The sequence below is a fragment of the Nomascus leucogenys genome, chromosome 9 (assembly GCF_006542625.1).
Source record: "Nomascus leucogenys isolate Asia chromosome 9, Asia_NLE_v1, whole genome shotgun sequence".
Classification (NCBI taxonomy): Eukaryota; Metazoa; Chordata; class Mammalia; order Primates; family Hylobatidae; genus Nomascus; species Nomascus leucogenys.
Genome location: NC_044389.1, coordinates 53,292,307 through 53,355,564, shown reverse-complemented (window position 1 = coordinate 53,355,564; position 63,258 = coordinate 53,292,307). Strand labels below are relative to the sequence as shown.

Genomic DNA, 63,258 nt, shown 5'->3' with positions numbered 1-63,258 from the left:
CTTAGACACTTGGCCTCCCCAGGCTTCCTAGCAAAAAAAGCTGCAACATCAGCAAAGTAGGAGGTTAGACCCCTGTAAAACCCCTAGGAAAGAGGGCCCTTCCTCTGCTGCCTCCAAGTTGGGGAAGGAATATAAACACTAAGATTGCTCCAGAGCTGTAGTGGGTAGCCAGGAGTGCCAAACCATGATCTACAGCTAGCACTCAAGGGAGAGAGGAACCCACACTTTCAGAGCATTGAGACGGAATGCAGCTGCAGCTGTGAGGAAACATAGGAGAACCACACAACAGAGCTGGAGTCTACCAACTGACCAATAAGCCTAAATGCCACCGACTGGATCACACCCCAAAGCTTCAACACTAAAAATACGTCGCTAACATACCCACCTCTGAAACCAGAGACAAGAAGTCAGTTTCACATAAAGACCTGTACAAAGCCTCAGCCTGGTGAAAACATCTAGAAAAGAAGTCTATTGACTGTACTCAATCTACACTGCAGTTAAAGGAACACCCAAATGCAGAGATGAGAAAGAACCAATGCAAGAACTCTGGTAACTCAAGTGGCTAGAGTGTCATATGTCCTCCAAATGACTGCACCAGTTGTCCAACAAGAGTTCTTAACCAGGCTGAACTGGTTGGAATGACGGAAGTAGAATTTGGAATATAGATAGGAACAGATTCAGTAGGACAGCAAAACCCAATCCAAGGAAAACGAGAATCATAATAAAGCAATACAGGAGCTGAAGGACAAAATAGCTGGTATAAAAAATAACCTAACAGGTCTGACAGAGCTGAATAACACAATACAAGAATTTCACAGTGCAATGACAAGTATTAACAGCAGAATAAACCAAGCTGAGAAAAGAATCCCAGAACTTGAAGACTGGTTCTCTGAAATAAGATAGTCATAAAAAGGAATGAATGAAAACTTCGAGAAGTATGGGATTATATAAAGAGGCCAAATCTATGAACTACTGGCCTCTGTGAAAGGGAGTGGAGAAAGAAACAACTTGGAATACATATTTTGGGATATCATCCATCATGAAAACTTCCCCAACTTTGCTAGAGAGGCCAACAGTCAAATTCAGGAAATACAGAAAACTCCTGTAGGATTCTACACAAGAAGAGCATTCCCAAGACACATAATCATCAGATTTTTCAAGGTCAACATGAAAGAATGTTAAAGACAGTTAGAGAGAAAGGGCAGGTCACCTACAAAGGGAACACTATCAGGCTAACAGTGGACATCTCAGCTGAAATCTTACAATCCAGAAGAGATGGGCGGCCTGTATTCAACATTCTTACAGAAAAAAATCTTCAACCTAGAATTTCATATCCAGCCAAACTAAGCTTCCTAAGCAAAGCAGAAATAAAATCCTTTACAGATAAGCAAATGTTGGGGGAGTTTGTTACCATCAGAACTGCCTTAAAAGAGATCTTGAAAGGAGCACAAAATGTAGAAAGGAAAGACTGCTACCAGTGAATACAAAAACACACTTAAACACACAGACCATTGTCACTAGAGAGCAACCACACAAATAAGCCAACATAATAACCAGCTAACAACACAATGACAGGATCAAATCCACACATACCAATACTAACCTTGAATGTAAATGGGCTAAATGCCCCACTTAAAATGCACAGAGTGACAAGCTGAATAAAACAGCAAGACCCAATGGTATGCTGTCTTCAAGAGATCCATTTCACACAAAATGACACCCATAGGCTCATAATGAAGGGATGCAGGAAAGTCTACAAAGCAAATGGAATACAGAAAAAAGCAGGGATTGCAATTCTAATTTCTGACAAAACAGATGTCAAACCAACAAAGATAAAAAAAGACAAAGAAGGGCATTACATAACAGTAAAGGGTTTAATTCAACAAGAAGACATAACTATCCTCAATATATATGCACCCAACACAGGAGCACCCAGATTTATAAAGCAAGTTCTTAGAGACATACAAAGACACTTAGACTCCCACACAATAATAGTGGGAGACTTCAACATTCCACTGACAGTATTAGACAGTTCATCGAGGCAGAAAATTAACAAAGATATCCAGGACCTTAACTCAACCTTGGACCAAATGGATCTGATAGACCTTTACAGAAGTTTCCACCCCAAAACAACATAATATACATTTTTCTCATTGCTACATGGCACATACTCTAAAATCGACCACATAATTGGGTACAGAACAATCCTCTGCAAATGTAAAAGAGTTGAAATCATACCGAACCCACTCTCAGACCACAGTGCAATAAAAATAGATGTCAAGACTAAGAAAATTGCTCAAAACCATGCAATTACATGGAAATTAAACAACATGCTCCTGAATGGCTTCTGGGTAATTAATGAAATTATGGCAGAGATAAAGAAGTTCTTTGAAACTAATGAGAACAAAGATACAACACACCAGCATCTCTGGGGGCACAACTAAGGCAGTGTTAAGAGGGAAATTAATAGCACTAAATGGCCACATCCCAAAGTTAGAAATATCTCAAATTAACAACCTAACATCACAATGGAAAGAATTGGAGAAGCAAGAGTAAACCCACCACAAAGCTAGCAGAAGACAAGAAATAACCAAAATCAGAGCTGAACTGAAGGAAATCAAGACACAAAAATCCATTCAAAAGATAAAGAAATCCAGGAGTTGGTTTTGTTAAAAAATTAACAAGATACATAAGCTACTAACTAGATTAATGAAAAAGAAAAGAGGGAAGATCCAAATAAAGGCAATTAAAAATGACAAAGGGAATGTTACCACTGACCACACAGAAATAAAAATAACCATCAGAAACTACTATGAACACCCTTATGCACACAAACTAGAAAACATAGAAGAGATGGATAAATTCTGGGACACATACACACTCCCAAGTCTGAACCAAGAAGAAATTGATTACTTGACCAAAAAAAAAAAAAAAAAAAGAAAAGCCCAGAACCTGGTGGATTCACAGCTAAATTCTACCAGATGTACAAAGAAGAACTGGTACCATTCCCATAGAAACTCTTCCAAAAAGTTGAGGAGGGGGACTCCTCCCCAACTCATTCTATGAGGCCAGCATCATCCTGATACCAACACCTGGCAGAGACACAGAAAGAAAAGAAAACTTTGGGCCAATATCCTTGATGAACATTGATGCAAAAATCTTCAACAAAATACTTGCAAGCTGAATCCAGCACATATCAAAAAGTGAATCTACCACAATCAAGTAGGTTTCATCCTGGGGATGCAAGGTTGGTTCAATATATGCAAATCAATAACTGTGATTCATCACATAAACAGAGCTAAAGACCAAAACAAAATGGTTATCTCAATAGGTGCAGAAAAGGCTTTCAATAAAATTCAACACATTTATGTTAAACACTCTTAATAAACTAGGTATTGAAGGACATACCTCAAAACAATAAGAGCCATCCATGACAAACCACAGCCAACACTATACTGAATGGGCAAAAGCTGGAAGCATTTCCCTTGACAACCAGCACAAGACAAGGATGCCCTCTCTCACCACTTCTATTCAATATAGTATCGGAATTCCTGGCCAAAGCAGCGAGGCAAGAGAAAGAAATAAAGGGCATAGAAATAAGAAGAGAGGAAGTCAAACTATCTCTGTTTGCAGATGACATGATCCTATATCTAGAAAACCCCATAGTCTTTGCCCATAAGCTCCTTCAGCTGATAACTTCAGCAAACTTTCAGGATACAAAATCAATGTACAAAAATCAATAGCATTCCTATATACCAACAACAGCCAAGCTGAGAGCCAAATCAGAAAGGGAATCCTATTCACAATTTCCACAAAAAGAATAAAATGCCTATGAATACAGTTAACAAGGAAGGTGAAAGATCTCTACGATGAGAATTGCAAAACACTGCTCAAAGAAATCAGAGAAGACACAAACAAATGGAAAAACATCTCATGCTCATGGATAGAATCAATACCATTGAAATGGCCATTCTGCCCAAAGCAGTTTACAGATTTAATGCTATTTCTATCAAACTATCATTGACATTCTTCACAGAACTAGAAAAACTATTTCAAAATTCATATGGAACCAAAAAGGAGCCCAAATACCCAAGGCAATCTTAAGCAAAAAGAACAAAGCTGGAGGCATCATGCTATCTGACTTCAAACTACAAGACTACAGCAACCAAAACAGCATGGTACTGGTACAGAAACAGACACATAGACCAATAGAACAGAATAGAGAGCCCAGAAATAAGGCTGCACACTTATGACTACCTGATCCTTGAAAAGGCTAACAAGAAGCACTGGGAAAAAGACTCCCTATTCAATAAATGGTGCGGTGATAACTGGCTAGCGATACACAGAAGACTGAAGCTGGACCCTTTCTTTTCCCTAATACAAAAATCAACTCAAGGTAGATTAAAGACTTAAATGTAAAATCCAAAACTGTAAAAACCCTGGAAGACAATCTAGGCAATACCATCCTGGTCACAGGAACAAGAAAGGATTTCATGATGAAGACACTAAAAGTAATGACAACAATAGCAAAAATTGACAAGTGGGATCTAGTTAAACTTAAGAGCTTCTGCACAGCAAAAGAAACTATCAACAGAGTAAACAGACAACCTATAAAATTAGAGAACATATTTGCAAATTATGCATCTGACAAAGGTCTAATATCCAGCGTCTGTAAGGAACTTAAACAAATTTACAAGAGAAAAACAAACCCCATAAAAAAGTGGGCAAAGGACATGAACAGACACTTATCAAAAGAAGACATACATGCGGCCAACAAACATATGAAAAAAACCTCAATATCACTGATCGTTAGAGAAATACACAATAAGATACTATCCCACACCAGTCAGAATGGCTATTACTAAAAAGTCAAAAAATAACAGATGCTGGTGAGGTTGTGGAGAAAAGGGAACACTTATAAAAGGTTGGTGGGAGTGTACATTAGTTCAACCATTGTGGAAAGCAGTACGGTGATTCCTCAAAGAAATAAAAGCAGAACTATCATTTGACCCAAAAATCTCATTACTGGGTATATATCCAGAGGGATAAAAATCATTCTACCGTAAAGACACATGCACCCAAATGTTCCTTGCAGCACTGTTCATGATAGTAAAGACAGGGAATCAACCTAAATGCCCATCAATGACAGAATGTATAAAGAAAATGTGGTATATACACCATAGAATACTATGCAGCCATAAAAAAGAATGATATCATGTTTTTTGTGGGAACATGGAAGGAGCTGGAGGCTATCCTCAGCAAACTAATGCAGGAACGGAAAATACTGCAAATACCGCACATTCTTACTTATAAGTAGGAGCTAAATGATGAGAACTTATGAACACAAAGAAGGAAACAACAGATGCTGGGGTCTACTTGACGGTGGAGGATGTGAGGAGAGAAAGGGGCAAAAAAGATAAAAAAAGATATTGGGTACTGGGCTTAATTCCTCGATGATGAAATAATCTGTACAACAAACCCCCATGACATGAGTTTACCTACGTAACAAAACTTCACATGTACCCCCAACCTAAAATAAAAACTTAAAAAATTTTTTTGAGATTTGTGATATTTTGAAAAAGTTTGCAGATGAATCATGTAGCCTAGAAATATTAAAAAATTAAGAAAAAGTTAAATGTGTCACGAATGCCCAAAATATATGTAGATACTACTCTATTTATTTGTTACTTGATTAATTATGTTATTGATAAGGCTTCCAGTCAACAGTAGGCTATTACTAGTTAAGTTTTTGGGCATTTAAAAATTACACATGAATTTTTGACTATGCAGGGTTGGCACCCTGCATTGTATAAGGATCAATTGTACTAAGAAGTTATTTGCCCTTTTTATTCTTATACTCTCATGATTGCATAGCAGTTTTCCAGAGGCTACATGATGTGTGACACAAGAGAATGAGTGCAGAAGCAGATATGAGAATCTACCTATCTTCTATGTAGTCAGACAGTAAAGAGAGTTACAAATATGTAAAAACAGTGCCACAATTCTTACTAAAATTTTTGTTTTTTTGTAAAGTAATTTTTTGTTTTGAAAATATGTAATTTTTCATGTAAATAGTTTATGTTAATATGTATTTAGTTTATTGTTATTTTTAAGAAGTTAATTAAAATGTTAAAAAATTTGGCCAGGTGCTGTGGCTCATGACGGTAATCCCAGCACGTTGGAAGGCCGAGGCAGGCAGATCACCTGAGGTCAGGAGTTCAGGACTAGCCTGGCCAACATGGTGAAACCCCATCGCTACTAAAAACACAAAAATTAGCCGGGCATAGTGGTGCGTGCCTGTAGTCCCAGCTACTCAGGCGGCTGAGGCAGGAGAATTGCTTGAACCCAGGAGGCAGCAGAGATTGCAGTGAGCCGAGACACGCCAGCCTGGGCAACAACAGAGTGAGATTCTGTCTCAAAAAAAAAAATAAAAAGTAAAAAATAAAAAAGTTAAAAAATTGCTTTAATCCACAAAGCCTGCCTGAGGTATTGCTCTTCACATGAGGGCATGAGCTGCGGGGGTCTGCCCGCAGACTTTGACCTAAATGACGGATGAATAAAACGAACACTGACACACAGATATTCTCCTTTTCCTGTCCTGCTGAGCGTCCGACTGCCTGCACACCAAGAGAGGTTTGTCACTGCAGCCGACCTTGAGCAGCTCGCACTTCAGGCATTTATTTAGTATACAATTAACAGCAGAAGCTTTGAGTAAACACACTTGTGGATAATTAACATGGTTAAGAGAGTAGTTCTAGGAATGATTAAAGATCAAGTATTGAGGTCTAAAGTAAATACTATTAGGGGACAATATCTTTGGTCAATCTCTGACCCACCCCCTACCCGGGGCCATCTGGCTCAAAGGCTAGTTAATGGAGGTAGGGTAAACAGACTTAACTGGGGAAACCTATTGTCTTTAATATTTACCTTATGATCTAATGCTCTAAGGTAAGAACTGGCTGCCTTCAGCCCGTTCAATTATTATGAGCTATGTAAACTTTCGGCCTTCTAAAAGGTTTGTAACTATTCTTTATAATTTCCCTTAATATTTCCTTTTAATATTTCTGCCACCATCCTGAGTGAATCACAACAAAAGCCCTTTGGGGTCCTTGATCATTTTTAAGAGCGTAAAACCGTCCTGAGACAAGAACATTTGAGAACCTATGTAACAGAATTTTGTTTTAACCAATGGTGTAATGTAAACATTGGAGAAAATACCTGATTATGTTATGTGATTCTAATTCTGTAAAATCATAGATATACAGATGCATAGAGAAGAGATTGGAAAGAAATACATAAAAATAGTATTCATCTTTGTTAGAATTATGGATGATAAATGTTGACTACATTTCTTTTTAGCGTTTCTACAATGGATGTGAATTCTTTTATTATTAAGATGGAATAGGCTGCTTTGCCTATGGAGTAGCTATTCTTTTATTCCTTTACTTTCTTAATACATTTGCTTTCACTTAAAAAAAGATGAAATAATATATTAGATGTCATTTAAAATATAGCACATGCTGATTCTGTGGTAACGCGTATGTGGTAAAAGAGATTAGAATACATTATTTTAGACGTTTAAGATTATTTTCAACTCTATGCAATTTAGTCCTTGAAAATAATTTCTCCCATTTCAAGGAAGGATAAAAATCTAACCTCAGGATGAGCTTACCTCTATTTTCTCAGAACTCTTTCAAATGATTCCCTTGTAGAGAAAATTTCTGCAGAGAAGAGGATTGAAAATTAGACATGAGGTCAGAACAAAATGATAATGCAAATCTGAAGATACAATTCTGGGAACCTCCGTTCTGGGATTTCTCATGTTGCAACTGACATAATTGCATTATTCCTATTAGGTTGTTGCCATGAAATTGATAGTTACAATGAAATGCACAAATTTAATTAATAAATCCTTTTAGTCATTTATAAACACATACTGGATGATTTTTGTTAGTCAGTCTGCTCAGATGCTGAGATTACAAAGGTGAATAATCACGGCCTCTTTCCTCAAGGAACTTACAGTTTGTGAGAGAATCAGACATAAAAAGAACCAGTTAAGGTTTGGTCTGACAAGTGTTACAGGAGAGAGATGTGTCAAGAACTATACTATTATATAAAGTTTAAAAGTTAGTTTATTTACTCAACCAGAATTTATTAAGTTCTAACTTTGTGCAGAGTATAGTGGTGGGGGTATAAGGTCATGGCAAATAATTTTGCCTCCTAGAAGTTTACACTCTGGTTGAGGAGGCAGTTATGCACACACATACACACAGCCCAAATCCACAGTGGTGGTTCAAGGCTAAGTGCTAATTACTTATAGTAAATAGAGCCATAGGAATTTTACAGAAGAGACCTTTAGAGGCAGGAACAGTTGCAAAGCCTAATTGCAAATGAACTTGAATGAACCTTGAAGAGGAGATAGAACTACAGGTCAGAGAGGAGGGAGACAGTGTCTCAGGGTGGGGGGTAGTAAAATAATATACACATTTTGTTCTCTTCAGACCTGAAGTCCCTTTTTAAATAACAAATATTTCCTTTTCTGAAGTTAAATTCATGGCAAAACCCATATGCACATATAATTTACTACAATACATTACATTAAATAAAAATATGTTCTTATTATAACTTAAAGGAGAAAGAAAAGTATAATAGAATGTACGTTTTAATATATAATGATTGACCATGACTATAGAAGTAGCCAAAATGAAATAGTCAGATGTTTGCACCTACTTGTAATGACCAAGGCAGAACTTAGAAGAAGCTAAATTAAAAGCCATGCTGAATACAAAGTAGAAGAAAATGAAAGAGCAGAGGTACAGAGGATACTTGAATAAAAACTATTGCTAGGCTAAGTAATGACAGTCTAGACCTGTCTGTATATGATATGAGAAAGAGATAAATAACCTTAACTGTAGAGAGGATAACATGTCAAGACAAATTACAGATTGTTAAAGTGAGAAAATGAGGAAGTATAATATTCTTGCAAATGACCTGGACCTTATTTATGAGTGTGTGTTAAAATAATTCCCTGTGTTGCATGGGATGGAGACAAGACAGAATATTTCAAAAAACAGATCCTATCTGGAAACCACATGAGGAGGTATACATTCTGTCTTGAGTATCTCAAAGGACCACAGAGATCATGTGCTTTGACAGTCAACGGGAACTTAGCTATTGAAAAAAGAAATCGCAGTACAGGGGACAATAGAGAAGTTTCATGGCAGATCTCTGGGACTGGAAGATTGAAAAGATAGGAAAAGACTGAAGAACAACAGGCAATTTCAAGTAATAATTTTTATGACATAGATTTCTTATCATTATGCCACAAAACTAAAATAATAGACGTTAATAAAATGTGATGAGATCATTACATTTCATGTCTATCAATTACTATGTTTTTTTTTTGAGCTGGAGTTTCACTCTTGTCACCCAGGCTAGAGTGCAATGGTGCGATCTCAGCTCACTGCAACCTCCACTTCCCAGGTTCAAGCAGGTCTCCTACTTCAGCCTCCAGAGTAGCTGGGATTACGGGCATGCGTCACCATGCCCAGCTAATTTTGTATTTTTAGTAGAGACAGGGTTTCACCATGTTGACCAGGCTGTTTTTGAACTGCTGCCCTCCTATCAATTACTATTAATTGTGTCTCAATTTTTTTACTGAGAAGTATTTGCATCAGCTACAAATGCCAGTGATATAAGTATATGCTATTGGTTCAAATGCCATGAGTGGTGCTGCCTGTAGGGACATTTCCACAATGTGAAGAACTCTTAGAAAAGTTTGAACAAAAACAAAGTACAATCTTCCCATGATTAAGATGAGGAGATGAGCTTAAAATATTTTGCTCGTGTTAACATTGAGCAAAAAATATATTGTGTTATAGATAAATAAGAATTAGTTCTAGGCTCAGATAAACAAATTGTTTTATTTACCTGCATGAAAATCTGGTGGGGCATTTGAAAGTCATGCCGAGTATGAACCAAATATTCCTAGTCTGGCTCTTCCCTATGCATTATGAGACATCTAGCAGCACACATCAATAGCACCTCGAATCATTGGCACAGACAAACATGCTCATAAAACTTGCCAAAATTCCTCCCAGGGGTGTCCAATCTTTATTATGAGGTCCTATTACTATAAAGCAATGAAAAAGGCTTGGGCTAAGTGAAGTTACACTATTAAACTAATTTATTATAGTGGATTTGAAACGAGTGATGTGGTCTTTTTTTGGGTAGAGCCGACTGGTGGAGACAAATGCCAGTGTAGATTTTGTTCAAAAAGTATTGAGAAGCGGTTGGAAAGTTCTAATGTCTTATTGTAAAATTCACACCTTTGTAGTTCCTCATGTTTCTGCAATTTTTATACTATCACAGCTCAAAAGGATCAAACTCCTTGGATACAAAAACAGTGAGTCCTGCTGCATTCACTGCAAAGCAAAAGAAAAAAAATTACAGAACAAAAAACAATGAGCTTGCAAGTTATACTGACCCACTAGTAGATGTTTAAGCGGCTCTCAAATCCCAGCTGTCTGCCATACATTTCTGGTTAAAGTATCAATTGTAGGCAACGTTTATGTTAGGGATGTCATTCCTGGAATATCATGTTTGCTCACCACATCAAGTAGATAACTACTAGTTGTGTAATAATGGGGGTATAAATGAAGTGTCTGCTAGAATTTTGTTTTCTGAAATTTTGTAGTTTGCAATGATGTGAATATTTAAATCATGTCTAAGTCAGGAAAGAATCAAGAATGTACCTGACTTTTCTGAGGACAACTGACCACATGTATACTCAAGTTTTTGGGTCTTTTTTCTCCTTTAGCGTCAGGTCTCTTACTGTATACTGACTGTAGCATATTATGGAAATTTGAAGTTTAAATGTTCAATGTCTTCCAAAGGATATTGTATCCTTTCATTAAGGATAGATGTTATTTTCCCGTTTTTCATGAAGAAAGAGGTTATTTTCATAGCCCAGCATGAATACATACCAATCATCCTTTCTTGCAAGAGTCGGTGCTTTTTCTTGAGTCCCAGGCCCAAGAAATTTTCTGAGACTTGGTAATTTCCTGGAAAAAAGTATAGGGTGATTTCAAGGACAGAGATTACATCTTATATCTTTTGTATTTCCAGCTATAGTGTCTAGCACATAATAGGGACACAGTGAGTGTCTTTTGAATGAAAGAATGAGGGACAAATACATGTGTAGAGAGAGTGGTCACTGCGCTGTGATTTTTCTTGGTTTCTTTTCACTGTCTTTTTCTGCCGATGTTGTCTGGCCAGCAGAGGGCATTCAAGGCCCACCTTACAATTAGGGACCCTGGGGAAAGGAGACCGTTTCTAGCTACAGAAATTCAGCTGTCAGAAAAGGAAACAGATGAATTTGAAATTGTCAAGAAGGCTTAATTTAAGTCTTCCAGTATAAGGTTAATTTTATAGTGCTAACTAATCTTGACACCATGTGAATAACACATTAGAGGAAAGTGTCTATTTTTATTTGATTTTGAAATGTGGAAATACCAGAAAGTTTAAAGGAGAAAGTAAAAATTGCCCAGAACTAACTTTTGCTCACATTTGGCTGTATATCTATTTTTATTTTTAGATACATCATATACAGAATGTAAGCTCCTCAAGGAATGGGATTTTTGTATTTACTGCATTATTCCAAGTGCTGTTTGAAGTGTATGGAAACTCACTGTGCTATCTTTCTAATGCTTTTGTAAGTCTAAAATTATTCCCCCATAAAAGGTTAAAACATAAAAAACTGTTTATGCTACAAAACGAAAAGTTTAACTATGCCTTTTCATCTTGATTCAGTTCATAGCATATGACTGCAACCCTAACCATCTTCATGAAAAAGAAGAAATAAAAAATATAAATGTAATTCAGATTTTCTTTTGTAAAGAATGATAATTTCATTACAGAACACAGAAGCAGCCTTGGCTACCTACTGTGACAACTTAATTGTCACAAGTTCCATAAAGCATTGTTCCTGTGAGGTGAAGATTATATTTTCTGCAGAATTTTTTTTTTTTTTTTTGAGACAGAGTCTTGCTCTGTCACCCAGGCTGGAGTACAATGGCAAGATCTTGGCTCACTGCAACCTCCGCCTCTGGGTTCAAGCGATTCTCCTGCCTCAGCCTCTTGAGTAGCTGGAATTACAGGTGTCCGCCACCAGGCCTGGTTAATTTTTTGTATTTTTAGTAGAGACAGGGTTTCACCATGTTGGTCAGGCTGGTCTCAAACTCCTGACCTCAGCTGATCCACCCACCTCGGCCTCCCAAAGTGCTGGGATTACAAGGGTGAGCCACCGCACTCGGCCTGAATCTTTTTTGATACAGGCATTTCTGAAACTTTTCTTTGGATTCAATTGAGGTTTTCTTAATTTGTTTGTTTTTTTTGTTTGTTTAATTTTTAAGAAACAGGGTCTTGCTATGTTGCCCAGGCTGGTCTCAAACTTCTGGGCTCAAATAATCCTGAGTCAGTCTCCCGAGTAGCTGAGAATATAGGTGTATGATACTGCACCCGGTTAGAATTTTATCTTAAACCTATCACATAGTCCAACCTGTTTATTTTCACTTTGTAGTTTAAAAAGAGAATTGAAATTATAAGTATATATTGCTCAAATTTTGCAAAGCAGCTTTGAATTCATTTCTCATTTTATCCTCCACAGCCCTGAGATAGGGTGATTATTATTAGTTAGCATCACTGTTTTACAGATTTCAAAATGTAAGCTTTGAGATGGTAAGTTGTCTAAGGACACAGAGCAGGTTATTGACCAGTACTCTCTCCTTCCTCCCTGAAACTTTCCAACACTTTCTGAAAGCAAAAGTGGAAAGTAAAATTCTCTTGCTCTTCTTACAGGCCAGAAAACTTACAGTGCAATAAATAGTAATTATAGTCAATCTTTATTTAATTTTTATGACATGCTAGAGGGTTTGTCAAGTTTGTTTTCTAAGTAAATGTTCTTACTTAATGTTCTTTGCAATGTCACCAGGGTGTTGAAGCAGACAAGGAGAGGATTGGCACCTGATTGAATATGATGGGCAGGAAAAGAGGGAAGCATAAAGGGTCACGATGGTTATGAGCTTCGGTAATGTGGAATGTGGTGGAACCATTTAAGGATGCAGAAAGAGAAGCTTGGGGGAAGGGGAAGATAATTACATTTTCTTTTTTTTTTCCTTTTTATTTTTTTGAGACGGAGTCTGACTCTGTCGCCCAGGCTGGAGTGCAGTGGCATGATCTCAGCTCACTGCAAGCTCCACCTCCTGGGTTCACACCATTCTTCTGCCTCAGCTTCCCGAGTAGCTGGGACTACAGGTGCCCACCACCACGCCCGGCTACTTTTTTTGTATTTTTAGTAGAGATGGGGTTTCACCGTGTTAGCCAGGATGGTCTCGATCTCCTGAACTCATGATCCACCTGCCTCGGCCTCCCGAAGTGCTGGGATTACAGGTGTGAGCCACTGCGCCCAGCCTGCATTTTCAAATATGTCATGTGTGTAATGTCAGCTCTGCAGTATGCCCACTATTTAACTTCTTTAAAGCATCCAGAATAATTTGTCAAAATTTTAATGTGCTTACTATTGTAATGGTTTAAAGACAGATTTGATCAGATCTGAGAATGTAAGCTTACGACTTTTGGCAGTCATGTAGTAGTCACTTGTTTGGCATGGTGTAAAAGCTTCCCTAAGCATGTTTCTTAAGATTGCATTGGTGTAACTAGCTTCAATTAGTCTGGTGAGACATTTCTTTGAAAAGCAAACCAGATTACGATTACAGTGTGTAGGGCAGACAGAACGTGGAGGTGGGTGAATGATTGGTAATTAACTAGAAGAAACTTGCTGACACAACGTCTGATTTTTAGCAGTGATATATATGCATGTTGGTGCTTATAGTACAGGAATTTTCCTTTTCTGTTACCCCACAACTACATCCTTCCGAGTGGTAGAGTTTGGGGAGAAATAGGACATAATTAAGCAATCTTACATTAGCTGATCAATCACACAAATAGTGCCCACAAGAATGTACAACACAGTCCTGGTCAGAGTCATATCTTGCAACTCATATAGGTCCCTCAGGGGCATGGGAGCAATTAGTCATCCTCACTGGCTACTCACAGGTAAGAGTACTTCCATCTCTCATAGAAATAACAATTTAAGTTGAAATCTTCCCTTTGGATTTAAGCATTTTCCATGGCTGCTAGATTATTTTAGTTTAGGCCCCACACTTTATTTGTCCCAGGCTTCCAAAGCAAGTAGTCATTTCTATCCGATTCCCCATTGGATAGGGCTGATGGAGGGGTCTCATTCCATGGATGGAGTGCCTATGAGGTGGTCAGATCTTTCACATTGCTAAGACGGACCACCTCTTAGCTTGTCTTCCATTTGATATTATTCCTAAAAACTCTCTCTTCCCTTCTTTTTCTTCTGTTACCAAATGCCCCCTCTGTTATCCTTGGGAAATATCATGTTGCAGCAACAGAAAGGGACAAAGAGAAAAAAACAAATTATCTCACTGATTCCAGTTTACAGGGAAGGATAAAGAGTAAACAATTCACAATGATAGGAAATTCCAACTTAATTTTTTTTATGGTTAGATCAACAGAGACAAAAATTTTTTGATACAAAATTTCTTTTTTTTCAGATACATTATGGTTTATTACTATCATGTAATATTTGGCAACTATCTTTCTTTTTTTAAATTTTTTTTATTATACTTTAAGTTCTGGGATACATGTGCAAAAGTTTCAGTTTGTTACATAGGTATTCATGTGCCATGGTGGTTTGCTGCACCCACCAACCTGTCATCTACATTAGGTATTTCTCCTAATTCTATCCCTCCCCTAGTTCCCCGCCCCCCGATACGCCCCTGTGTGTGATGTTCCCATCCCTGTGTCTACGTGTTCTCATTGTTCAACTCCCACTTATGAGTGAGAACATGCAGTGTTTGGTTTTCTGTTCCTGTGTTAGTTTGCTGAGAATGATGGTTTCCAGCTTCATCCGTATCCCTGCAAAGGACATGAACTCATCCTTTTTTATGGCTGCATAGTATTCCATGCTATATATGTGCCACATTTTCTTTATCCTGTCTATCATTGATGGGCATTTGAGTTGGTTCCAAATCTTTGGTATTGTGAACAGTGCTGCAATAAACATACATGTGCATGTGTCTTTATAGTAGAATGATTTATAACCCTTTGGGTATATATCCAGTAATGGGATTGCTGGGTCAAATGGTATTTCTGGTTCTAGATCCTTGAGGAATCACCACACTGTCTTCCACAATGGTTGAACTAATTTATACTCCCACCAGTCGTGTAAAAGCATTCGTACTTCTCCACATCCTCTCCAGCATCTGTTGTTTCCTGACTTTTTAATGATCGCCATTCTAAATGGCATGAGATGGTATCTCATTGTGGTTTTGATTTGCATTTCTCTAATGACCAGTGATGATGAGCTTTTTTTCATATGTATGTTGGCCGCATAAATGTCTTCTTTTGAGAAGTGTCTGTTCATATCCTTTGCCCACTTTTTGATGAGGTTGTTTTTTTCTTGTAAATTTGTTCAAGTTCTTTGTAGATTCTGGATATTAGCCCTTTGTCAGATGGATAGATTGCAAAAATTTTCTCCCATTCTCTGTGTTGCCTGTTCATTCTGATGATAGTTTATTTTGCTATGCAGAAACTCTTTAGTTTAATTTGATCCCTTTTGTCAATTTTGGCTTTTGTTGCCATTGCTTTTGGTGTTTTAGTCATGACATCTTTGCTCATGCGTATGTCGTGAATGTTATTGCCTAGGTTTCCTTATAGGGTTTTTATGGTTTTAGGCTTATATTTAAGTCTTTAATCCATCTTAAGTTAATTTTTGTATAACGTGTAAAAAGGGGTCCAGTTTTGGTTTTCTGCATATGGCTAGCCAGTTTTCCCAACACCATTTATTAAATAGGGAATCCTTTTCCCATTGCTTGTTTTTGTCTGGTTTGTCAAAGATCAGATGGTTGTAGATGTGTGGTGTTATTACTGAGGCCTCTGTTCTGTTCCATTGGTCTATATATCTGTTTTGGTACCAGTACCGTGCTGTTTTGGTTACTGTAGCCTTGTAGTATAGTTTGAAGTCAGGTAGCATGATGCTCCAGTTTTGTTCTTTTTGCTTAGGATTGTCTTGGCTATGCAGGCTCTTTTTGGGTTCCATATGACATGTAAGTAGTTTTTTCTAATTCTGTGAAGAAAGTCAATGGTAGCTTGGTGGGGATAGCATTGAATCTATAAATTACTTTGAGCAGTATGGCCATTTTCATGATATTGATTCTTCCTATCCATGAGCATGGAATGCTTTTCCATTTGTTTGTGTCCTCTCTTATTTCCTTGAATAGTGGTTTGTAGTTCTCCTTGAAGAGAACTACACATCCCTTTTAGGTTGTATTCTTAGGTATTTTATTCTCTTTGTAGCAATTGTGAATGGGAATTCACTCATGATTTGTCTATCTGTTTGTCTATTATTAGTGTCTCTTTGTCTATTATTAGTGTATAGGAATGCTTGTGATTTTTGCACATTGATTTTGTATCCTGAGACTTTGCTGAAGTTGCTTATCAGCTTAAGGAGACTTCAAGATGACATGAGATTTTCTAAATATACAATCATGTCATCTGCAAACAGAGACAATTTGACTTTCTCTCTTCCTATTTGAATGCCTTTTTTCTTTTTCTTGCCTGATTGCCCTGGCCAGAGCTTCCAATACTATGTTGAATAGGAGTGGTGAGAGAGGGCATCCTTGTCTTGTGCCGGTTTTCAAAGGGAATGCTTCCAGCTTTTGCCCATTCAGTATGATATTGGCTGTGGGTTTGTTATTAGTAGCTCTTATTTTGAGATACGTTCCATCAATACCTAGTTTACTGAGAGTTTTTTTAGCATGATGGGGTGTTGAATTTTATCAAAGGCCTTTTCTGCATCTATTGAGATAATCATGTGGTTTGTGTCATTGGTTCTGTTTATGTGATGGATTACGTTTATTGATTTACATATGTTGAACCAGCCTTGCATCCCAGGGGTGAAGCCGGCTTGATCTTGATAGACAAGCTTTTTGATGTGCTGTTGGATTTGGTTTACCAGTATTTTATTGAGGATTTTTGCATCGACATTCATCAGGGATATTGGCCTGAAATTTTCTTTTCTTGTTGTGTCTCTACCAGGTTTTGGTATCAGGATGATGCTGGCTCATAAAATGAGTTAGGGAGGATTCCCTCTTTTTCTGTTGTTTGGAGTAGTTTCAGAAGGAATGGTACCAGCTCCTCTTTGTACTTCTGGTAGAGTTCAGCTGTGAATCTCTCTGGTCCTGGCTTTTTTTTTGGTTGGTAGGCTATTAATTACTGCCTCAATTTCAGAACTTGTTATTGGCCTATTCAGGGATTCGATTTCTTCTTGGTTTAGTCTTGGGAGGATGTATGTGTCCAGTAATTTATCCATTTCTTCTAGATTTTCTAGTTTATTTGTGTAGTGGTGTTTATAGTATTCTCTGATGGTAGTTTGTATTTCTGTGGCATCAGTGGTGAATATCCCCTTTATCATTTTTTATTGTGCCTATTTGATTCTTCTCTCTTTTCTTCATTATTAGTCTGGCTAGCGGTCTATCTATTTTGTTAATCTTTTCACAAAACCAGCTCCTGGAGTCTTTGATTTTTTGAAGGGCTTTTCATGTATCTCTTTCAGTTCTGCTCTGATCTTAGTTCTTTCTTGTCTTTTGCTAGCTTTTGAATTTGTTTGCTCTTGTTTCTCTAGTTCTGTCGATGTCTATTAGGTTCGCTTGGTCCAGAGCTTAATTCAAGTCCTGGATATTCTTCTTAATTTTCTGTATTGTTGATCTAATATTGACAGTGTGGTGTTAAAGTCTCCCACTATTATTGTGTGGGAGTCTAAGTCTCTTTGTAGGTCTCTAAGAACTTGCTTTATGAATCTGGATGTTCCTCCATCTCTTTATTTTGAGCCTATATGTGTCTTTGCACGTGAGATGGATTGTAAACGTGCAATGGCACCTGTGAGATGTGCAGAGGACTTGAGAAGTGTTCTCAGAGCTTGTCAAGATGTGGAAACTGAGCTTCATTGCTCGGCAGTATTGACTCAGGCAATGACTAATTTGGTAGCTGACAGATCTAAAAGAAGCGAAGGGTCAAGTCCTAAAGTGGAAAAGTGTATAAGTGTAGAAAAATTGGATGTTTCAAAAGAGACCTCTGGGAAAAAGGGATCTCGTAACACAGTTCCCATCTTAACAACAACAACAACAAAATGCCAGGACTTTGCCCTAGTTGCAGTAAGGGAAATCATTGGGTTAATCAATGCTACTCAAAATTTCATCAAAATGGCACCCCCCTGTCAGGAAGCGAGAAGGCAGACTGGACCCGGGCACCTCAAACTATGAGGGCATACCCCGTCCAGGCCACATCTCTGCTTCAGGGGTGGGTTTCCGGAGGCACATTGATTCTCTCTCCCCAGGAACTCCTGGAAGTGCAGGATTAGATCTCCCAGTTAGAGAACAGATTATATTAATTGGAAGAAACAAACCCACTAAGATTCACACTTGTATTTGGAGATCTTTGCCAACAGGATATATGGGATTAATTTTGGGTAAAAGTCATCTTAACTTACAGAACATTACTGTAGTCCCAGGAGTTGTTGATTTGGATTGTGAAGGAGAAATTCAGGTGGTGATAATATCACAAGATCTTTGGGTTTTTGAACCAGGAGAACATATTGCTCAACTGTTGCTTATTCCCTATAAATTGCACTCTATGTAAGAGGAAGCGAGGAGGTCAGGGATTTGGAACTGCAACTAGGAGAGAGGTTTATCTATCACAACTCGTAGCATCTCATAGACCCACTTGCACAGTGTAGATTGAAAAAAAGAAGTTATGTGGGCTTATGGATATGGGGCAAGAGACTGGTCTCTCATGGTAATAGATCTTGAGGATTGTTTATGAGAAGGATAAGCCTTGATTTGCTTTCTCTGTCTTCTGTTAATCAGAAAGAGCCTGTCTCTCATTATCAGTGAAAAGTTTTACCCTGGGGCAATTAACTAAAGAGGCAGAGGCTGAGTTACAGCTTTTAGAACAAATGCTCAGCAATGGCATGCCTCCCCGCTATAGCCACACAAGCCTTTGCTTTTGTTTCAGTAGATTTACTAATGTGGGGATGAGGATATGCTTGTTTCTTTACAGCAGATGAACAAACCTTGTGGGTGTCCTCAAGATGTGTGTGACCATGTACAGTGGAGGGACCCGTGGATTCCAACGGTTCCCCCAGTATGAGCCATGAACCAGTTGAATCTGAATGCGAGACGGAACAAGGACTGAGCAGAGTCACGCGCTGACATCAACCTTCATAACATGGGGACAGATCAAGAAAATCACACAGGAAGCTGAGAAACTGCTGGAGTGCCAGGGTTTCACCTTTTTCTGGAACTCAGAGGTACAATAGATGTTTAATGGATCAATGCTTTCTGACTGAGCTCCTCTCTACCCTGAATATAAGAGACCCTAATAGGCAGGAATATTATCGCCCCTATTCAGCATGAAGAAGTTGCAGAAGATGGACCTTCATACTTCTGCAACCCTAAGGATTAAAGGTCCTCTTGTAAAAGGGAAGGGGGAAATATGTAAGAAGCATTCAAACCAGAGTGACTCCATTTTGAATAAGGGCTAAAAAAATGAAGCTGGATCACCAACTGGCAATTAAGGGCTGCACAGCCTGCTATTGTCTTGCTCAATTAATTTAAAAACAGAAAGGAGGGGATGTTGGAGGTCACGCAAGTGTTTCTTATGATTGGGCATGATTGAGGCCTGTTAGTAACAATATGAACCTGTGACCAATTGAGCAGCTGATCAATCGTTACCTCCTCCTCCCTGCTTTTGTTACCCAATAAATACAGGGCGTGGCCTTTGCTCACTAGAAGTAGGGAGTTCTCTTCTTCCCCATGCTAGCTTTTCCTTAAAACTGTTTCTTTTTTCCTTGGTTTTCATTTCTATGTTCGTCCCTTCGTTCGGTTGTAATGATGGTCTCAAGCAGGAACAGTAGTAACTGCTGTAGTGATGGTCTTAAGTAGTAACCATGTCAGTCAGCCACAAAGAGGTCCTTTACATCCCTTGTAAGTTGGATTCCTAGGTATTTTATTCTCTTTGTAGCAATTGTGAATGGGAGTTCACTCATGATTTGGCTCTCTGGTTGTCTATTATTGGCGTATAGGAATGCTTGTAATTTTTGCACATTGATTTTGTATCCTGAGACTTTGCTGAAGTTGCTTATCAGCTTAAGGAGACTTCAGAATGACATGGGATTTTCTAAATATAAAATCATGTCATCTGCAAACAGAGACAATTTGACTTTCTCTCTTCCTATTTGAATGCCTTTTTTTCTTTCTCTTGCCTGATTGCCCTGGCCAGAACTTCCAATACTATGTCGAATAGGAGTGGTGAGAGAGGGCATCCCTGTCTTGTGCTGGTTCTCAAAGGGAATGCTTCCAGTTTTTGCCTATTCAGTATGATATTGGCTGTGGGCTTGTCATAAATAGCTCTTATTATTTTGAAATGCGTTCCATCAATAACTAGTTTATTGAGCGTTTTTTAGCATGAAGGGGTGTTGAATTTTATCAAAAGACTTTTCCACATCTATTGAGATAATCATGTGGTTTTTGTCATTGGTTCTGTTTATGTGATGGATTACGTTCATTGATTTGCATATTTTGAACCAGCCTTGCATCCCAGGGATGAGGCTGACTTGATAATTTTCAAAAAACCAGCTACTGGATTCATTGATTTTTTTTTTTTTTGAAGGGTTTTTCGTCTATCTCCTTTAGTTCTGCTCTGATCTTAGTTATTTCTTGTCTTCTGCCAGCTTTTGAATGTGTTTGCTCTTGCTTCTCTAGTTCTTTTAATTGCGATGTTAGGGTGTTGATTTTAGATCTTTCTCACTCTCTCTTGTGGGCATTTAGTGCTATAAATTTCCCTCTAAACACTGCTTTAGCTGTGTCCTAGAGATTCTGGTAGGTTGTATCTTTGTTCTCATTGGCTTCAAAGAACTTATTTATTTCTGCCTTAATTTCGTTATTTACCCAGTAGTCATTCAGGAGCAGGTTGTTCAGTTTCCATGTAGTTGTGCTGTTTTGAGTGAGTTTCTTAATCCTGAGTTCTAATTTGATTGCACTGTGGTCTGAGAGACTGTTATGATTTCTGTTCTTCTGCATTTGCTGTGGAGTGTTTTACTTCCAATTATGTGGTCAGTTTTAGAATAAGTGTGATGTAGTGCTGAGAAGAATGTATATTCTGCTGATCTGGGGTGGAGAGTTCTGTAGATGTGTATTAGGTTGGCTTGGTTCAGAGCTGAGTTCAAGGCCTGAATATCCTTGCTAATTTTCTGTCTCGTTGCCCTGTCTAATATTGACAGTGGGGTGTTAAAGTCTCCCAGTATTATTGTGTGGGAGTCTAAGTCTCTTTGTAGGTCTCTAAGAACTTGCTTTATGAATCTGGGTGCTCCTGTATTGGGTGTATATATATTTAGGATAGTTAGCTCTTCTTGTTGAATTGATCTCTTTACCATTATGTAATGCCCTTCTTAGTCTTTTTTATCTGTGTTGGTTTAAAGTCTGTTTTATCAGACTAGGATTGCAATCCCTGCTTTTTTTTGCTTTCCATTTGCTTGGTAAATCTTCCTCCATCCCTTTATTTTGAGCCTATGTGTGTCTTTGCATGTGAAATGGGTCTCCTGAATACAGCACGCTGATGGGTCTTGACTATGCAATTTTCCAGTCTGTGTCTTTTAATTGGAGCATTTACCCCATTTACATTTACATTTAAGGTTAATATTGTTAGGTGTCAATTTGATACTCTCACTATGATGGTAGCTGGTTATTTTTCCTGTTAGTTGATGCAGTTTCTTCATATTGTTGATGGCCTTTATAATTTGGTATGTTTTTGCAGTGGCTGGTACTGTTTTATTCTTTCCATATTTAGTGCTTCCTTCAGGAACTCTTGTAAGGCAGGCCTGTTGGTGACAAAATCTCAGCATTTGCTTGTCTGTAAAGAATTTTATTTCTCCTTCCCTTATGAAGCTTAGTTTGGTTGGATATGAAATTCTGAGCTGCAAATTCTTTTCTTGAAGAATGTTGAATATTGGCCCCCAATCTCTTTGGCTTGTAGGGTTTCTGCAGAGAGATCTGCTGTTAGTCTGATGGGCTTCCCTTTGTGGGTAACCTTTCTCTCTGGCTGCCCTTAACGTTTTTTCCTTCATTTCAACCTTGGTGAATCTGACAATTATGTTTCTTGGGGTTGCTCTTCTCGAGGAGTATCTTTGTGATGTTTTCTATATTTCCTGAATTTGAATGTTGGCCTGCCTTGCTAGGTTGGGGAAGTTCTCCTGGATAATATCTTGAAGCGTGTTTTCCAGCTTGGTTCCATTCTCCCCGTCACTTTCAGGTACGCCAATCAAATGTAGATTTGGTCTTTTCACATAGTCTCATATTTCTTGGAGGCTTTGTTCATTCCTTTTCATTCTTTTTTCTCTAATCTTGTCTTCATGCTTTATTTCATTAATTTGATCTCCAATCTCTGATATCTTTTCTTCCGCTTGATTGATTTGGCTATTGATACTTGCATATGCTTCACGAAGTTCTCATGCTGTGTTTTTCGGCTCCATCAGGTCATTTATGTTCTTCTGCAAACTGGTGATTCTAGTTAGCAATTCCTCTAACCTTTTTTCAAGGTTCTTAGCTTCCTTGCGTTGGGTTAGAACATGCTACTTTAGCTTGGAGGAGTTTGTTATTACCCACTTTCTGAAGCCTACTTCTGTCAATTTGTCAAACTCATTCTCTGTCCAGTTTTGTTCCCTTGCTGGTAAGGAGTTGTGATCCTTTGAAGGAGAAGAGGTGTTCTGGTTTTGGAATTTTCGACCTTTTTGCGCTGGTTTTTCCTCATCGTTTTGGATTTATCTACCTTTGGTCTTTGATGTTGGTAACTTGAGACGGAGTCTCGCCCTGTCGCCCAGGCTGGAGTGCAGTGGCGCGATCTCGGCTCACTGCAAGCTCCGCCGCCCGGGTTCACGCCATTCTCCTGTCTCAGCCTCTCCCAGTAGCTGGGACTACAGGCGCCCGCCACCACGCCTGGCTAATTTTTTGTATTTTTAGTAGAGACGGGGTTTCACCGTGGTCTCGATCTCCTGACCTCGTGATCCGCCCGCCTCGGCCTCCCAAAGTGCTGGGATTACAAGCGTGAGCCACCGCGCCCGGCCGTGGACGTTCTTTTTGTTGATGCTGATGCTATTCCTTTTTGTTAGTTTTCCTTCTGACAGACCTCTCTGCCCCAGGTCTGCTGGAGTTTGCTGGAGGTCTACTCCAGACCCTGTTTGGCTGGGTATCACCAGTGGAGGCTGCAGAAAAGCAAAGATTGCTGCCTGTTCTTTCCTCTGGAAGCTTCATCCCAGAGGGGCACCTGCCAGATGCCAGCCAGAACACTCCTGTATGAGGTGTCTGTCAACCCTTGCTGGGAGGTGTCTCCCAGTTAAGGGGCATGGGGGTCAGGGACCCACTTGAGGAGAGTCTGTCCCTGAACTTGAGTGCTTTGCTGGGAGATCCACTGTTCCTTCAGAGCCAGCAGGCAGGAACGTTTTAGTCTGCTGAAGCTATTCCTGCAGCCGCCTCTTCCCACAGGTGCTCTGTCCCAGGGAGATGGGAGTTTTATCTATAAGCCCCTGACTGGGGCTGCCGCCTTTCTTTCAGATGCCCTGCCCAGAAAGGAGGAATCTAGAGAGGCAGCTGGCTACAGCGTCTTTGCTGAGCTGCAGTGGACTCTGGGCAGTTTGAATTTCCTGGCAGCTTTGTTTATACTATGAGGGGAAAACCGCCTGCTCAAGCCTCAGCAATGACAGACGCCCCCCCCCATCAAGCTCGAGTGTCCCAGGTCAACTTCAGACTGCCGTGCTGGCAGTGAGAATTTCAAGCCAGTGGATCTTTGCTTGCTGAGCTCCATGGAGGTGGGATGCGCTGAGCTAGACCACTTGGCTCCCTAGCTTCAACCCCCTTTCCAGGGGACTGAACGGTTCTGTCTTGTGGTGTTCCAGGTGTCACTGGGGTATAGAAAAAAAAAAAAAACTCCTGCAGCTAGTTCGGTGTCTGCCCAAATGGCCTCCCAGTTTTATGCTTCAAACCCAGGGCCCTGGTGATGTAGGCACTTGAGGAAATCTCCTGGTCTGCGGGTTGTGAAAACCATGGGAAAAGCATAGTGTCTGGGACAGGCGGCACCATCCCTTACAGCACAGTTCCTCATGGCTTCCCTTGGCTAGGGGAGGGAATTCCCCTTCCGCTTGTGCTTCCCAAATGAGGCAATGCCCCACCCTATTTTGGCTTGCCCTCCATGGGCTGCATCCACTGTCTAACCAGTCTCAGTGAGATGAGGAGGGTACCTCAGTAGGAAATGCAGAAATAAATTGCCTTCTGTGTTGATCTCACTGGGAGCTGCAGACCAGAGCTGTTCCTATTGGGCCATCTTGCCAGCTACCTCCAAAATTTCTTTAAGAATGTTAGGTAATTGGTGCATAATAATGGTTCGTCAATAAAGAGCATGCAATTTAGTCATTAAAATTATGTTTAAGCAGAATAATGACATAAGAAAATATGTGAATAGTAGGATATATAGATAGTAGTATATATAGCAGTATATACTACTGCAGTATAAACCCAACTTTGTGAAAATATACATATAATATGCATAGAAAACAGTTAATGGAAAATATTCATCAAAATGTTAATGGTAGTAACACATGAATGTAGGATTTGAATGACTACTTTTTTTTTTTTTTTTTGAGATGGAGTCTTGCTCTGTTGCCCAGGCTGGAGTGCAGTAGCATGATCTCAGCTCACTGCAACCTCTGCCTCCCGGGTTCAAGCAATTCTCGCTTGATTCTCCAGCCTCAGCCTCAATCAAGTAGCTGGGATTACAGGTATAAGCCAACACACCTGGCTAATTTTTTATATTTTTGGTAGAGATGGGATTTCACCTTGTTGGCCAGGCTGGTCTTGAATTCCTGACTTCAAGTGATCTGCCCAGCTCGGCCTCCCAAAGTGCTGGGATTACAGGCATAAGCCACCATGCCTGGCCTGAGGGACTAATTTTTCAATAATTTTCTATATTTAGAAAAATTTCTATCTGCTTCTATTTTAAAAAACAAAGTCATAGTAATCAGTTGGTGACCATAAGTCTCATTATTTGATATGCTATACCAGCTTCAAAAAATACCATGGGCCAAGGGGGAAAGTTGGGTAAATATTGGTCAAAGAATACAAAATTTCAGTTAGAGAGAAGGAATAAGTTCAAGAGATCCATTGTACAACATGGTGATTAGAGTCAATAACAATATATTTTCTTGAAAATTGCTAAAAAGAGTAGATTTTAGGTGTACTCATCACAAAAAAGTACGTGTGGTAGTACATATGTTAATGACCTCAATTTACCCATTTCACAATATATACATATTTCAAAACATTATGTTGTTCATGATAAATATATATAATCTTTGTCAACTAAAATAAGTAAATTAATTTTAAAAAATAGTGCATATTTTACAGTGGTATAATAATTTGTTTTACTTTTTAAATGAAAATGTTTTTACATATTCAAAGTAAGCAAAAAGATGACTAGAGTAGTATCCTGGAGTCCACCATGCATATACACAAACACACTCATATGCCTTCCGTATAGAGTTCTTGTTAATGTTTTCTTCAGGAAGGAGAGGACTGTTAATGTTAATTTTTGAGAATCCCAGATGTACTGGATTTTAAAATAATCACTTATTTGATATAGGGTGGTGTGAGGCACCATGTGGAGTTGTTCCTACTTCATCAGAGTTAGCGACTAAACCCCAAATGGGAACAATAGGGACTGAGTCTCCACATTCTTTGTTTCAGGAAATCATCAGGTATTAGGACCAGTAATCTTCTTGTGCACTCTACACCTATTGATTGGTAATAGATCTTCTTGCCAAAGATACTGTGGAAAGGGGTTAGGAGCAATGATCAGGAATGGACTTCTAGTTTTAATAATGGTAGATTGAGTAATTTGGATGAATTAGCTGTGTTCAAGACAATTAAAAAGCTGAATGATTTGTTAAAAAAACTGAAAACTATCAGAGTTAATAAGACAGGAATTACTAGGTCAAGATCGGGGAAAGTATGAAGTCTAGAAAGGAGAGCCCAGCATTTGGGACCATTTTTGCCCTAGAGCTGGTTGCTGATCTGGAAGTGGTTAAACTGTATACTTGATAGGCTAGTTGGGCTAAAGGGTCTAAAGTCAGAGTTCAGAGCCCACCAAGGTGGGAGCCCGAAAAACTATGACTTGCAATAGACTAGGGAACACTAGGGGTGAACCAGAAGTCAGTTAGCCTTCACAAGGACTGCGGCCTAGATTTCTGTTGGTTGTGTGGCCCAGAAAAATCTCAAACTGCAAAACTGGATTAAGATGATCCAGATTGTTGTTCACCTTGGTTCCTAGTAGAAACAAAAATATTATCTGGCACTCATTGTTTCTACAAAAATTGTTTAGAAACAACCTTGAACATGCTATCAAAGATAACCTGATTCAGTAGGAAGCAAGATCCTGTAAGGAAGAATGAAAAGAAAAACAGACAATAGAAAAAGACCCATATGGAATCAAGATAATTAGAATTACAGTTTGTTTAAAAAAAAAACTAAGACTATATTCAAGGAGATAAAAGCAAAATTTGATTTTTTTTTTTTTTTTTTTTTAGAGATAGAATCTCTCTGTTGCCCAGGCTAGAGTACAGTGGTGCCATCTGGGCTCACTGCAGCCTCCGCCTCCCAGGTTCAAGTGATTCCCCTGCCTCAACTTTCACAGTAGCTGGGATTACAGGCGCATGGTACCACACCTGGCTAATTTTTGTATTTTTAGTAGAGACGGGGTTTCACAATACTGGCCAGGCTGGTCTCGAACTCCTGACCTCAGGTGATTCGCCGACCTCAGCCTCCCAAAGTGCTGGGATTACAGGAGTGAGCCACTGTGCCCAGCTGAAAAATTTGACAAGGAACTGAAAACTATAAAATATGGTATAGCAGATTTCAAAAAGAGCTAAATAAAATTTCTAGAAGTAAAAATGCCAATAAACACAATTAAGAGAAAAATAGATGGGTTTAACAACAGATTACACACTGCTGAGGAAAGAAATACTGAGTGAAATATAGATCAGAAGTTTAGAATGTGGGATGACAGTAAAAGTCCTTAGCAATATATATATATATATATAAAAGCTATATATATATGTGTATATATTTATACATGTACACGCACACATACACACACACATATATATAAGGTTGCGCTCACAGTATTAAGGATGCAATTTGCAGCATGAATGAGTCTGCCAAAACCAGTGGTGGGTATCTACCTAGAAAGGCAGTGAAGAGATGTAAATATTTGTAAAGAAAGTGATTTTATATGCGCTTTCTTTGACTTCTCAAATGATTCTATTCTCAGTTACACAGGAACACTTAAATAAAATAGTAGATGCTTTAATATATAGACACTTTGATAAGATATGAATAGTGGACTCTTAAAAAATGTTTAGTAGATTCCAAAGGGATATAAGTACATGACTTTTTGAGATGTTCTTATATGTAACATCTTTTTGTGATTGTTAAAGTAAATTGAATTCAAATTGTTACTTTTAATTTGACTCTGAAGTGAATAATTGTTGCAATTATTTGTCCCATTTGTTGATCTAAAATCTATTATATACTGACTTTATACTGGGTATATAGTTATCAATTTTAGTTTTACATATTTAAAGTTTTAATTATAGTAACAAAAGTTCAACTTGTTCTTACTTAGCACTGTTGAGTTTTCTGAATGTGGCTTCTTAAATCTTAGATTAGATTTCTACTGGTCAAATCTGCAAACATTTCATTTGGAGGATTAGACTGAACTTTATAGCCCTTTTTGTGTGAGTTCTTTTCCTGGTCTGTGGGAGATCTTTCTATCTAAGGGATACTTAGTTACAGAATTCGGTTTCCTTTTTTCTGAGTCACTCCTATGGTGTTATAGGGATCACCTACTCATTTACTTTGCTCAGACACTGTCTGGTTTTCCCAAAGTGTCATTCTTAACCACCCTCCTGCCTGACTACTTGAGTCCTTACTTGGGTTTACAGACTGCAATCTGATTTGAGACAATTTATTTCTAATAGTGTCTTGCTGTCTTTTCCCTAGCTACACAGCCAGTTCACTACTCCTTTAGTTTTTCTGTCTCAGCACCACTAGGGGGAGATCATTTTAAGCAAACCACACCAATTTGCAAACACTGTGGGCTAATATTTTAAAATACTAACCAGTGGGTTTTTCTTTTATTTTGGCATATTTTAGGGAAATTAATAGACTTTTAAAAGTAGTTTCGTGTTTACAGAAAAATTGAGGAAGAAGTACAGGGAGTTCTCACTCACACCGCCTCTTCCTTTCCCCTGCAGTTAATTCTATTCACATCTTGCGTTAATGTGGCACATTTGTTACAATTGGTGCTACAATTGTACATTAAGATATATATGATCCAATAAAATACATTATTAACTAAATTCTATAGTTTACATTAGCGTTCACTCTTGGCATTGTGTATTTTATGGATTTTGATAAATGTATAATGGCACGTATCCACTATTATGGTGTCATATGGAATAGTTTCATCTCCCTAAAAAAATCTTCTGTCTTCCACCTATTCATCCTCCCTTCCTCCTGAACCTCTGGCAACTACTGATCATTTTGCTATCCCCATGTTTTTGCCTTTTCCAGAAAGATCATGTAGCTAGAACCATACAGTGTAAAGACAGGGTTTCATCATACTGGGCAGGCTGGTTTTTTTTTTTTTAACTTTAAACAAATTTTTATTACACAAAGGTTGTCACATAATTGGATATTTCTGTACTTTGTACACAATTATTCTCACTCTCCACAGAAAGGCTGCTTAACTTCTCATCTGGTGGTAAGCACTAAAATCCTGATTTTAACAGAATAGTAGTAAAAATGCCTCAGTGATTTAAGTTGAAAGCAGTACATTGGTACATGGCTCTTGTACCCAGTATCAGGAATGTACAAATGTTTTTTTATTCAAAAATACAAAATAAATTATCTGTAGGCATAGACAATGACAGCAGTAAACCATTATATATTTTGTCAACTGAAACCAGTAACTGATGGTTATAGTGATTTTCAGCCAGCCTTTTTCTTTATTTTCTTCAGCTGACTCCTCTGAAGTTACTGGTGAGGAACACTGCCTTGGGCTTCCTGTCACAGTTCATTAATAAAGGTAAAGCACTAGTCTAGGAGTTAGAACATGCCACCTCCCATACCACCTCCCATTCCACCCATTGCACCCATTCCAGGGTCCTTCTCTTCTTTAGGAATTTTTGTGACTACAACTTCTGCTGTAGTTAACAGAGAGGCCACACAAGCAGCATCCAATAAAATAGTTTCTCACAAACTTTGTTGGGTCGATAATTCCTTTTTCCACCATATTCACAAAATCTCCAACCATTGCATCATAACTAACTTCTGAGGAACTTTGCATAATTTTCTCAACTATCAAAGATCCTTCAACACCTGCATTTTTAGCAATGGTCATTGCTGGAATTTTGCGTGTTCTTTTAATAATTTCTATACCAATTTTTTGATCTTCATTAGCTGGAGTCAATGAGTCCAAGGCCGGAATGCATCGAAGCAGGGCACAACCCCCTCCCAAAACAATGCCTTCTTCAACAGCAGCTCTTGTAGCATTAGACAGGGCCTCACCCTGTCACTCAGGCTGGAATGGTGCAGTGGTGTCATCATGACTCAACTTCCTAGGCTCAAGCGATTCTCCCAGCTCAACCTCCTGAGTAGCTAAGACTACAGACACCACCAAGCCTGGCTAATTTTTATTTTTATTTTTGTAGAGATGAGGTCTCACTATTTTGCCTAGGGTGGTCTCAAACTCCTGTGCTCGAGCAGTCCTCCTGCCTCGGCCTCTCAAAGTGTTGGTATTTCGGTAATGAGCCACCACACCCAGCCAGTATGTAGCTTTTTAAGATTGGCTTCTTTCAGTTACCAATAATGCATTTAAGGGTCCTTCATATCTTGTGGTTTGACAGTTTATTTTTATCACAGAATAATATTTCATTCTCTGGATGTACCACAGTTTTTTCATTCATTAACCTATTCAAGGACTTCTTGATTGCTTCTAAGTTTTGGCAATTATGAATTATAAATTATGAATTATGTAGATTCTTGTGTGAACATAAATTTTGAACTATTGGGGTAAATTCCAAGGATTGTATGGTTAAGAGTTTGTTAGTTTTTTTAAGAAACTGCCAAATTGTCTTCTGAGGTAGCTCTATCATTTTGCATTCCCATTAGCAATGAATGAGAATTCATGGTGTTTCACATCTTTGACAGCATTTGGTATTATAAAGTGTTACAGGGTTTAGCTGTTTTAATAGATATATAATGATATCTCAGTGTTTCTGAATTTGTAATTTCATGCTGACATGTGATATTGAGCATTTTTCATATGCATATTTAAAATTTGTGTATTTTCTTTGGTGAGATGTCTTCAGATCTTTGCTGATTTTTAAATTAGTTTGTTTTCTTCTTACTGAGTTTTGAGTTCTTTGTATATTTTGTATATGACTTCTTTATAAGATATATGTTTTGCAAAGATCTTTTCCCTAGTCTATGGCATATCTCCTCATTCTGTTAACACTGTTTTTGGCAGAAGAGAAGTTTTCAATTTTAATGAAGCCCAACTTTATTTTTTCTTTCATGGATAGTGCTTTTGGTATTGTATCTAAAAAGTCACAACCAAATTCAAGGCCACCTAGATTTTCTCCTGTGTTATCTTCTAGGTATTTTATAGTTTGTATTTTACATTTAGGCATAAAGGTATAATGTGTCTAAAGTCTGCCTTTTTTTTTTTTGCATAGGGATGTCCAGTGATCATCATTTCTGTACTGAGTTGCCTTTCTTTGCTAAAGGTCAGTTGTCTATATTTGTGTGGATCCATTTTGAGACTCTGTTCTGTTTTACTGATCTAATTTTGTATTATTTCATCAATACCACACTGTCTTAATTACTACAGTTTTATAGTCAGTCTTGAAGTTGAGTAGTGTCAATATTGTGTTGCCTATTCTGGGTCTTTTGGCTTTCCATATAAACTCTAAAATTAATTTGTCAAAATCCACAAAATAACTTGCTGAGATTCTGAGTGGGATGGCATTTAACCTATAAATCAAGTTGGGAAGAACTGACATCTTGACAATATAAATCTTCCTATCCATTAATACATAAAATATTTCTCCATTTATTTAGATCTTTGATTTCTTTCACCAGAATTTTGCATAGTTTACCAGTGTATTTTTGTTCTACGTTATTACTTTTAACCTTGTAGCTCTTCCTTCATTCAATCTAGACCTGTGCTAATTGTCTAATACGGTAGCCACTAGCCACATGTGACTATCAAGCACTTGAATTGTGGCTAGTTCAAATTGAGATGTAAATGGAAATACACATTGGATTTCAACGACTTAGTAACAATAACAAAAAATGTAAAATAGTTTATTTTTTTATATTGAATATATGTAAAAATATTATATTGGGAATCTATTCACTTAAATATATATTCATAAAATTCGTTTTATCTGCATCTGTTTGTCTTTTTCATGTGGCTACTAGGAAATTTAAAATTACATTTGTGGCTTACATTATATTTCTATCAGATCACTCTTCCCTAGACTTTAGAATCCATTCCCTCAGAGAAAAAAGGAAGAGCAGAAATACTGAAAGATAAAAAGTAGTATATTCTTGGCCTTTCAGCTTCAAAACAAACTTCAGAATTTTATGGTAGAAACAATAGTTTGAGGGAAAATAATTTTGGTTTTAAAAGCCAAGATCTGAAGCATTTGGTATAAAGTAAATTCCATAAAATAGATCTGGAAGGATGGATCAATGCCAATATTTTTGCCCTCTTCTCCATAATATAACGGAAAAGATTATACAAACTAGGAGAAGACAAGGAAGCAGGGAAGAAAGAGCTTAGGATCTGTGTCTCTGATAAGATGCCCTGTGAAGAAGGGATCAGCGTGGAGAACAGTAGAACCCCAGGTAGCTTAGGAGAAACTGAAAGGCAGGAGAGGGAAGCTCAGCCCTTCTTTTAGACGTGCCCCAGGGGGCAGCATTAATGGCTGTGCCAGTCTCAGGAGTGATGGGGTATGAGAGTCCTAGGACAGAGTTTAGGCAGAGGGATCTAAGGCATCTTTGCAGAGTCTTCCCAGGGGAAGCAGGGGGAGGCAAAATGCGGGTGAGTAGAATATAGTAGTAACCTGTGAAGACTGATGGCCAGGCAGAATGTCAATATCTCAGCAATGCCAGGATGGACTTATGACAACAGAGAAAAAAGAGTACAAAATTAAAAATAAAATTTAGTAAGAGAGTGAAAGTTTATTTCAAATGAAGAAAGATGTCACAACAAATTATTAATTAAAAAAGCTGACAACCCACATAAACATCACAAAATCTAGATGGTTATTGTTTAACTACTTGACAAATCTTTTTTTTTTTTTTTTTTTTTTGAGACAGGATCTCACTCTGATGACCAGGCTGGAGTACAGAGGCATGATCAAAGCTCACTGCAGCCTTGACCTCTTAGGCTCAAGTGATCCTCCCGCCTCAGCCTCCCCAGTGGTTACGACCATTGGCAAACGCCACCATGTCCAGCTTTTTCACTTTTTGTGGAGACAGGGTTTCGCCATGTAGCCCTGGCTGGTCTCAAGCTCCTGGGCTAAGCGATCTGCGTGCCTTGGCCTCCCAAAGTGCGGGATTACAGGCATGAACCACTGCTTCTGGCCCTGACACATCTTTATAATACTTATTCCTTACACTTTTTGACATTTGTCTCTTCATGTGACAATGATTTCATAGTATCTTTTTTAATAAAAAGAATAGAAAGATGATCCAGTCTTTCCTCTAGCATTATTGATTAAATCAGCATTTTATTTTTGATGATTAAGAGTTTCTTTAAACTTCATAACTTTTATGCAAAACTAAGTTCAAAGCCCACCTTCACAAAATGCTAGCTCCTGTGTGATCTTGGACGTGTTACTTACACAAAACAAGGTTTAGATTCCCCATTGGTTAAGTAGGGGTGTTACTATTAACCTCATGGTTCTTCTTCCCTAGACCTGTGCTGTTCAACACGGTAGTGGCTAATTGAGCTCTTGAAATGTGGCTAGCTCAAAGTGAGATGTAAATGAGAATATATATTGGATTTCAAAGATTTAGTAACAAAAATAAAGAATGTAAAATAGATCATTAATAATTTAAAAATATTGAATACATGTTAGAATGAGTATTTTGGATTTATTACATTAATAACATATATTATTAAAATTAATTTTGTCTACTTTTGGCCGGGTGCGGTGGCTCACACCTGTAATCCCAGCACTTTGGGAGGCTGAGGTGGGTGGATCACCTGAAGCCAAGAGTTTGAGACCAGCCTGACCAACATGGTGAAACCCTGTCTCTACTAAAAATACAAAAATTAGCTGGGTATGGTGGCACACGCCTGTAATTCCATCTACTTGGGAGGCTGAGACACAAGAGAGTCGCTTGAACTTGGGAGGTGGAGGTCGCAGTGAGCCAAGATTGTGCCATTGTACTCCAGCCTGGGTGACAGAGTGAGACTCTGTCTCAATAAAAAAGAAATAATTTTTCTACTTCTTTTTACCTTTTTCATGTGGCAACTAGAAAATTTACAGACACATATGTGGCTCACATTATATTTCTTTTGGATAGCACTTCTCTAGACTTTGGTATCCATTACCTTGTCAAAGTTTTTCTGGCCAAAAGCCAGAAAAAGCACTTTTAATTATTATCACAAGTGGCAAAATATTTTTGGAAGTTTGAATACTAATTTACTCTCATTTGGTCATGAATCTTGACAGTTTATAAGTAAGTTATTCAGCTTCTGCATATCTGAAACAAGGTGACTAATAAATCATTAACCACTAGCAAATCTGTAACCACCTGATACACTAAACATAGAATATATTTCATGGTGCATATTTACATTTGTTGCATACTGATGGAGTTGAGCCATATATAGTGAGAAATGTTATTAACCCCATCCATACCTTTCTTTTTGGGAGGCTCTACTGCAGTTTGTATTAATCCCCCTCACTACAGATGAACTGCAATGGTCTGTTATAAGCTTAAATGAGATTAATTTCTACCTTTTAGGTGAATGGAGCAAGAGTATCACCTTGGTTTGTTTTAGTGATTATGATTACTTTTTTCAATGCCATTTTTCACACTCAAGCATACTAGAATTAAACATTAAATGCCATTATCATGAGTTCTGAATATAAACACTTGAGGATAGGCAGAATTATGATTTATAATTCTTTGTACTGTATGTTTTAGATGTTCGAAAGTACTCTGCTTATTAAAAATTAAGTTTGTGGCTCTTATAAGAAAGCGAATGATGAGGTAGCTGTGAAGAGACCAGAATTTGTCTTCACATTGCTGGGTGTCCCTTTCTTGACTGCTGTGCTTCCTACTTCCAAAGAAAGTTCTAGACCTGGAGTATCATGTTAGTGCCCTGAGGAAATGTAGTTTCTGTAAGGGCCAACTTTCTTCTATCTCCAAAGAAGAAAAAGAGTCAGTTTTCCAAATATGTTTTAATATGCATATCATCCAGGCAGCATAATGTTATATTTCAAAGACAAATTTATCCATTTAATTATTGTTTTTAAAAGTTGGTATTCTCCACATAGAATATATTTTCTGAAATTTCAAGAATATTTTCAGGTAAATTAAGAATTAATTTCTTCTAAGACTATCCAATGTGTCTCAATCTATTCCATAATATAATCAATGATAAAGATTCACATGTATCACCAAATTCGAGGCAGCTTAGTTGAAAAAATTTGAAACAGCTTACTCAATTCCTGGAAGAAAATAAAACACCTTTTAAATGTAGGTAAAAAGTATATTAAACTTAAATATTTTTTACTTGAGATCCAAGTTTCTTTTCCAGGATTAGGAGCATCCATATCATTCTTTAGTTATCTCTAAGGATATTTGGTTCTAGACATTTTCACATATTAAACAATTAACTTTGCTTGTGGGTGCAAGAAAAGCTTATTTTTGTCACATTTCTTAAGTGCCATATAAGAACGGCAGATGGGTTTATCTGCTCTGCTAGCTATCACTAGTGGCTGCTTACAGTATTGCAGTAGGAAGGTTCTGAGGCTCCATCAGTGAGTGGAGACAGGGTCATGATGAACTGAAGTGTGTCTCCTATAGGCCTCTATGTGCGTGTGTGCGTATTGGGGTGAGGAACACCGTCTACTACCAAGTATTTTCAGTTCTGACCCAAAATGGAACGTGTGTTATGCCAACAATTAAAAATCTTTCAGGCCAGGCATGGTGGCTCATGCCTGCAATCCCAGCACTTTGGGAGGCCGAGGCGGGCAGATTGCTTGAGGCCAGGAGTTCTAGACCAGCCTGGGCAACATGGCAAAACCCTGTTTTTTTTTTTTTTTTTTTTTATTATACTTTAGGTTTTAGGGTACATGTGCACAATGTGCAGGTTTGTTACATATGTATCCATGTGCCATGTTGATTTCCTGCACCCATTAGCTCGTCATTTAGCATTAGGTGTATCTCCTAATGCTGTTCCTCCCCCCTCCCCCCACCCCACAACAGTCCCCAGAGTGTGATGTTCCCCTTCCTATGTCCATGAGTTCTTATTGTTCAATTCCCACCTATGAGTGAGAACATGCGGTGTTTGGCAAAACCCCGTTTTTACAAATAATACAAAAATTAGCCAGTATGGTCAGGTCCAGTGGCTCACTCCCGTAATCCCAGCACTTTGGGAGGCCGAGGCCGGTGGATCACTTGAGGTCAGGAGTTCGAGACCAGCCTGGCCAACATGGTTGAACCCTGTCTCTACTAAAAATACAAAAATTAGCCATGTGTGGTGACGTGTGCCTGTAATCCTAGCTACTGGGAGGCTGAGACATGAGAATCGCTTGAACCCGGGAGGCGAGGGTTGCAGTGAGCTGAGATCACACCACTGCACTCCAGTCTGGGCAACAGAGCAAGACCCTGTCTCAAAACAACCAAAACCACTCACAACAATTCTTCCTTCAGTGTTAATACCAGAGGGTTGGTGGCTGAGTAAAAATATTCCCTCATGTTGCTGGAGTCAACTGTGAGTGAGTAAAGGGGCTTCCTAATCTTACTAAGATCTGCATTTGTCAAGGCAAGACAAAGAACTCCTCTTTTCCATTCTGCAGATGACTTTTATAACCAAGAAGCATGTTCCAAGCTAGGAGAATTTACCATTTGCTGATTCTGTGGTGGTTTCCTCAATGGCATGTGTGTTCCTTTGGATGCCTGCAGGGGTGGTCACTGCAAAGTCATCATCTGTGCCACTGGGAGTTGGGAGGTGGCCTGCTGGGGTTCCCTGGATGGCAGGATTTACACCTGCTCCTCCTGCTGGAAGGCTTCCATCCTGGACATCTGGATTAGCCCCTGCCTGACTGGTGGGCAGGATGCCTCCCGGGAACAAGGAATGGATGATGAGGCTCGTGAAGATTTGTGGCTGGAATGAGGGAGGCAAACAGAAAACAAAGTTAAAAGCAGCACATTTTCTTTTCTCTTTTAAGGGGAGCAAGTTTGGGTAGGAATGGAAAGATGGAGAGAGTAAAGTCAGAGAAGACAGCAAAGACCTGGCATTCCTCAGGGGAAATATACCCTTGCTCCAGCCTAGTCTGATTCAATACTGGGACTGTTTGCTATGCTCCATTTCCCTCAGAAATAAATTACATATTATTAAACCTAACATGTAATCTTTCTTTTGCTCATAACATTTTTTTTCAAAAAATAATTTGAGATTAAAAATTAATGGAAAAATTGATTCAAGTAGATTAATCCTGATGGCTTTCATCCCTTCAAGTTTTTTTGATGTATTTTTCAAAGGTGTTAGAATATTCAGTCAGAAACATTTATCCTGGCAATTCAGCTATTGTGTGTTCCTTGAGGATACATAAAGAATTCCTGTCTATTGGAGTTTTTCATTTTTAGAGAGATTCTGATCGAGCAGGTCTGGAGCAGGACCTAGCAATCTGCCTTTTTAACCAGCTTTTGATGCCATCCTGATTTGCTGGGTAAGGAATGAAGTTTGGGAAAAACCGTGTTACATTTAAGAGATATCGAAACCAGAATTAGACTTACGCTGGATGACAGATAGGAGTATAGACGTTTTCAAACTGAGGGTTGTGACATCCACAGTTTTGAAGTAAAAAAAGTGAGTGTCAGTCATCATTAAACAATAAAACAGGCAGTAGAATAGTAGTGCATTCTATATAGTAAAGGTGAATGCTGTTTCGTGAATGTGTGTGTGTGTGTGTGTGTGTTAAGCTGCATGAAAAATGTAGTTGCTATTGTGAGTTGTATTAAAAATGTTTGAAAAACCACTAGTGTAGTAGGTTAAAAAATGGCATTGGATCTGGATCCACTCTCTTCTTGTCATTGTTGCCTTTGAGGCCTAAATTACTTAAACTTTTAACCTCAGTTTCTTTATCTGTAAAGCTGGGTCAAAAATATCTGCTTTGTGCTTTGGGGAAGGTTGAAGGCAACATATGTAAAGGATCTGCTAAAGTGCTGGTTATATAGAAGAACCTTCAGTAGCTGGATATGGATGTTCGTGTATCAATGTTGGCAAAACAGACACTAGCCCCATTACATGGTGATTATTTATGGACAATATAGAAAATATCTACATTTTCCATAATAGAAAAGCTGTTGAATAACTGTGTTCCCAAATATTGCCTCAATTCTGTACTGTTGTCATGTTTAGATATCATGTTAATTCAAGTCCTTTTCTCTAGAAAAGGACCTATAGAGGAATGCATAGAAGTGTCTAGCAATGGTGATATGAACTGTATTTAGGTACAGCCCTCCAATTATTTATGTGTGTAGGAAAGAGTTCATTTATCACTATCTGATGCTGGAAAACGATATATATTTCCATAAAAATTAAAAATCCAAGTCAAGGAATTTAATCTTTCCCATAAAAACTCAATATTTATATTATTCTACATTTGCATACATTTCAATAGCTTATAATCCTAGACTGAAATCCTTATGAAGTTAAAAAATGTGCATTGCCTTTCTGGATAGAACTGAATCTGATAGCAATAAACGGAAACAAAAGCTAAGTCAAATTAATAGAAAAATAGCTGGAGAAGGTGGAGCCAAGATGGCCGAATAGGAACAGCTCCGTCTACAGCTCCCAGCGTGAGTGACGCAGAAGACAGGTGATTTCTGCATTACCATCTGAGGTACCGGGTTCATCTCACTGGGGAGTGCCAAACAGTGGGTGCAGGACAGTCAGTGCAGCGCACCGTGTGAGAGCCAAAGCAGGGCAAGGCACTGCCTCACTCGGGAAGTGCAAGGGGTCAGGGAGTTCCCTTTCCTAGTCAAAGAAAGGGGTGACAGATGGCACCTGGAAAATCGGGTCAGTCCCACCCTAATACTGTGCTTTTCCAATGGGCTTGGAAAATGGCACACCAGCAGATTGTGTCCCGCACCTGGCTCGGAGGGTCCTATGCCCACGGAGTCTCGCTGATTGCTAGCACAGCAGTCTGAGATCAAACTGCAAGGTGGCAGCGAGCCTGGGGGAGGGGTGCCCGCCATTGCCCAGGCTTGCTTAGGTAAACAAAGCAGCCAGGCAGGTCGAACTGGGTGGAGCCCACCACAGCTCAAGGAGGCCTGCCTGCCTCTGTAGGCTCCACCTCTGGGGGCAGGGCACAGACAAAAAGACAGCAGTAACCTCTGCAGACTTAAATGTCCCTGTCTGACAGCTTTGAAGAGAGTAGTGGTTCTCCCAGCACGCAGCTGGAGATCTGAGAACGGGCAGACTGCCTCCTAAAGTGGGTCCCTGACCCCTGAGCAGCCTAACTGGGAGGCACTCCCCAGTAGGGACAGACTGACACCTCACTCGGCCGGGTATTCCTCTGAGACAAAACTTCCAGAGGAACTATCAGACAGCTGATTTTGCGGTTCACGAAAATCTGCTGTTCTGCAGCCACCGCTGCTGACACCCAGCCAAACAGGGTCTGGAGTGGACCTCTAGCAAGCTGCAACAGACCTGCAGCTGATGGTCCTGTCTGTTAGAAGGAAAACTAACAAACAGAAAGGACACCCACACCAAAAACCCATCCGTACATCACCATCGTCAAAGACCAAAAGTAGAAAAAAACTACAAAGATGGGGAGAAAACAGAGTAGAAAAACTGGAAACTCTAAAAAGCCTCTCCTCCTCCAAAGGAACGCAGTTCCTCACCAGCAATGGAACAAAGGTGGACAGAGAATGACTTTGACGAGTTGAGAGAAGAAGGCTTCAGACGATCAAACTACTCCAAGCTACAGGAGGAAACTCAAACCAATGGCAAAGAAGGTAAAAACTTTGAAAAAAATTAGATGAATGTATAACTAAAATAACCAATGCAGAGAAGTGCTTGAAGGAGCTGATGGAGCTGAAAGCCAAGTTTCAAGAACTATGTGAAGAATGCAGAAGCCTCAGTAGCTGATGCGATCAATTGGAAGAAAGGGTATCAGTGATGGAAGATGAAATGAATGAAATGAAGTGAGAAGGGAAGTTTAGAGAAAAAAGAATAAAAAGAAATGAAAAAAGCCTCCAAGAAATATGGGACTATGTGAAAAGACCAAATCTACATCTGATAGGTGTACCTGAAAATGACGGGGAGAATGGAACCAAGTTGGAAAACACTCTGCAAGATATTATCCAGGAGAACTTCCCCAATCTAGCAAGGCAGGCCAACAGTCAGATTCAGGAAATACAGAGAACACCACAAAGATACTCCTTGAGAAGAGCAACTCCAAGACACATAATTGTCAGATTCACCAAAGTTGAAATGAAGGAAAAAATGTTAAGGGCAGCCAGAGAGAAAGGTCGGGTTACCCACAAAGGGAAGCCCATCAGACTAACAGCAGATCTCTCGGCAGAAACTCTACAAGCCAGAAGAGAGTGGGGGCCAATATTCAACATTCTTAAAGAAAAGAATTTTCAACCCAGAATTTCCTATCCAGCCAAACTAAGCTTCATAAGTGAAGGAGAAATAAAATACTTTACAGACAAGCAAATGCTGAGAGATTTTGTCACCACCAGGCCTGCCCTAAAAGAGCTCCTGAAGGAAGCACTAAACATGGAAAGGAATAACTGGTACCAGCCACTGCAAAAACATGCCAAATTGTAAAGACCATCAAGGCTAGGAAGAAACTGCATCAACTAACGAGCAAAATATCCAGCTAACATCATAATGACAGGATCAAATTCACACATAACAATATTAACTTTAAATGTAAATGGGCTAAATGCTCCAATTAAAAGACACAGACTGGCAAACTGGATAAGGAGTCAAGACACATCAGTGTGCTGTATTCAGGAAACCCATCTCACGTGCAGAGACACACATAGACTCAAAATAAAGGGATGGAGGAAGATCTATGAAGCAAATGGAAAACAAAAAAAGGCAGGGGTTGCAATCCTAGTCTCTGATAAAATAGACTTTAAACTAACAAAGATCAAAAGAGACAAAGAAGGCCATTACATAATGGTAAAGGGATCAATTCAACAAGAAGAGCTAACTGTCCTAAATATATATGCACCCAATACAGGAGCACCCAGATTCATAAAGCAAGTCCTGAGTGGCCTACAAAGAGACTTAGACTCCCACACAATAATAATTGGAGATTTTAACACCCCACTGTCAACATTAGACAGATCAATGAGACAGAAAGTTAACAAGGATACCCAGGAATTGAACTCAGCTCTGCAGCAAGCAGACCTAATAGACATCTACAGAACTCTCCACCCCAAATCAATAGAATATACATTTTTTCGGCACCACACCACACCTATTCCAAAATTGACCACATAGTTGGAAGTAAAGCTCTCCTCAGCAAATGTAAAAGAACAGAAATTACAACAAACTGTCTCTCAGACCACAGTGTAATCAAACTAGAACTCAGGATTAAGAAACTCACTCAAAAACGCTCAACTACATGGAAACTGAACAACCTGATCCTGAATGACTACTGGGTACATAATGAAATGAAGGCAGAAATAAAGATGTTCTTTGAAACCAACGAGAACAAAGACACAACATACCAGAATCTCTGGGACACATTCAAAGCAGTGTGTAGAGGGAAATTTATAGCACTAAATGCCCACAAGAGAAAGCAGGACAGATCCAAAATTGACACCCTAACATCACAATTAAAAGAACTAGAAAAGCAAGAGCAAACACATTCAAAAGCTAGCAGAAGGAAAGAAATAACTAAAATCAGAGCAGAACTGAAGGAAATAGAGACACAAAAAAGCATTCAAAAAATTAATGAATCCAGGAGCTGGTTTTTTGAAAAGATCAACAAAATTGATAGACTACTAGCAAGACTAATAAAGAAGAAAAGAGAGAAGAATCAAATAGACACAATAAAAAATGATAAACGGGATATCACCACTGATCCCACCGAAATACAATCTACCATCAGAGAATACTACAAACACCTCTATGCAAATAAACTAGAAAATCTAGAGGAAATGGATAAATTCCTTGACAAATACACTCTCCCAAGACTAAACCAGGAAGAAGTTGAATCTCTGAATAGACCAACAACAGGCTCTGAAATTGTGGCAATAATCAATAGATTACCAACCATAAAGAGTCCAGGACCTGATGGATTCATACCCGAATTCTACCAGGGGTACAAGGAGGAACTGGTACCATTCCTTCTGAAACTATTCCAATCAACAGAAAAAGAGGGAATCCTCCCTAATACATTTTATGAGGCCAGCATCATCCTGATACCAAAGCCTGGCAGAGACACAACCAAAAAAGAGAATTTTAGACCAATATCCTTGATGAACATTGATGCAAAAAACCTCAATAAAATACTGGCAAACCGAATCCAGCAGCACATCAAAAAGCTTATCCACCATGATCAGATGGGCTTCATCCCTGGGATGCAAGGCTGGTTCAACATAATGCAAATCAATAAATGTAATCCAGCATATAAACAGAACCAAAGACAAAAACCACATGATTATCTCAATAGCTGCAGAAAAGGCCTTTGACAAAATTCAACAACCCTTCATGCTAAAAACTCTCAATAAATTAGGTATTGATGGGATGTATCTCAGAATAATAAGAGCTATCTATGACAAACCCACAGCCAATATCAGACTGAATGGGCAAAAGCTGGAAGCATTCCCTTTGAAAACTGGCACAAGACAGGGATGCCCTCTCTCACCACTCCTATTCAACATAGTGTTGGAAGTTCTGGCCAGGGCAATCAGGCAGGAGAAGGAAATAAAGGGTATTCAATTAGGAAAAGAGGAAATCAAATTGTCCCTGTTTGCAGATGACATGATTGTATATCTAGAAAACCCCATTGTCTCAGCCCAAAATCTCCTTAAGCTGATTAGCAACTTCAGCAAAGTCTCAGGATACAAAATCAATGTACAAAAATCACAAGCATTCTTGTACACCAATAACAGAGAAACAGAGAGCCAAATCATGAGTGAACTCCCATTCACAATTGTTTCAAAGGGAATAAAATACCTAGGAATCCAATTTACAAGGGACGTGAAGGACCTCTTCAAGGAGAACTACAAGCAACTACTCAATGAAATAAAAGAGGATACAAACAAAGGGAAGAACATTCCATGCTCATGGGTTGGAAGAACCAATATCGTGAAAACGGCCATACTGCCCAAGGTAATTTATAGATTCAATGCCATCCCCATCAAGCTACCAATGACTTTCTTCACAGAATTGGAAAAAACTACTTTAAAGTTCATATGGAACAAAAAAAGAGCCCGCATCACCAAGTCAATCCTAAGCCAAAAGAACAAAGCTGGAGGCATCATGCTACCTGACTTCAAACTATACTACAAGGCTACAGTAACCAAAACAGCATGGTACTGGTACCAAAACAGAGACATAGATCAATGGAACAGAACAGAGCCCTCAGAAATGATGCCGCATATCTACAACTATCTGATCTTTGACAAACCTGACAAAAACAAGCAATGGGAAAAGGATTCCCTATTTAATAAATAGTGCTGGGAAAACTGGCTAGCCATATGTAGAAAGCTGAAACTGGATCCCTTCCTTACACCTTATACAAAAATTAACTGAAGATGGATTAAAGACTTACATGTTAGATCTAAAACCATAAAAACCCTAGAAGAAAACCTAGGCAATACCATTCAGGACATAGGCATGGGCAAGGACTTCATGTCTAAAACACCAAAAGCAATGGCAACATAAGCCAAAATTGACAAATGGGATCTAATTAAACTAAAGAACTTCTGCACAGCAAAAGAAACTACCATCAGAGTGAGCAGGCAACCTATAAAATGGGAGAAAATTTTCGCAACCTACTCATCTGACAAAGGGCTAATGTCCAGAATCTACAATGAACTGAAAGAAATTTACAAGAAAAAAACAACCCCATCAAAAAGTGGGCAAAGGACAAGAACAGACACTTCTCAAAAGAAGACATTTGTGCAGCCAAAAAACACATGAAAAAATGCTCATCATCACTGGCCATCAGAGAAATGCAAATCAAAACCACAGTGAGATACCATCTCACACCAGTTAGAATGGCCATCATTAAAAAGTCAGGAAACAACAGGTGCTGGAGAGGATGTGGAGAAATAGGAACACTTTTACACTGTTGGTGGGACTGTAAACTAGTTCAACCATTGTGGAAGTCAGTGTGGCAATTCCTCAGGGATCTAGAACTAGAAATACCATTTGACCCAGCCATCCCATTACTGGGTATATACCCAAAGGACTGTAAATCATGTTGCTATAAAGACACATGCACACGTATGTTTATTGTGGCACTATTCACAATAGCAAAGACTTGGAACCAACCCAAATGTCCAACAACGGTAGACTGGATTAAGAAAATGTGGCACATATACACCATGGAATACTATGCAGCCATAAAAAATGATGAGTTCATGTCCTTTGTAGGGACATGGATGAAACTGGAAACCATCATTCTCAGTGAACTATCGCAAGGACAAAAAACCAAACACCGCATGTTCTCACTCATAGGTGGGAACTGAACAATGAGAACTCATGGACACAAGAAGGGGAACATCACACTCCGGGGACTGTTGTGGGGTGGGGGGAGGGTGGAGGGACAGCATTAGGAGATATACCTAATGCTAAATGACGAGTTAATGGGTGCAGCAAACCAACATGGCGCATGGATACATATGTAACAAACCTGCACATTGTGCACATGTACCCTTAAACTTAAAGTATAATAATAAAAAAAAGAGAAAAATAGCTGGAGAAGTACAATGAAATCCCCAAACAAAGAAAGGATAATCTAATGCAAGTTACTATAAAAATGTTCAGTTCATTGTAGTACCTAGCATATTTTGGATTTATGGTCAAAAGAGACTATATGAGGACAGAAAACATTGTGATAGAAGTGAAAATAATTTGAAATAGTATTTTTAGTTTTTTTACCAATTCCTCTGAGCTTAGGATAGTGCCCTAAAAGCAAAATGACAAAGACAATTTGTTAGACACATTTTAATATATTTGTAGTAATATATGTATAATATCACTTAAAACTTAAAATACTTTCAAAGATTATAGAGATTTTGCCTTTCCAATAATATGTTAAACTGCCTTATTATCTATATTACAAAACTCAAGTCAGCATATGATACGAGACTGCTAACATTCATTTTTTGAGTAATGAGTTAATCTCCATCCAAAAATTATATATTTTTCTATCATTAAGTGGATGTTCATTGAAGAAAACTTATGCAGAAAGCAAGCTCTTGTGATTATCAGTGTCCATATAGCACAAAGTACATTGAAAACCTCACAACTATCTAGTGAATTGAGGTAAGAATAAATATTTCACAGCAAGGTGATTTAAAATCAAGACAATATTAAGCATAATTTTTACCTGGGCTCCAAGTTGTGTGACAAAAATTGGTAAGATCTGAAAAAATGAGAGAAAAACTCATTCAAAAGTAAGTTCTGGAAGATGGTATAAATGCTGATATCTTTGTTTTTTTTTTTTTGGAGATGGAGTCTTGCTCTGTTGCCCAGGCTGGAGTGCAGTGGCATGGTCTCGGCTCACTGCAACCTCTGCCTCCTGGGTTCAAGTGATTCTCCTGCCTCAGCCTCCTGAGTAGCTGGGATTAAAGCTGCCTGCTACTATGCCCAGTTAATTTTTTATATTTTTAGTAGAGACGGGGTTTCACCATGTTGGTCAGGCTGGTCTCAAACTCCTGACATTGTGATCTGCCTGCCTCAGCCTCCCAAAGCTCTTGGATTACAGGCGTGAGCCACCTTGTCCGGCCATTGATACCTTCTTAAAAGGATATAGTATCTGTTAAGCAGATATTTATTACTAATGTATTATCTATAATCACAGATATAAATTCACAGATCTGGATGGGAGTTTGGAACTTTTCCAATTTGTAAAAAGAATATCAGTCCTAGAGAGATTTAGAAACCAGTTCAAGATAGCACATTTAGAAGATAGAAGTTAGTAAACTGGATAAACAACAAAAAAATTGTTCTCAAGACGTCTCCAAACTGAAAATTATTTCAAGTAACATAATGTTAAAATGTATAGATTTCTTTCAAATGGCATCTCAGAAGACACATTAAAACATGCGATGGGTATTTTCAAATGTAAAGATTTCTTGAGGTATATACATTTAGTCTTGCAACAGTTGTCTGGACATCTTGCTGTTAAAATAAAGCAATTATAGGGAATATTGTTCAGTAACCCCTGGCATTGGCATAGCTCTTAGTACTAGGCAAGAAATAATTCAAGGGTCACTGATAACAAACTAAATATTATAAATTTAGTTCACAAAAAGATGAAAAAGATTTGAGTGAGGTGTTGGCATTCTCCCATACTCTCTGCTACTCTGAGAACTGGCCTGAAGTTTGTCAAAGAAAGCGACGGTTTTAAAAATTTATTCTTCTTTCTATAGAAAATTCAAAGTGTCAGGAAAGTAATCAAAATGGGACTCTTAATTTCATAATTACCAAACCAGAAGATTTGAAAGTCTTATGAAATAGACTGTTAACTATTGTTTCCCAAGACAGTTGGTGCAGGAATTATGGAACTATGGAATGCCTACAAGGAAAAATTACATACATTTATTAAAAAGCCTTACAATCAGGTGCTTGTCTACTGACAAAAAAGGACAACAAAACAAGAACAAAAAACCCAACTAGCCTTCACGTGGCAATGGGAAAGTGGTTGGTACATTTCGGATTTAGAAGAAAATGAAATGGAAATTTCTTCTTTAATGGAAAGTTGGAGTGGAAAGAACAAAAAGATAAAAAGAGGAAACCATAGATGTCTAAGTAAAAACTGTAATGAAAGGTACTCTAATTGTTCACCAATATAACAATAAAGAGGACTTTTTTCTTAGTTGTTGGTAGGGAAATTATTTGAAATCGTAATAGCTAACACATCGCACGTTTACTATGCGGCAGGCATTGTTTTAAGTGTTTTCTATATATTTACTCATTTGATCTTTGCAACAGCTGTAGAGGAAGGTTCTACTTTAATGCCCATTTTAAATTTTGAGCAAAATGAGCCACAGAGTGGTTAAGTAACTTGGCCAACATCATATAAGTGTAGAGCTGACATTTAACCAGAAATTGTTTGGTTCTAGAGTTCACCAGCATGGTTCATCTTTCTTTGATAAATGCGAGCCACCAGTAGGTGTCCAGGTTGTGGCAGAGATAATAAGCCACTCTGCACAGGGAAAGGCAGGGCTGGAGGGACTAGAGCTGCCCAGGGGAAGGTCAGGTATGGGAAACCCTGGTGGTAGCACATCCTAGAGACATTGAAGAATTGCCACAGCAAATGGAGACTGATTTATAATATTGCATAGAGAGTATACAATGTGAAACTACACTGAAACTTTTGTAATATCTCCAGGTTCCACTAATGCCTTGACTTAGGAGGGTACTCTCTGGGGAACATGAAGATGTAGTAAGTCTACCGTCAAGGTTAGAGGAGGGCAACAGTGGAGACTGAAGCTGGGCAATCAGTATGTAGATTATACTATGATCACCTGTTACAGAGAATCTCTTTTTATTTGCATCTTAAATCTTTTTCAGAGGGTCACTTTTATTATCATAATTTTTATTATCAAGATACTTTTTGTGTCTTTGGCCCCAGATATTCTATTCCTAAGAGTTGGTGCAAAGGAAATAATCATTGGAATATCATAGACTTAGTCACAAGGATGCTCACTGTAGAGTTATTTATAGAAGCAAAGACTTTGGAAAAACCCCCAAATTTTCATAATAAGTAATTTAGTATACCATGGACTACTAAGCAGTCATTAAAAACAACATTGTAAGTGAATATTTTAAACATGAAAACTATTCAAAATATATTTGTGGAAAAAAGCATGTTACAAACCATGAAATATAGCAAAAACATTTTCTTTAAAAATGTACTTATATGTATAGAAAAAAGACTGGAAGGACATACTCTAGAATGTTGACAGTGTTTGATTATGGCTAATGAGATTCCAAGTGAATTTTATTTTCTTTCTTGCTTATATGTAAATTTTAGAAAATTTAAATTTCCTAAATTCTTTATAATTAACATATATTACTTACACAATAATAAATGCTTCTACAAAAAATTAGACCATTATGTTGGGTAATGGGGGCTGAGGTCACATGTTGGGGAGAATAAGTTATCTACAAACAACTTAGTCTTGCTGTAAAAGGATTATTGTATTTTCCTCCAGAGCCTTTCTTTTCCTTTTCTTTTTTTTTTGAGACAGAATCCCCCTCCATCACCCAGGATGGAGTGCAGTGACACAGTCGCTGCTCACTGCAGCCTTGACCTCCCTTGCTCAAGTGATCCTCCCACCTCAGCCTTCTGAGTACCTAGGACTATAGGTGAGCCCCACCACGCCTGGATATTTATTTTATTTTATTTTTTGTAGAGATAAGTCTCACTATGTTGCCCAGGCTGGTCTCAAACCCCTGGGCTCAAGTGATTCTCCTGCCTTGGCATTCCAAAGTGCTGGGATTACAGTGTGGGCCACTGCACCCAGCCCCTCTAGAGCCTATTATGCTATTTAGAAAAGTTTTGAGAAGGTACAAATTTGAAATTTGTTCAATGTTAAAATGCAAACACTTCAAAAACAGGTGATGCCTAAAGTATGTCAGTTATATCTTAGTGTAAGAGGATTTTCAGGTTTCTTTTTTTTGAAAGCAAGTGATAGTGGGAAGTGGTAGATACTGAAAAGTCCTTGGGGACTTTCAAGGAGGAATGAAAAAAAGGGCACAAAAATGGGACAATTAGATTTGCTGAAGATAAACTTTATCCACCTCTTAATTTTTCATTGAGATGATCTTGGTCACCAAGAAAGTCTTCAAGAGAAAGCAAATATGCTAGAAAAAAACCTGGGATCTCTCAATTTCCCCCCATACATTTTTCACTTTTCAATCTTTTCCAACTTTTCAAGGTTTCCTGTCCATTAAACATATATTCTAGAGAGGTTGTGGGGTAGCATGGTCAGTTCTCTGGGTATGTTTATGAATTTTCATTAAGAACCAGCTTGCCAAATACTGGTCTATGTTCAGCAGAACATTCGTCAGTTAACAATCTGGGCAAAATTTTCAAGAAGCTTTAAAAAATTTTGTTTCTACTGTAGGCTTTCACCTGAGAGAAAATGCTCTCTAATGTTAAAACTAAAGTCCAGCTGTTCAACTTACATGTGGGTGCAGTTGCTGTTGTATATTCAACCCTCCCAGGGTCAATGGGTGGGTCTGGGTACCAGGTGTCATTCCTGCAGCAGGATTTAACTGTAGGGCAAGGAAGAAGAATTTCATTGTATTTTTTTTTCAGTTTGGATATTTAGGAAACTAAAATGTTTTTACTAAACGTAAAATATATTTAAAGGAAGGATTTGCTATGTAAATACATAGTATTCTATTGCATGTATACTTAGACACAAAGATGAAATTTAAAGACTTATTTAGCCTGCTTGTACAACTACAAGGGCTATTGCTAACTTTTCCCCTGTTAAGTTTTTCTTTGGCATTTAACCTATTCTGTTTGATAATTACTTGTGATTTATTTTTATCCTTGCTTTCCCTTTTTGGCTACAAGAGCAATTGTTCCTGAAAATTTTTTGATAGCTTTTTTACAATTAAGAAATTAACTCCTCTAGGTTGTACGTGAAAATTATGAGGTTAAGACTACATATTTTGTCTGGAACATGAATTATATTTAAATTTGACCACTAAAAAATCCACTTTAAGTCAGGAAAGAAACTTATTGTTCTTCTCAAACAGATTATACAGATATTCTATGACAGGACTGAAGATCTATACAGATATTCTATAAGAAGACACTGAAGATCTTTGTCTCTTCCAGTTTGCTCCTGTCATTGTGGGTGATAATAGCAGTGATAGTGTTTATGTGGATGTGTGGATGCTGTAGGGGCATTAAGGAAGGTATGGTGGAGGAATGGAGAGAGGAGGAGAAGAGGGTAGAGAAACTGGAGAAGGAAACAATTAGATCCATTTGTTTAGAGACTGTCTTGCTAAGAAAAACATTTAATGATGTTCAACTCTCTTGGACTCTTCTCTCCTCTCTTTCAACGTATCTATGTGAATAAGTACGTGTGTGTTTTCATTTGTGGATATACACACCCATATGCACGCTCCCCCTATTGTAACATTAGGCATTATATTTATTTCACAATGGGTATTAAAATGATATAAAAGATCACTTACCAGATGCAGATCTGGCCCCAGTGTGAGCATCTGTGTTAATGGTATCAGACTTAAAGAAGGAAAGACCTGCAGGGGATTGAAAGTGATGTATGAGACAAGAGGTTGTCTGCTTTCCTTACTCTGTCAATGGTGGATATCCTCATGTAATTGACACTCCCGTCAGAGGTGGATTTACTATGAAGGTAAATAAAGATGAAGCCTCGGGGCCTCTCACTAGCATTGCCCCCTTTGTGGCCCTGGGAGGTGCCCTAGCAATGTCTCAAGCTTACTGTACTTATCAGCTTAAGAAAATTTGTGATTTACTCTTATTTCTTATCACATTATAAATATTTATTTCAGTACTTAATTTTACATATCTAATTTTGTATTCTTTTTCTTAAAGAAAGTTCCCAAATTGTATAAGATTCAGATTCCTTAAGGGGGGAGAATGGTTCTTGACTTGAGTGTTCTGTTGACTGAGGAGAAGACTTTAGACTCCAGTGTTATCTGATTATCCTACTTCACAAAATGTAGAAGTAGGTAAGCCATGGCCCTTCACAGCAGAGGAAGAGTTGAAGTGGGACGGAGGGCAGTAGCCAAAAGGTAATGCAGTTTTCAAAAGTATTTAAATACGCTTTGAAGAAACAGATTGAACAGCAACACATCAACACATCAGCAACAATGAAACTTTACAAAACCAGGAGGAAATCTGCAGTTATTTTTTATAGATCATCTCTGATTCCCTGCTATTGCTGGCAAACACTGCATATGATAATGCCACAGTACCTCAAGGCCATAGATGACCAACCTTTGTAAATAGATATAGCTATTTCTTTTCAAAGTTGACTAGATTTCACTGCTAAACCAAATGATTATTCAGATAAAAGGAAAAAGAATTACAGTACTTTACTTTTCCTATTCGAATTTTTCAGAAAATTATATCGGTTCTTTTTCCCACTCCCAAATGAAAAGCCTCCCTCTTGTTCCATCTTGTACAGTCTTCATGTAAATTTTGATTTTAAACCGACCAGTCTTAACGTGTTTTCTTTACCGGTTTGTACGTGTTCCGTACTGTAGGAGTCTTACCTGATTTGACTGCTGTTGGTTTGGTAGTGTTCCCTGATCTGGAGCCAGTTTTGTGGGAGGGAGTCCCAAAGCAGGTTTGAGCTGCTTTTGTGAAAACAAATACATATTTGATGAGGCAAGAATGTGTTTAAGATTTTGTATCCATTTATATCCAGGTTGCCCCCAATGCAAAAATGTCTATCTTTTAGGCTTTGTGTATTTTAGAGGAGTTTAATTCCCTGACACATTATGTGCATGGTAGGACATGTAATTGTAGAGTGGAAAAATGCCAGCCCAGGAGGGGTGGGATGGTGTCGGGGGAAGGGGGCTGGGATGCACCGAGCACATGGGATATCTTGTGGTGGTTCTTGGCTCCCATTTCTTTTCTGTACCTGCCTTTCTGTTCTGCCAGGACATGAATATATAATCTGTACCTTAGCTCTGTGCACATTTACTTTTTCTCAGGGCTTGTGGTAAGCTGCCGTCATTCTTACTACCTTTTCATGAAGCTTCCCACTATTGCCATGCCTGCCACATCACTCTTGTAACAGAAGTTCAGTTTTTCCTCCTGGCCTGGATATTTTATTAGTATATTAAAAATCACTGAATTTTAGATATGAAAATATTCCTCCTACACATTTGGTCTAGTTGTATTATTTTGTCTAATAGATGAGGCAACTGATGCTTACAGTAACTTGCCCAAGGTGACATGGTGAGCAGCAGAGCCAATGCTAGATCCCTGTAAGTGCTCTTAGTCTCAGAATAAAAAACTTCTGTTTTGCCAGGTTGAGCAAATCTGCTTTTGCTCCTGGAGGCATCCTGGAAGGCACAGGGGTGTGGCCCTCTGGCTCTGCACCAGCCCTTGAGTCATCTAAGGTTACCCTGGAGCAGTTTTGGTTTCATGTTGGAGTTTCCCCCTTAGTTATGAGGAGAGGTTGGGGCTGGGCACGGTGGCTCACGCCTGTAATCCCAGCACTTTGGGAGGCCAAGGCGGGCGGACCACTTGAGGTCAGGAGTTCAGGACCAACCTGGCTAACATGATGAAACTCTGTCTTTACTAAAAATACAAAAATTAGCTGAGCATGGTGGTGCATGCCTATAATCCCAGCTACTCGGGAGGTTGAGGAAGGAGAATCACTTGAACCCGGGAGCCAGAGGTTGCAGAGTGAGACTCTGTCTCACAAAAAAAAAAAAAAAAAAAAGAGAGGTTGGTATTACCTGTTCTAGGAGGTCCCTTTCAGCTTTAAGATTATATATACATATACATATATATACATATGTATAATACATATATATTTTGTAAGTAAGTCTTTTCATCTGCCACAATCTATTGTTAGTATAGTAGCCAGAGTGACCCTGTGAAAATGATAGTCTAATCTTGTTGCTCCTTTGCTCAGTCCCTGCAATGACTACCAATTTTTTTTCTTTTCATTCTTTTCTTTCTTTTCTTCTTCTTCTTTTTTTTTTAAGTGGAGCCTTGTTCTGCCATCCAGATTGGAGTGCAGTGGCATGATCTTGGCTCACTGCAACCTCCACCTCCCAGGTTCAAACGATTCTCCTGCCTCAGCCTCCTGAGTAGCTGGGATTACCGGTGCACACCACCATGTCCAGCTAATTTTTCGTATTTTTAGTAGAGACGGGGTTTCACCATATTGGTCAGGCTGGTCTTGAACTCCTGATCTCAAGTGATCCGCCTGCCTTGGCCCCCAAAGTGTTGGGATTATGGGCGTGAGCCACCTTGCTGGCCAACGACTGTCAATTTCACTCAGAGTAAAACCCAGAGACCCCACAGTGGTCTACAGGGCTCTGGGCCCCCAGTAGCTCTCTGATCTTTCCTACCTCATTTCTCCTCCCTCACTCTGCTCTGGCCATCCAGCCTTTTTGCTGTTTCTGTAACAGGTAAAGTCCATTCCTGCTTCAGAATTTCACCTCTACCTGTTCCCTCTGTCTGGAATGTTTTTTCCGTGAACATTGGCTTTACTCTCTCACCTGTTTCTTTACTTGAATTTCCCTCTTATGAAGCCAAACCTGACTGCTTTCCTGAACATGCAGCCTGCCCCTTCTCCACTGTGCACCACCAGCCTGCTCCATCTCACCCTACTCTGGGATCTTTTCTTCATAGTGCTCACCGTCTCCTAACCTGTCATGTGACCTACTGATTTAGACTGCTCACCATTTATCATTTGTTTCCTTGCTAAAATATAGACTTCACTGTGGTTTATTCAATGATCCATCTCAAAAAGTTAAATCCATGTCTGGCATATAGTAAGCACTCAACAGATATTTGTTGAAGGAATAAAATCTTGTTTTCCTCTAGGGCCTTCACTTTCTGTAAATCTGATTTGTCTTGTATTTATTTCTTCTACTCATTGTGTTTTCTATCTGGTCCTGTCCTCAAACTTTTGATCTACTGAAAATAATTGCTAGGCTGTTGTATGTCCACATTTTCAAATGGATTCACTCTTTATAGCTTTATGCTAACTCAATAAATTCACTTACAAATAATAAAAAATACCTTGTCTATGTGTCCTGATGTTTCATTTGGTATTGTTTCTATACTGAATAGATATTTCAGTGTCGCCTCCCTGCTGCCCTGCCCCACTAGCTCTCTAGCTGCTCTCACTGTCTATTAGCAATCCGCTGTGGCCTGCACAGCCGACCTGCTCCACCTCAGCCCACCTCACGTGAGAGCTGCGCTCCTGGAAAGTTTTGCTTGTTTTGAGTTTTCACCAATTATGTGGTAATTTAACTATACTAGAGAAACTGTATTTTGAATAATCTTTTGATAAATGTATTTGACGAAGTGAAAGAACCATTTGTTTTATAAAAAAATTAACTTCATACTTTACCTTGTTTAGAAAAGTAAACTTTTACAGACAACTTCTTTCAAGGAGGACACACACACACACACACACACACACGTATGTGTTTGGGATAAAGTAAGAAGGAGGTTGGCTACTGTATCTTGTTTCATCTTCCCCCCACATAATCCCACCCTGTTCATTTCCTTCACATAACTAATCACAGTTATTATTTATAATTTAACATTTCTTTAAAAATCATTTGAGTAAAAAATAAAAAATTTGGCAAGTGACACTGGTAAAAATAAAAAAAGTTAAAAAAATAAAAAAAATTAATGTCTACAATCCTTGTGAACACCACGAAGAATTATGCTTTTCTTTCCCTTCTCACTACTGTTTCTTCAGCACCTAGCACAATGTCTGGCATATAGAAAGTTTTTAATAAATATTTGTTGATTGTATGAATGGATGCAGAAGTATTGAGTAAGCTTGAGGCCCAACTAAATATGCTTTCTTTTATTCTGTTATTTCATAGCAAGTATATTGTAATTTTTTTCTTAATGGTCTTGAACCATCTTGAACAGTCAAAGTCCACTAGAGATCCAAACCATTCATCCCTATATCTACAAAATAATGGAGTAAATGTTGGAGTTCTAGTGCTTTTTTATTTTTTCCTGTTATATGTGAATACTATTTATGATGAAATGTTCTACGTCAAAAATTTTGATCATTTTAATCCTATGCCTTTGATATCATATGTTTTGGTGGTCTTTTTGAGAATTTATACAATCTAGATATTTAGTGTTTCCAAGTAGAAAAACTAGAAAATATAATTTACCTCTTTATTCATGAGCAAATAACTAGTTGCCAAGAAAAAACTTCTTTTTGGAAAATAGAACAATCATCCACTTAACGCATTCATTTTTCTCCTAATTTCTAGCCTATTGCTCTGCCAAAATAATTGACCCTTTACCACGATGGAGTGGATGCATTTAAAAAAATGCAAGTACATTGAAATATGTACCAACAGCTTATTAGCTTGTCATTTTCTGTTTTGGAAAATAAACACTGGACACTCTCAGGGAATGAGTCACAAAACAGAGCAGTTTTGATGGAGGGCAGGAGAGAGGTAGGTCTGCAGCTAGAGATGCTGTTGAAGCTGGTTGGCATATAAAACAAACATAACATACTTACTGGTAATGACCGAGTTGATCCTAGAAGACAAAACAGTAGCATCGTAGTCTTCATGTTTCAAATTGCTACCTACAACAACAAAACAGTGTTACTCTTCCATGTATTTTTTTTCCTTTTAAGAGAAAATGATATTTTAAAAAACGAATGTTCTACTTGAAACATGGTCAATTAATGTTACCTTTGTGTCCAGGAGGCAAAATGTACAATACTCAAGGTCCAGTTGATTTCTCAAGTTTACTCTGGTGAAAAATTTTACCCTTCAATGATGTATGTGTTTGTAGAAGAAATTTAAACTCAGTTCCAGGAGATTGGAAACTGAGAGACCAATCAGGATTTAGCTGTCTGTTAAATCATTTGTTTTTTTTTCATTTCCCAACACTTCATTAGGTGGGTTATTAGCTGCAGACATTATATTACCCAATGTCTACCATTTGAATAGAAGGTGTTTCAAGGAGACATGCCTTATGTAATTAAAAAAAGATGCAGACAATAAAATAATTTAAATGCTTCTTCACCTCCTTCTTCTTCCCAAATGATTTCTCAGATGTATGTGTTTTATCATGTAAGTATGAACACATAAATCAAACATTGAAATATAGGGCTCTGTGCATAGCTTAAAAAATGAAGTCTATTATGTAGATTGCTCTGGAACTTATGTTTACTTAAATAATGGACAACTTTATGTGTTAGTACATACAGGTTTATTTTATTTATTTAATGGGTGCACATTGTATCACATTTCTTTTTGATGAACATTTAATCCATTTCCATTTTATTTTGTAATTACAAAGTTATCACAAGCACCATTCTTATAAAACCTTTTTTTTCACACATGTGGGAGTATTTTCGTAGGTGTTATTCTTAGAAGTAATGTATCAGAGGATATGTATATTTAAGTAATGTATCAGAGGATATGTACATTTATGGCCAAATGGTGAATGGCTTGCTTTATATTGAACAGGGAAAATGATACTATAACTTAAGCAAAACACAGGGAATCAACTGAGATTTCTTTTACAAGAAGAACAGTTAAGTGCTACTTAACATTTTACCACGAAGCTGTGGGCTTCACCTGGAATTTTTGAGATATGCCACAAAGGGAGGTGGGGGTCTGTTAATCAATTTCTGAGACCATATCAATGATAAGCCTGTGTCGCACCAGGATTTGGTATTTGATCTTTAAAAAACAAAAACAGAAAAAAACCTATAGAGTGTCTATTAATGGAAAATTAACTGAGGTGATACATTTTTTTTCAAAGCTTCTCTCTAACTGTTCAATTCATCTATATAATCAATGTTTGTTACTCTGATACTCTGTTAGGAATGGGGAACATTATGTAGGAGGAGAAACACAAGATCAACAAGTACTTGCAAATATAGGAGTATTCACAGGTGTAAGAAAGAGTGTGGTGAATTTTGTTGAGGGCAAAAGGACAGGAAAAGCTTAAAAGAGGAGATCATCCTTGAGTTGGGATTTGAAGAATGAAAAAAAAAATCATCAAGAACACAAGGAGAGCACCCAGGCTGATCAAAGGTCTAGATGTGAAGTAGTGACATTGCTTTCTGTCACTGGAACAAGACGGGGTGAGGATAGCAGTGGAAGACAGGGTTGGAGATGATATCTAATTTTAACTACCTACACCTTTTTTTGGTTTATTTCTATCACTGATTTTGGCACTTCCTCAGATATTACTTTATGTGGCTCTTTTATTATTTCCTGACTTTTTGTTTCTCTTGAACTAGATGGAGAGTTCCTTGGGCCACATCTTATATTTCTTCAGTCTTTCATGTTTGTAATATTTTAAAGCATCATATGGTCATTGAATGTTGATGAATAAATGGTAAAAGCATATACTATGGGGAAACAGAGCAAGACTGAGTTGAGGGAAGATTTTAGAGAAGAGATTGGGCTTTAGGTGGATTTGGAGAATAAGTATAACCCACAAGACAGACTAGCATGTTAAAGTGGCTGATAGTGAGAGGAGCAATGGAACATAGTGCTGAAGGATGTGGAAGGAAAGCAACGTTAGGTTCTCATGGGCTTTCACAGGCAAATTCATTGTTTCTTTTATTCAATCAATTCATTTTTCCAGCCCTCATTTAACATAGATTCACTCTTTGTTCACCAATATTGTGTCGGTCTCCGGGATAAAACAATTAATGGAAGGGACAAAAACTCTGCCCTTAAAGAGCTTAGGTTTTGTTGGGGGAACGTGAAATATTCAAGCAGGTCATTGTAAGAGAGGGACTCCGTGACACTGGGCGTCTACTTTCTTTGGGCATTATTTTCAGTGAATGTAGAGGGTTGGGAGTGTCACACATATATATATATATATATATATATATATATATATATATATATATATATATTTTTTTTTTTTTTTTTTTTTTTTTTTTTTTTTGGGTGGAGGTAGAGTTGAATTTTATGTCACTGTTGTTCTGGGCTTAGGTGAGGAGACCTGTGTTATAGTGCTAGTCTAGAATATGGTTCTATTCAATAGCTCATTTGAATTGAATAATTCCTCGTGACTGGGCATCAGGTGATTTAGGGACCTCACAGTGAGTCAATTGCTTGTTGCAGACATGACTCCATCCCTCAGCAGGAATCGGACATGCCCTAGCCAGGAAACTGAGCAGTCAGTGGGATTAGATCAAAATAAACAAGCAAATTAAAAACACTGAGTAATTTCTTAGACAAGAAATTTTAAGTCTGAAAGCAGACAACTTGCAATAATGTGATTACGGAGTTGGGAGTCAAGAAATACATATTATAAAAGGAAAAGAATTCTTAAATCATTCCGAGACAAGGAGACATCAGCAAAAACAGTGAGATAATTTATGTTTCCAAAATGACATAGAACATCAGAATTCATTAAAGTGTTTTATGAACTATAGGACACATCTCCTAGCCCTTAGGTCCAGGCATTCCTTAAGCTTTCTTATTAGCTTTAGTCGTCAGTTTCTTTGGGTTATGGTCCCTTTTGAGAAGCTGATTGAATGCACGTATCATCTCAGAAAAATGCATATATGCTTATGAATGTAATGATTATGAAATAACTTCAGGGATTTCATGGATCTCCTGAGAGCCCAACTATAAAGAAACAGATTAAAAAAAAAAAATCTCTGAGTTAGAGGAGTCTTAGTGGAATTCCTTAGTGATTTGTGTCATCCCTGAGCTTTCTAGGATTTCTCAAGGCAAGAAACATACCCTCTCTCCAACTCCATCACACTCAATGGATACAGGAAGATCTAGGATTACCCAGACCTGAGGCACTCTTTATGAATCTCATTCTAAGAGCATCTTTTTGGCAATGAAAGGATAAAACAGACTGGAAATTTTCTATATTTCCTTACACCACTTGGTAACTCATCACAACGTCAAAAGGATTCTGTGCACAAAATTATCATTAATTATAGTCAAGGTACTTAATTTGTTCTATAGCTTGATTGAACAAATTAAGTATCTTGATAATTGGAAATGACCTCCAGCATTTCCTGATGCATGGCAATCCCTGATACCTATTAAACAGAAGCCTCCGCTCTCCTGGACAAGGTATTGTACAAGGTGCTAGGGTACAAAAGTGAATAAGAGGAAGCCCTTATTTACGTTCTTGTGGAAAATGCAGTAAGTATCATATGACTATACAATGTGGTAGAGGCAAAACGGATGTATGCACAAGAGGCCAGAAAAGAGCCACATTGCATTTTGATCTTCTTTTTCTGCATTCGTTCTTGTTATTTCCTCTGCCTGGAGTCCTCTTTTTCATCCTTGACTGTCAATGTTTTACTCACCCTTAAAGATCCTTCTTTATGCTACCACCTTCATGAAGTCTTTCTTTTTGTTCCTCTCATTTGGAGGTAGCCTTTTCTTTCTCTGAAATGCTTTTGGAATTCATGACTTTCTTATTTATTTTATTCTACCTCGTCTGATGCCATTGTTATTTGATTACTGTTTTGAGATATTAAATTTCAAGGAAGATTATATGTTTTGATATTTTCTTTTAGAACAATAAATATGGGTTGAATTGAATTGACTTGTTTGCCTTTATAAATTTACAAAAGTATTTAAAATTGTCAACCAGTCCCCAGAGGAAACTAGGACTTATGCTTGGAGGCCAGAAGTAGAGCAACTTCTCTATGGAGTAGTTTAGTAGGTGCCCGAAAACAGCCACTGAATTAAACGTATCTAAAATTCTACTAAGTAGATCAAACTATATAGGTTTTTGCTAATCTTTTAAAGTTTTGCCAGAGGGGGTATCAGGAAACTATGTTCAGACTTCTTGGCAGATTAAATTGACCTTTGTCATAAGTGATAAAGTTCAGTGTACAATGTCATTACAAATGTGGCTATATTATACTGAATTTACTCATGAAATAGGGTTAAGCGTGAAAGAGTGTGGCAACTTTGTATTCTGTCTATGTAGACATCTTTCTTTCTTTCTTTCTTTTTGAGACAATGTCTCCCTCTGTCTCCCAGGGTGGAGTGCAGTGTCACTATCCTGGCTCTCCTGGCTCACTGCAGCCTGGACTTCCCCAGCTCAGGTGATTCTCCCACCTCAGCCTCCCAAGTAGCTGGACTACAGGTGTGCACCACCACATCTGGCTAATTTTCGGTAGAGACAGGTTTCATATTGTTGCCCAGGCTGGTCTTGAACTTCTGGGTTTAAGCAATCCTCCCGCCTCAGCCTCCCAAAGTGTTGGGATTACAGGCATGAGCCACTGCACCTGGCCTATGTAGAAATATTTCAACTCAACACTAGAATTACACACTTATGGAATTAAAAAAAATAAGCTTGGGTGTGATATTTAAAATAGGAAAGAACACCCTGCAAATGGGCAACAGATGAGGATGCTGAAGGGAAGGTAAGAGATACAGTACTAGTGTGAGGAATTAATTCATGATTTCAGTGTTTGGACGACAGTATAATGCTTTAGGTAAGGGTAAGGAAGGTGCTGGAAATTTATGTTCTTTGAGTTGATACTGTCAATTGGGCAGTTACTTTCGGTTTTGTAGACACAATCGAGAAAATGTGTAGTTTCAAAGTCAAATGGAAGGTCAGTATGTATTTTGTGGTGTCATAAGAAGTTTCTGTGATTTCAAAGTTGGATGCCGAGTCAATGTATAGTTTGGTGCCATCATAGGGAGGACCCTTTGTTTCAAATTTGCTGTTGTATATGACAGCTTCTGGGATGCTGTAGGGTAATATGGTTTGATTTATGATTGTAGCAGATGATAGCATGGGAGTTGTAGTTAAAACTGGAGTTGCAGATGTGGTGGTAGAAGTTGCTTATTTTATTTTATTTTATTTTATTTTTGCACACAAAGCAATAAACATTTTGTAAAAGTACATACGTACAAAAAGATGCATATCAAACATATTAGGAAGGTTGCACATGGGAAGACGGGGAATAGAAATGGGGGGTGGGAATTAAAGAAAATAAATGAGAGAGGGACTTTGTATGGATCAATGATAATAACTCAATCCTCTATTTGACAAAGAAGAAGGAGAAGGAAGAGGAAGAAAAAGAAAGTGGGATAAAGGATCAGAAAGGGAGGAAATAGAAAAAATTAGAGTATGACTCCAGGGTAGACCTGTTTTGTTGTCGCTTGGTTCGTTGGTTGGTTTGACAGTTGTATTTTTCATATGTTTCGCCATGTTGGCCAGGCTGGTCTCGAGCTCCTAGCCTCAAGTGATCAACCCGCCTCAGCCTCCCAGAGTACTGGGACTACAGGCGTGAGCCACCACGTCCAGCCCCCACATTGCTTCTGGCCTCTGTGGTAGACCTCCCAGACGGGGCGGCTGGAGAGGCATTCCCCACATCCCAGACGGGGCGGCCAGGCAGAGGTGCTCCTCACTTCCCAGATGATGGGGGGCCAGGCAGAGACGTTCCTCACCTGCCAGACGGGGCGGCCGGGCAGAGGAGCTCCTCATAACCCAGAGGATGGGCGGCCAGGCAGAGACGCTCCCCACCTCCCAGACGGGGCAGCACCCTGAGAGGCCAAGGCAGGCGGCTGGGAGGCGGAGGCTACAGCGAGCCAAGACCACGCCACCGCACTCCAGCCCGGGCAACACCGAGCACCGAATGAGCGAGCCTCCGTCTGCAGTCCCAGTACCTCGGGAGGCCGAGGCGGGCAGAGCACCGGAGGTCAGGAGCTGGAGACCAGCCTGGCCGACATGACGAAACCGCGCCTCCAGCCAAAGGAGAAAAACCAAGGAGGGGTGGTGGCGCGCGGCGGCAATCCCAGGCAGCCCGCAGTCGAGGGCAGGAGAATCACGGGAGCCGGATGCAGGGAGTCTGCAGCGAGCCGAGTTTACTCCAGCGTGGGCCACAGAGGGAAGAAAGGGAAGGAAGGAAGGAAGGAAGGAAGGGAGGGAGGGAGGGAGTTGCTTTAGAAGTAGTGATAGCTGGGGTAGTTATACTGGTTTGAGAGTGAGAGCTTGAAAATAAAAATATTGAATCTAGATGTGGGTTTGTATAGAGGGATATAAAAGGAAAAATTTCACTTTTATTAGATGAATTTGTCCAGGTCTTTTGTTGATTTGTGGATTTGGATAAAATTTGATATGAGCAGACTTTTTTAAAGGTGGCTTTGGGTAAGATTGGGATTTATTTAAAAAAAAAATGAATAGCAGATTTTGGGAAATATTTTGATAGAGGAGATTTTGATTGGCTACAGGTTTCATATGATGTTTTGGAGAGCAGGCTCCTGACTGAACTGCTGTTTTAAGAGGAGCTTTGGACAGGACACTTCCTTGCTTTCTACCTGTGCTTAGATGGTGATACAAAAAGGCAATCCCTGATGAAATAATGCTTTGGATTCATTTTAGATGGGCTTGTTACAGGTAGTTAGGCATAAGTAGGGCAGAAAAGGGCTCTCCCCTACCCACAAGGAATGTTGGGTGATGGTTCGGCAATGATCACATTGCATCTCTAAAGGTTACAAATTGGCAGCCAGTGCCAGGGAGAGGCCATTTCCTGATGGTCCACACCTGTTGCATTAAAGTGTTAACTGAATGTAGATGCCAGGGAGAAGCAACTTCCTGGGCATGCGCATTAAGAGACAAAATGGCAGAGTATGACCTTCTGGGGGCACACTACCAGAAAAGGGAAGAAAACTTCAGATGGGCATGCGTACAACTTCCTAAACACATCGTACATGCTCACCTCCCAAGGGTAAGGAGGGCACTGTACATGCAGGCAGCTCACCCTAAAGAAAGAATCATGGGTAAGAGGATCAAGGTAAAACATGTCCTAGGATCATGGTAAAACACTGGACTTGACCTTCAGGTGTTCTCTTGGGTCTCTTTCAAGTGAACCTTCCTTTCTTTCCTGTTATAAAACCTTTTCAAATAAACTTCCACTCCTGCTCTGAAACTTTCATTGGTCTCTTTTTCTGTCTTATGCCTCTCAGTCGAATTATTTCTTCTGAGGAGACAAGAATTGAGTTGCGGCAGACCTGTACGGATTCACTGCCAGTAACCTGGATAACTTCCACCAGTAACAAGCTGGCTCTTGGCTTTAAAAAATTTTTTTTTGTCTCCCAGGCTGGTGCAGTGGCATGATCATAGCTCACTGCAGCCTCAAACTCCTTAGCTAAAGCATTACTCCCCCTTGAGCCTCCCAAGAAGCTGGGACTACAAACATGCACCACCATGCCTGGCTAATTAAAAAATTTTTTTTTGTGGTGATGAAGGTCTCACTATGTCACTCAAAACTCCTGGCCTCAAGTGATCTTCCTTCATCAGCCTTCTAAAGCATTAGAATTATAGGCGTGAGCCACTGCATTGGGCTGGCTCTTTGCTTATTTGTTATTCTTGAGTGATTTTGTGTAGATCCAGAATGTAACTCAACAGCTGTTTTTGGACCAGCTTTTGAAGGGGAAGCATTCTGCTAAGTTAAAGATGAGTTTGTGCTATTTCTGGACGTGTTTTGGATGGTGCAGCTCTTTGTATATTGGCTTGTTTCAGTGAGTTTCTTTGCAAGGGCTGGTTGCTGAGTAGTTTTTTGGACAAAAGAGTTATTTGCACATCACCTTGTCTTAAAATAATTTGTGTGGCGCAGTTCCTCCTTGTCCTTGGTTTTGCTTTCCATGGTTCACTTATCCATGGTCAACCATGGTCTGAAAATATTAAATAAAAAAATCCAGAAACAGACAAATCATAAGCTTTAAATTGAATGCTACTCTGAGTAGCCTGATGAAATCTTGCACCGTCCAGCTTTGCCCAGCAGGAGATGTGAATCATCCCTTTGTCTGGCATATCCACTCTGTATACACTACTTGCCCTAT

At 38.7% G+C, this 63,258-nt stretch overlaps 1 protein-coding gene across 2 annotated transcripts; it reads right to left on the bottom strand.

Moving 5' to 3' along the window:
• Nucleotides 1-34,716: 34,716 nt before the first annotated feature.
• On the bottom strand, nucleotides 34,717-55,232 carry AMTN (amelotin). Of its 2 annotated transcripts, none has more exons than XM_003265709.3 (9): nucleotides 55,147-55,232; nucleotides 54,969-55,037; nucleotides 50,995-51,078; nucleotides 49,930-49,995; nucleotides 48,904-48,993; nucleotides 45,095-45,130; nucleotides 44,644-44,670; nucleotides 36,405-36,666; nucleotides 34,717-35,005 (listed from the first exon to the last, which is right to left on the bottom strand). In XM_003265709.3, exons 2-9 carry the CDS (start codon nucleotides 55,020-55,022, stop codon nucleotides 34,995-34,997), a joined length of 630 nt encoding a protein of 209 aa, XP_003265757.1. In that variant the 5' UTR covers nucleotides 55,023-55,037; nucleotides 55,147-55,232; the 3' UTR covers nucleotides 34,717-34,994. The 2 variants fall into 2 exon arrangements, with proteins under 2 accessions (XP_003265757.1, XP_012354834.1); XM_012499380.2 differs by having other exon boundaries at nucleotides 50,995-51,075.
• Between the last annotated feature and the right edge of the window lie 8,026 nt (nucleotides 55,233-63,258).

Coding starts and splice junctions, on each gene's coding strand:
- AMTN (XM_003265709.3), bottom strand. CDS start 55,022: ATGAAGACTACGATGCTACTGTTTTGTCTTCTAGGATCAACTCGGTCA. Junction 51,079..54,968: donor GATCAACTCGGTCATTACCA/GTAAGTATGTTA, acceptor TTTTCACAAAAG/CAGCTCAAACCTGCTTTGGG. Junction 49,996..50,994: donor ACCAACAGCAGTCAAATCAG/GTAAGACTCCTA, acceptor AATCCCCTGCAG/GTCTTTCCTTCTTTAAGTCT.